Below are 72,089 nucleotides of genomic sequence, written 5' to 3' on the forward strand. Positions count from 1 at the left end.
TTTCTAATGAACTGTTCCCACATCTGATCTTCAGCCAATCAGGCACCTGCAATGTAATTCAAGCTTGTGTTGATGTGGTATGAGCTCATTTAACAAAATGCCATCTTTGCAGAAAAAAATCACTGTGAAACAAGTTTAGACACAAAACTAATGAACCGTTCATGTTTGCAGCGTCATGATCATTAGTTTTCACATGTCACATTACAGTTTGTCTGAGTAAGAAATTGGACATACGGAAACACAACTGTAGCTCCATATGGCTGATGTTTAGAGCTGTACCATGCACCATTAGCTTTTGGCTAATAGCTTTAACAGGTACTGTATATGTACAGCTGATGTTGTTGATTAGTGTGTCATAGTTTATTTGTCATGACACATTGATGTAAATATCACAATATCATCCCAGAAAGGAGAATGTATGCTTAGCTAAAAGGCTGAGTGCAAATGTCAGAATACCTGTTGTTATCTTTGATCGCTTTATGAGCAAAAGAACAAGCCCATACAAGTTTTTCTTTTTCTTTTTTTTTCTTTTTTTTTCTTGTTCTATAAAATATAGTCAAATAATTATGACAACATGTAAGCATACACACCGAAACTGTTGGATAATTACAAGAGGCACTGCCTTACACCAAAAATCAGAACTCTGACCTGCTTTTTGTATTATTTATATTAGAAACTGTTTCATTAGACTCAACATGTTATACTTTGACCTGTCAGATCACTTCCAGATCTTTGAAGACAGAACAATGCCTGAATTGCTTTTGGGGGAAAAAATGGGGTAAAAGAAACACTTGTGAAGTGTCTTGTATAATAGATAATAGATAATAGATAATAGATAATAGTCTTATTTCAAAACATTTTACATTTATTCTTCTTCCCCGATTGGAAGATTTTTATTTATTTATTATTGTTTTAATCTTGACTGGTAATTTTGTCATGAAAAAGACAAAAAAGACAAAAAAAAAAAAAAAAAAAAAAAACATCCATGGAAAATTCTTAGGATGCAACTTTTTTTAATAAACACAGAACTATGCATTATCTAAGGAGAACTGCCTCAGAAATAAATAAAAAAATGCCTAAATCTAAAACAGATAGATGAATAAATGCTACAACCCGGACAGTGATCTGCCTCCAAAAGCCGCTCTAACAGCAAGTGTTTAGAATTGGGTTTGGACCTTATGGGCGTGTCCACACCAGTCTTAATGATGGCTGAAATGTCCACCACCAATATTAAGATTGGAGGGGGAAAAGGGGGTTAAATCCTAAATCCTCCCAAGAAAAAAAGGTGGAAAGCTTATGAAACAATGTGTAAGGCACCTGAGGAAAACAGCCACCCCTCATAGGCAACCACTAATGAATGCAAAAAAAAAAAAAAAAAAAAAACATTCCCAAGCATATCCACACTCTTAAAAGCAATTGATTTGTTACTTTCACTTTCTCAGGTGACAAGAAAAAGCAACATAATTGTCCTGTTTATCAGACTGCAGTGGAGTGGCAGGGTTACAGTAACAGGTGATCTTGAATTAGGACATGGTGGTTAATTAAAAAATAGAAAAGTTAAAAAAATGAAATAAATAAAATAAAATAAGGCACTCAGTGTTAGAGCTGTGAATTAATAGGAGCAGGCAGACAAAGTGGGATTTCAGCAGCAGTTCTGATTTAGTAATCCTGAGCTGTAGGTTTTGTTTTGAGCAAATAATATAAGATTTTAAGAGACTTTTCATTTGAGCTGCCTTTTTTTTTTTTTTTTTTTTTTAAATTATTGCCTGGTGGATTAATTTCATTAACACCGAGTAATGCTCCTCAATGCTCCAAAGCCAGCATAGTGCTAATAAGTGAACAGTCAATATGCTTGTGTTTTGTTGTTAATCTATGAATAATGCAGCAATATCAATAGTAGTGCTGGTCCTCAGTAAGTCCCCACCAATGTCAAAATCAAACCTTCGCCACTGTCTACTGGTCTCCCATCAACAGTATCAGAGGCAAGGGGAAGCCCAGGTCAGATGAAAGCTGCCTCTTCTTCCTTTGTCTTGGAGGTATACACTCTGGGTACGTCTATAATCCATCTGGAATACCTGATGATTTTCATGATAACAAGGAGAATACGTTTAGTGTTAACACAGCTTGAGAGCAATTCAGAAAAATACAAAAAACAGGTTTTTTTTGATGAAACAGTTTATTGACTAGCTCAAAAGTGTGGTTATTGTTGTAAAAAAAATGCCCCCTTTCCATGCCCTTTTTAAAGTAACTACACTCATTTAGTAGTTATCTTTAAAACTTCAGACAGACTAAAAACAAGCCTGTGGGAGCCTTTGAATAAAAAGATCAATAAGACATAAGGAGAATTTTAAAAAGAGCAAGCAAGGCTCCTGTTTTCTCAAGGTAAAATCAAAAGTGGAAATAAAACCTAACTGCCTCAAACAATACAAGCAAAGAGCACATGTGACAGCATCTTCAGACCTAGTATGCAAAGCTTCCTCTAGCTCATAGACTGAAGACTCACAGTATGCAGGCTGTCATACAGACAAATCTTGTCTCAAGAAAGAAGTCCATGCTGTCAACTCCAGGCTGGACTTTTGCAACTCTCTTTGATCCGGCTGTCCTACTAAGTCTATAATGGCTCTGCAGCTAGTTCAGAACCCTGCAGCTCAGGCACTGACTGTCTCTACACTGGTTACCTATAAAATTTAGAAGAGAGTTCGAAATTCTTCTTCTGACTTACAAAGCTCTTAATGGCATCAGGCCATCCCATCTCAAAGACTTAATCACTCCGTATTTTCTATCTAGGCCCCTGCGTTCTCAACATGCAGGTCTGCTTGTTGTACCTAGGGTCTCCAAAAGTAGTATGGGAGGTTGAGCCTTTAGTTATCAGGGTCCTCTTCTTTGGAATGACTTACCGGTTGAGGTCCGGGGAGCAGACACAGTCTCAACCTTTAAGAGTTGACTTCAAACTTTCCTTTTTGATAAAGCTTGCTGTTAGAGCTGGATCAGGTCTGAACCAGTTTTTAATTCTGCTGCTATAGGTTTAGACTGCCGGAGAAAACTGACACACAGGGCTCCTGTTTCCCTCTCTCTCTGTCAGCCTAACTACTAGTCTCAATGTCCTGTCCTATTCTGAGAGGCTCTGAGTTTGTCTCAAAGGTTCCTCTGGACTGTTGCTGTCTATGGCTTGCTGCTGTGGACCCATATGTTTCACCTTAACCATCGCTGCAATACTTTTTGTCTAACATGAGTCTGGTTCTGTCTGAGGTTTCTGCCCAGTAAAAGGAAGTTGTTCCTCTCCATTGTAACTTGCTAAATGCTGCAGAACTCTGCACTCATGGTGGGTTAAGATGAGATCAGACTCATTGGGCTCTAATTTCGTAGACCAGGCGCAGGCGCACCTGCCCTGCGCCGGCCTTCGCCGTGCGCACAGGGCGTGACCGGCGCACTTTGCAAGTTTCCTTCAGTGCCAAGAGAGGCGCAGTACAGGCGCACATGAGCGCAGAGCTGCGCGTCCACGCCTCCCTCCGCGCAAATGGCAGAGAGGGAGGAGAAAAGCCGTGAGTGGGTTTAACGCAGCCGAGCGCTGTTTTCACCAATCAAATGAGCGCCTCTCCTCGCCTTTAAATGCCCTGCGGCCAAGGCGCAGCATCTGATTGGTCTGACTGATCTCCAGCACCACGGAGAGAGTGCTGGTAGCGGAGACGGTCAGAGCCGCTGTGCCTGCTGCACGAGAATGGACAGCGGGGCGCATCGGAGGACACGACACGCGTCACTTTGTGGGCCAGCTCCCGGGACAGATTTAATCTGTTCCTTTGTCATTAATAGGAGAACAAATGAAGAGACAGTTACACAGCTGGCTTATCCATTCAGAATACTTTTGATCCACCTGCACTCCTGGTTTGTCATCGCCAAGCAGAGCCTTTGGTGATATACTGTATACTCTCCCAGTGTCTCCACCTCATCCTACAATAATGTACTCCATCTTTTTAGATCATGTTAAAAATAAAGACTAAAACAGAGAAATATGGGAAATCACGGGTAAATCCTGAGTGACATACATTTATTTTGTCTGTTTTTTTCTTCGTCTTTTCTCTCCCTCTTTTCTTTGAATTAAATGAAATGAGAGAACCAGATATATACTCTGTATCAGATGTTAAGGCTGTTTATTGTTTAATCATAAGATGTGCATCAAACTTCCAGCTGCCGTCAGGTTAACTTTCCATTATGACAAACAGCTTTAATCTGACATCAGATGTGACGGGACAGTTAATATAGATATAAATGTATATGCTGGTTCAGACAGTTACATTAAATAGTGATTGCTGTGATTGTTTACTGCATTAAAATGTGCCTGACACTCTGGAAACCTGACTCTGAGGCTTTGTTGACATGTGTGCACATGTGCGCCTGTCACCAAATTACAGCTGCGTGGGGTGCGCTCCGCCTTGCGCCGAGGATAGACCAGGTTGGAGCTGGCGAGCTTTCAGCGCACTTTTTTGGCACGAAATTGTCACTGCGCCAACATGAATCTGCTGACACCTCCCCCTGGTGCGCCTTCAACTCCCCCTGGCGTGCAGTCACACCCACCTCTGCGCAGACGGTCTACCAAATTGTCAAATTGGCAGCGCACGGCGGTGTGCTACACAAAATTAGCACTGCGCAGGGTGCGCCAGGCTTGCGCCCCCTGCGCTGCGCCACGAAATTAGAGCCCCTTATCTTGCCTTGATGTTGGGTTTCTGCTAATAACATTTTATTAATGTTAACGGGTATAAAGCTGTTAATGGTTTTGAAAAGTGTCTTGGGATAACGATTGTCATGATTTGGTGCTGTATTAATAAAGATTGATTGATTGATTGATTGATTGATTGATTAATTGATTGACTGACTGATTGATTGATTGATTGATTGATTGATTGAAGCCTATAGACGATGGTCTCCATATGCTGACTTAACATGTTATCATAGTGATCTGGAAGTGGGTGAAGGAGAAGAGTTGAGGACCTGACTGCACCAAACAAACAGTTAAGACACACCTACCTGTGTCCGTACCTCAACCTGGTTGTCAAATGAGCCGTATCAGATGATGAGAAAAAATAATCAACCCCGGAATAATTTACCACAAAGAGTAGGTATAAGGTCCAAAAAATATTTTGGTTCAAAGCTGCAAAATTTGTATTTCTACCACAAAATGGGCTCTTGAGGCTTAGCCTCATGGGCACTCACAGAATGTCTGTTTTTTGACTTTATTCTTCACTTCTGAAGGTTTTCTCTCAAACATGCAACAAGCAGGAAACAGGAAACCACTTGGACTGGAGAGTTAAAAGGTTCCTGCAGAATGTGGATAGGAAACTGCACTTCACTTTGATTATAATTGATGTCACAGAGAACTGATTGCATCTTTCCTGGAAAAAAAAAGTCATCCTGTGCTTGTTTGTTCACGTTTAAAGCTGAAAAGTAAGAGGTCGAGGTCAGCACAGTTTCTTTTGTAACTGAACTGAAAAGAACAACAGGTCTTTCTTAGCATGTGTCTTTGAAGGGTCAAATCAATCAGGATCTGTGCTTTGTTGAGCACATGATTACTGTTATTCTTCATGGTTGGAGCTGATTAAGGTTGGAATCAGTGAGTCAAGGAATAAAAATAATTAAAAAGAAGAAGAGCAATTGGATTTTTGCAGAACTGAGATGTAAGGTGGCAGCGAAACTGACATGTTTTTTTCCAGCACATTCAGAATAAAGTAATGAAGCAAACAACCTCACTGAGAAACATGAATGGTGCTGTGTTTGTCCCCTACTTCCTTTTAGCTGCTGGTCAGAGATAAAGCATCAGTCCTCTCACAAACACTGCTGTGAGAAAGCAAGGGCAACAGTTCTGGACTGTGAACGTCAAAAAATGCAAGCAGAGTGAGAATACATGGGCATTTAATTCACTGAGACACAGCACTGTGGCCTCAAAGCACACTGAGTGCACACAGCTGAAGAGCTGATGCACAAAAAACACACAGAAGAGGACCACACCTTGATTTCTGGTTCAAAATTCACCATTTTTTCAGGAGTGATTTTTAACAATTTAAAATAAAAGTTATTATTAAAGCTGTCCTTTACATAAATTCATTCAAATTCATTTAAGTTTCACAGTTAGCGCCATTGCTTAGAGTTAAGTTTATGTGATTTTTTTTTTTTGCCCAAGTCCTTGTATGAAAAACCTAAACATGGGATTTATGGTGCATTGCATACATAGAGAAGACTATTCAAGTGTGGCTCTGCTGCTTACCATTGTATGGTTTTGAAGCCAAAATACCCCCCTCATAGGCGCAGCCATTGGTAGCTGTTGTGGAGCCAGAGTCTGTGGCAGTAAAGATTGTGAGGGATTCTGGGAGAATCTGAGTAGACTCGAGTGACAAAATTAATAATAATTATTTTTCTTTCAAAGTCTAATCTCTTCTTGGCTCTACCTCCAGACATATTTCACTATCCCTGAAAAAAATACACAATAACAGCAGCTGTCACTCATCATAAAACAAAATGTAAAACCTTGTTTTTAACCTCTTATAACTCCTCTTATAATGAAAATGAAACTTTTCAGAAAAAAAAGAGGACTTGAATACAAGGCAGCCAAATGATATCTTCAAATCACCACAAAAAAAAAAAAAAAGAAAAAAAAAAAAAAAAAAGCTTTGAGAAATATTTCTACGAGTTGTTTTCATGTTTTAATGTTTGACCACAGCCTATCTGGGATGACTGGGGTGACAGATTTTTGAACCTATACTGCAGCCAACCACCAGGGGGAGTAGTTTTTGTAGCAACCTCACTTTGAGCCAAGCAAGATGACAAGCATTGTTTTTACAGTCTATGGGTTCACCTTGCAAGTACTGGAATGGACCCAAGCTGCAACATCCAATCTAAAATGATTAGACAATACTGAAGTGTTAAAATCAGCTGTTTCTTGAGTGTCTGCTTGAGGCTGGCTCTGGAAGTACCTTAAGTCACACACACACCAAGCCTAAAAGAAAAAAAAAAGTTTCCACAGCAGAAATAACACATTTACTTGTCTCCCGTCTGAATCAATGATTTCTCTATCTGCACACATTGTGTAGAATCTGCAGGATTTTCCTGAAAAATTGAAAGTCAACTTTTACAGGAATAATCCTGCTCTGTCGTCTTCTATGGGCCTCTATACATGTGTCTCAGTGTGTGTGTCTGCCTCAACCCCCTCCTCAGCCTGTATGTTAATGTTTTGGTTGTATCAGGACATTTCTGGGTGGAGTAGATGTGGTTACATCAGCCAATCACAGCGTGCCCTGTGCGCAGGTGACTTTGAGTGTTGATGATAGCGAGTGGAAGAAGCCATCCTGAGCAGCTATAATAGTGTACATAGAAAGGGAAACACAACCAAAGTGAAACAACAATCCAAACCAAGCAGCAACCTCCGGTCTAAGAATATGGGACGATGCTGAAGTGCTAAAATCTGCTGTGTGGCCCCGGAAGTACCGGAAGTCACAAACACACCAAGCCAAAAAATCTGTTTTTAAATCAGAAATCAACCTATTAACAGTCTGGTTCAAAAAACATCTCCTGTCTGAATCGCTTATTTCATTATCAGCACACACTGTATGGGGGTGAATGTTTTTTTAAGCCCTTGCAACACTAATACGGTCAGGATAGTTGATGTGCTTCATTTTGTGTTCTAGAAACAGACGGGTGACGTTGGGGAGACTACATCCATGTTTTATGCACTCTATGCTCCAAACAGATAAAACTTTTTCCTAAACAAGGGTGAAGCTTGGCTCGACTTTCAGTCCCTTTCAGGGACTTGGAGAGCAGCACAGTATGAAGAGCAACATGATTTGGCTTCCTGCTAACCAGGTATGTGTCAAATACCTGTGATTAGCTTGTGCTAGCATGCCAAGTCAGTTGTATGGCTCACAAAGGCCCAATCCCAAACCACCCCCTACACTCTCCCTACACACTAACCCTCCGTTTGCGCATTCTCGGTGAGGATCCGCCACATTAAGGGCCGTCCCATACCACGTAGTGCAGAGGGGGAGTGGACTGTTCAGCCCTTAAACAGCGAGTCTGCATCGATGCACACTTTGACAGGAAGTGCAACAGCGAAATGGAGGAGGAAACAGCAAGTGCCACATGTGTAAAATATGTTCCCCACACCTCTATCACACTAACAGAAACTAACAAGACGCATGGTTTAGAAAGATTAAACCAAACAAGCAAGTCTTACTCTATGCTGATGTTTGATTTGATCATGAAGCCCTGGCACCTAAAATGTGAGTAGTTTGCAGTATTAATTCATTTGTTCAATTAGAAATGTCAGATGGTGATAGCATTGAAAGACATGTGGGATCACTTCAAATTATTTAAAGTATAATATAGCTCCTGTCATTGTTACGGCTTCTGATTTTATGGTTGTAAAGAGGAAGAAAAAACGAGACAGATGGTGCGGCTCCAAACAGGGAATGATTCTCATTTCACACACACAGTAGGCATGGGAGCAGGTATCTGCCCTATCCCAATGAAATCCACATGTTTCACTGTTATCCCTGTGTCAATCTAAGTGTATTTTGGAAACTTACAGCTCTTATCAACCCTGGACAGCGATATAGCGACTCGCAATCTGTGTCTCAGCGTAACATTCATACACGGGGAGTGTCTTTCCGTTTCCATGGCGACGAGGTTTTCCGTGTTCCGGTGAAGTGAAGAGGGCCTCCCATTCCTGCCGGTAATGTTTATACCCTCCCCCTTCAATTAAAGTGCCCTCCACAGCCAGGAGTGTGACTTGATTTGAAGTGACACTCGGTAGCGAAGGGGTAGTGTGTAGGGGGTGGTTTGGGATTGAGCCATAGAATGCAATGCTACAGGTGGTTGTTGGGATAGTGAGTGTGTTCACGTAGCTTTGGTCGGAGGCTGTGGGTGTGTGCTGCTGCTGGCACTGATCCAAGAAGGAGGAGCCCAGTTTGAATGTCGTGTTTACAAACAAGTAATGACGATTCCTGCAGACCCTACCCTAAACTTTCCATGACATAGATTCAACAAGGTGCTGGAAACCTGACTGTTTCTCCTTGATGTTTTCACTCTGAGATCTCAGTGTGGCAGCATAAATCCATACTCATCAGACCAGGCAGTGTTTTTTCATTATTTTACCGTCCAATTTATTTTGCCACTCATGGGAGATTTTCTTTTTGGGACCATTCTCTGTAAACCCTAGAGATGGTTGTGTGTGGAAATCTCAGTAGATCAGCAGTTTCTGAAATTCTCAGACTAACAACCATGCCATGTTCAAAGTCTCTTAAATCACCTTTCTGCCCTGCTCTGATGCTCAGTTCGGTTTTCAGCTAGTTATCGTCCCCATGTCTACATTCCCATGCACGTTGAGTTGCTGGCATGTGATTGGCTGATTAGATAAAAGCCTTAATAAGCAGTTGAACAGCTGTGCCTCATCAAGGGCCTGGTAAGTGTACGTACATTTGCTGTAAAATAGACTTTGCCATTCAAGTTAATCCATTGTACCTTCCATAGACCTTGGTGTCAAGGGATAAATGTGGGTTTGTGCATTTAATTATCACCATCTTTGCTCACATTTGGCCTCACTGAATAATAAATACGTAGAAATGTTCTCAGTATTCACACAAAACCCCTGTCAGATTTATGACACGTGCATACCAGCCATTTTTCTTCTTCACACCACCCTGAGATGGTGTTAGGGAATCAGAATCAGTCTAAACTGACAGGAACGTGCTCGCAACCTGCAATCAGCATACTGATTGCTGAATCAGCAGCCCATCTCATGTGTATAAGGACATCTGTTCAGAGCATCAGTAGAGAGGCTCCATTGACCTCGACCTTCCAGTTGCAGCCCACTCCACCATCCCCTAAGCAGGAGTCTTCATGAGGGGATCAATATCCAGCTGACTCTCCTGGGTGCTGTGAGAAAGGTTGCAACGGGTATCCAAAACATAAACTGCACATAACAAAACAAATCCTGGAAATTTTTGCGAAAAAATAAGTAAGAGGTATTGGTGAAGTTGTGTGTACTAAGTATTTAATTTACAACAATTGTTATACAGCACCAAATTATAACAAACATTATCTCAAGACGCTTTCCAAAAACATTAACAGGTTTAGGCCCGTCAAGAATAATGAAATGTTATTAACAGAAACCCAACATCAAGGTGTGTGTTGGCTGTTTGTTTGGTGCAGTTGTGTCCTCAACTCTGCTTCTTCATCTGTTTCTAGATTACTTACAATCTTTATCCCAAGACACTTTCCATAAACACTAACTAGTCTAGACCTGTTGATATTAATAAAATGTTATTAGCAGACACTCAACATCAAGGCAAGATAAGGAATCTGATCTCATCTTAACCCACCATGAGTACAGAGCTCTGCAGCATTTAGCAAGTTACAATGGAGAGGAACAACTTCCCTCTAACAGACAGAAACCTCAGACAGAACCACACTCATGTTAGACATGAGTGTTGTGGCAATGGTTAAGATGAAACTATGGGTCCACGGCAGCAGGCTGTCCACAGTAACAATCCAGAGGAACCTTTGAGACAAACTCAGAACCTCACAGAGAGGTGACTGTAACAGGACATTAAGATTAGAAGTTGGACTGATGGATAGAGAGATGGAAACAGGAGACCTGTGTGTCAGTTTTCTCCAGCAGCCTAAACCTATAGCAGCAGAACTAAAAACCGGTTCAGACCTGATCCAGCTCTAACTGTAAGCTTTATCAAAAAGGAAAGTTTTAAGTCTACTCTTAAAGGTTGAGACCGTGTCTGCTCCTTGTACCTCAACCAGTAAGTTATCCCAAAGAAGAGGAGCCTGATAACTAAAGGCTCCACCTCCCATACTACTTTTAGAGACCCTGGGTACAACGAGCAGACCTGCATGATGAGAACGCAGTGACCATACGGATTATATGGGACCTTGAGCTCTTTGTGATGGGATTGGCTGATGCCAATAAGAGCTATTCGACGTTGAAAGTTTTACAAATTCACTTTTCAGACGCTTTTGTCCAAAGCAACATACAACATTGAGCAGTTGGGGGGTATAGTACCTTGCTCAGGGGCACCTCAACAGTGCTCAGGAAATTATGATGACACCTCTACAGCTATCAGCCCAATTCACAATCTTGGACCATGATGGGACTGGAATGAACGATCCTCCAGTTGCAGACCCAAGTTCCTATGGCCTACTACCCCTGCCGTTATGTTTGATAAGGGTGGATATGCGCCTATTTCACGGTTATTTAATTATTTAAGTCAAGTCACAGTTTTTATTTTTGACTTCCATCAAAAGCTTTATTTTACTGCAAGTAGTTAAAATAAGTCATACATATAGTTGAAAGAGTATGTCTTTACATTTTTTGATAGCAATGGTCATCATCATTTGTGTGTATGCATGGTCTGGAGAGGTTGTAAATTTGTTTGCAGAGTAACAAACTCAAGTAAAAAAAAAAAAAAAAAAAATGGTTATACACTGTTGTGACTAAGGCCCAATGGGACCAGCCAGTATGAGAGGTCAATCCCAGTGCTCTTTTTTTTTTTTTTTTTTTTTTTTAATCTCTTCAATACCAATCATAGTCTAACATATTGAAATATTCAGAAATTACAGAAACTAACTTTTAAAATGTGTCACAAGTGGGAAAGTGTACTCCTCAGTCTTTTACATAAACTTCTCTTGAACTCTGGAGTCCAGCTGTTCATGAATTCTGCTTTTCTTTAAGTCTTATGTTCAATTATTGATTGACAGACCTAATGACTTGCATTAGACTGTGGGTTGTGATTCTGCCTTTATGCTTCTTTCAGTTGGAACCATCAGAAACAAGTCCCCAGCAACTGAGAATTAATGGTGCATGCTGGGAAAACTGTGCCGTGCTGAAACCACAGGGGACCGCAGGACATTGAGTTCTGATATTGTGAATGTTATTCCGCTGCAGTCTGCAGCATGTGGCGGCTCAGTGCTGTGGATGTACTTGTGGTGTATTTATGTTCTATATAAAAAACACAAAGCAAGTGTTCCTTCCACCCGCTTTCAATGATGCATGAAATAGTAACGTTTTTCAGAAAAATGTGTCAAGTTTCCTCCAAAGTAGTAGGAGCAGGTCACATTCTGGATTTTAAACTTGTAGCTACGGGCAATACGCTCTCAAGTGGAGGTTCAGTATTTCTTGACAGAACTGGGACAAATGTAGGAAAGTATAATTTTGGCTCACAGTGGGTAACCCAAGAAAGAAAATTATTGCTACAGCAAATGTGTGCTATTTACAGACACTCTGGAAGAAGGACACTTCTCCTGGAAGTATCAGTCAGTGTGTGTATCCGTAATGGTGCTCCTTAGCTGTGCTACGTAAGCCATTTGCCGAAAGGTCAACCCACGCATTCATCATAGGGCTGTTTAAGAAAAATCAATGACAAATTAGCATTTATTTAAGAGTTGTTGAAGAAAACAGTCGATTATTCAATAAAGCAGTTGGAGTGGTCTCAAAACGGCAAATAGGACGCTCTAATGAGCAGCATATTTAAAAGTCAATGAGCAATCACTGGCTTAGTGTGTCTCTGTGTGTTTACCAAGTTAATCTGTGTGTAAACACCGCTTTAGTGGTGAGAATGACAAAAAACACATCAGGGAAACCACTGAAATAAGCCAAAACTGGCACTTGATTCAACATATTACCGTGTAAGTCATTTCATCTTTTGGTTTTAAAACATCATGTATGAGCTTTTTCTGCACTCTCTTTGTATATGTGACATTATTTTTTTTTTTATTTTTATGCTATCAGATTTTTTTGTTTGTTTCAAACCATTTATTTTGTTCTACAGTAATAAACTCTGCAATGGCCTGACAAGGAATGTGGATTAAAATTAGCCTACAGGCTAACTCTGGCATATTTACATGAGTGGTCTGCTGAAATGGCGAAGAGGATTAGTGTTAGTCCTTTTTAAATGAATGAATGAATGAATGCGTAATTACAAACATTCATTTATTCATTCATTCATTCATTTTCCAAAACACTTATCCTCTTCAGGGTCATGGGTGGCTGGAGCCTATCCCAGCTGTCTTTGGGTGAGAGGCGGGGTACACCCTGGACTGGTCGCCAGCCAATCACAGAGACAGACAGAAAACCATTCACACACACACTCACTCCCATGGACAATTTAAAGTGACCAGTTAACCTGACGAGCATGTTTTTGGACTGTGGGAGGAAGACAGAGGACCCTGAGAGAACCCACGCATACACAGGGAGGACATGCTAACTCCACACAGAAAGGCCCACTGGCCAAGCAGGGAATCAAACCTGTGATCTTCTTGCTGTGAGGCTGCAGTACTAACCATTGCGCCACCGTGCAGCCTCTATTACAAACATGTTGGGGAAAAAAAATAAAAAACAACAACAGACGAAACAGTGAAAATAATCCAAACAACAATAACAGTATGCACCTTAAAGTGATACTAGGGCAGAAATTACCCCTACAGCAGTGATTTTGTGCAGCAGAAGCCCAGAGCGCTCACACCAAACACCCCCTCCCTGCTCCTCTGTCAGTTTCCTCTGTACTCAGACGGGGACATATTTTACTTGACCAAAAACACAAATAGACGGACCCCCCTGAAAAAAATCTGATATTGGTCTGCATTGACGCTTTATTTAGAGAATTTTCAGCGCGTTACTTTCACACAAAAACACTGCTAAATAAGGCTCTAGTTCTCATCGTGTCATAAAATGGTGCTACCTCCGCTGCAGAGCCACAGCTGGCTACGAGGAGCTCGCCACTTAGTGTATCAGTGGCATGCCAGATATGAACAAACACAGGTAGTCTGCCAGGACGAAGAGACACGATGAGAACTAGAGCCTTATTTAGCGGTGTTTTTGTGTGAAAGTAACGTGCTGAAAATTCTCTAAATAAAGCATGAATGCAGACCAATATCAGATTTTTTGGTGGGGATCCGTTTATTTGTGTTTTTGGTCAAGTAAAATATGGCCCCGTCTGAGTGCAGAGGAAACCGGCAGAGAAGCAGGGAGGGGGTGTTTGGTGTGTGCGCCCTGGACTTCTGCTGCACAAAAACACTGCTGTAGGGGTCATTTCTGCCCTAAACCTTGTGATAGGACCCAACTTGTTCCATCCCGGAGGATCACTTTAACATGTTTGAAAAGGAATAGGATGAAGCAAAAGCTTATTCTAAAACCCATCCCTTCGCTACATAAATCATTGATGGAAAAACAAATAGTATAACTCAGAGAACTGTCCAGACGGAAGACCTGAGCTACAAAGTGGGTTCATCAGACCTTAGTCAGCCTTGGGTTGTCTGGCCTCACTGAAGCTAACAAAGAAGCTAGCTCCAAGTGGTCTCATATGAGTTACCCTTCCACTTCTGTCGATCATGCCTCTGTTTCTTCCTCTGAGGACAAATCAGAGGTAGAAGGAACCCCTTTATTGTACCTCTGTGTATCAAAAATCCCTGTCAAAATCACACTGCCCTCACACTGTGGTATGTAAAGTAGATAGCAACAACAAAAGAAGTTAGTTACATGCTCTTGTATAAAATCAACACAAAGAAAGTTATTTCTGGTAGATCTGGTCGTAATTGTACCTTCATAATGAATGAATTTATTACTGCAGACTGTTATGCTCCAGCTGCAGAATGAACAGAATCAACCTGAGAGATGTTACAAAATTGTGTTTATTTTTATTTATGTATCTATTTCTTTTTAATTGTGTGAGAATGTGCTATAATTGTTTGTATTTGTTTATGCGATCAAGGTCGTCTATCAGCTAGGGGTGTTAATTAGCTTTTCAGCAGCACAAGGCTATTTTCATCATACCACTTAGAGTTTCTTTTAAAAGATCCGTTGAAAAGGTTATCAGTTTGCAAGCAGCATATGTTTTTTTTTTTTTTTTTTTTGTTTGTTTGTTTTTGCAATATCTTCTCTATTTTCCAGGTCTTTAAAGAGGGGGTATTTTGCTTTCAAATATTTCAAACATGGATATCAAGTAATATTGATAGTTCATACTAATCTGTGCATATTTTCAAACATATACACATTCTTGTGTTGTAGAAATACTTGAATCTTTCTGTAAACTGCTCAAAATGCTGAGTTCTTGTAGAGATTTTCACAAGACTTGCAGAAATGATGAGGTTATCATATAAAGATCTCCTCTTATGATATATTGGAGCCACAGGCTCAAACACCAAGGTCTGCACATTGCCCTGCCTCTGAAAGGCCTCCAGAGGGCTGGCCAATCAGAGGGAAGGGGTTTTGTGGGGTCAAGAGCCCTAAAGAGATGGCAGCTCAATGAAAGTCGGTGGTAATGAAACTTTTTTTTTTCTAAGTCTTAGGGAAAAGACTTGTACCATGACATGAATCAGACATCAACTCACAGAAACTCATCACTGTTCATGTTTTTGTATGACTCATGTTCCTGAGTAGAAGACGATGACGTAGAAAAACATAACCCCCTGCTCAGTTTGCAATTACACACTTTATTTAATGTTAATTGCCACCCTGGCCTTGTGTTGATGAGTCTAAAGAACATTTTTATTGCCCACACGCAGACTGAGATGCAGTCTCAAAAAGCTCAGACGGTACAGCTGGCTCTGAAAGGAAACATGACAAAGAAACCTGGATCAAAAGACCTTGATCTGCAGCAGGTCAAAGTCTCCTCTTAGAAAATAGTCGATTTTTTTTTTTTTTTTTTTTTTTTTTTATCAGTTGACCTCATTGTTTTTACTTGATTGTCCAGGACTTTGATGTAATTTGCAATTATTTTGATCCGCCCTCTTCGACGACACCTCTTTATTTCTTTGTTTATCTTATTCTATTCTGTTTTGTTTTATTTTATTTTTTTTGTTTTTCTATTTATTTTTTTTTGTTGTTTTTCTATTTATTTTGTTTTGTTTTGTTTTATTCCATTTCAATTAAATTAAATTTTATTTATTTATCCATTTATTTATTTATTTTATTTATTTATTTATTTATTCATTCATTCATTCATTCATTCATTTATTCATTCATTTATCTATCATTTTCAGCCGACACTGTTCTGTATTTTTTTCCCAATTTGTTGGAACAAAATTTTGTTGATTCTGATATTAATACCAGATGCTGAATAAATCCAATTCCTGTGTGTTTTCATACAGTTAGACCTGCAGAGACAGTCCTTACCCCAGACTTTGGGAATCAAGGGGCCCAGCAGTCCTGCATCATCACCTTGTTAATAAGGACTGGTGGAACACTGTATCTTTTTTTCCTCAGCAGTGAGTACTTTAATAGTTAACAGAGTAGCTGCAGGTTTCAGGAGTGAAAAATCAAGGAAATTAAAAAATAATAATAATAAAAATTCAAACTTTTGTATTATACCCTTAGATTTAGTCTATCAATGATGGTCTGAGTCCATCCCACAGAGACTGCTCTGTTTCTGCAGCAGCACAGAATCACCATCTGTGGCCATCTGTGTTCCTCATGAGATTGGCTGCTTGCTTACTGGGAACATGCAATCAACATCAAGCAGTCTGTTTGGTTAGGTTTGGACTGGAAATTACACAGTTAACATCACTGAATGAGTTAAAACACTCAGACACGTTGTGTCTTAATGTTGTGATGAGCAAATGGCAGCACCAGCAGAACGGTGTGTACGTTTGGCTCCAACCTCGTCACTTAATGAGAAGTGATGGGATGATATCTGAAACCCTCTTGTCACAGCCTGCTGAGGGAGTGGTTGGGTTTGGGACGTGGAAATGTCAGAGCAGAGGCAGAGAAGTTGAAACAGACTGCCAAACTGGGAGGATGTGAGTGTCATACGACTGTGAGAGTGACAGTTGTCAAGTTTGAAATAAGTGCAGCTGAAGCTGTCTGCCTTACCTAGCTGGCAGTCATCACTCAATTATGATAAAAAAAATTTACTCCACTGTTGAAGGGCTGTTGTTTGTCCCATCAGTAACCCCAACTTCTACAGCTAATATTGCCACTATAACAGTTTTGCATGTTTAATATGGTTCACGGTTAAAAGGTCAGTTATACAAAGTCTTTTATGTTTCATTTCATGCCTCAAACAACCCACAACTGCCTTCTCTCCAAGTATGGAGCCAAAGCTGAAGTCATTGAAAGAAGTGCAGAGCATCAAGTGTCCATTTGAGGCTGGATGCAGAAGCAGGACTACTATATACGTTTACAGCCTGGTCCTGAAAACAGTTTCTGTGTGAGAATGAAAGTAGTTGTGACCATATAAAGAGTCGGAGGAGGGGGTGAATCAAACCCACATGATGGGCATTTATTTACAGGGCACATCAATAAGACACACCATGTTCATAGCATCGTGCACATGATGGACTCCCAGCCCAGAGAAACACCTTCCTTTATACAGTATATCCCCCTCAGTTGGGTGCTACCACATGCAGGGGTGCTAGAAGCATGAATACTAATATTACCTAAAACCCCAAACCTTAAGACATGCACAGCAGTGGCTAAAGGTTACATTACCCTATGTCACCACAGGCCAATCCCAATTGTCATTCTTACCCCTTCCTCTTGCCCCTTTGTCTACCCTTTCCCTTGGCCGTCTTGTTTTGAGGGCCAAGAGGAAGGGGAAGAAAAACATTTCTTAGAAACAAGATGCCACTTGACCCCTGCCATGTCATCACCCCTCGAGGCTTGCTGGCTGTGACAGAGTGACTGTTGATTGACTTCAAATGTAGGGCTGAAAAAAAACGAATTGAAACTGACATCCCAATGTAATAGAATGCAATTTTCAAATCCCAAAGGCTGCAATTAAGATAAATAAATTGATTTTAAAAATTCAAAAAGAAAAACGTTTCATGTACACAGACCTGGAGAAAATATAGCAACTCGTACTCATTCTTTCTTGTTAAACCAGCAAAAGTCAACATGTAGGTATTTTCTGGCCAAAATATGACACGTCTACAAGGTTTGAAGTTAAATCAACCTGTCAATATTCTAATGTAATTGTAATAGTTAAATAAAGATATGTTATTCGTATCAATTCATGCATCAATTAATGTCATTTCATCTTAAAGGGCAACTCTGTTTTTTTGACACCTGGACCTTATTTATAGGTGTGTGCATGCTCATACACTCACTTAGACAAACATCATGCAGCTCGGAGTCCTTCAGGAGTTATTTAGATCCAGCTGATTTTAGCTGCACTTAGCGGGGGCCACGGCAAGGGAGCTTCAGCGCGGGACATAATCTCTGCAGAATCGCTCATTTCGGCGATATTATTTATCATCCATCGCCAGTGTTATCATAAAGTCAGCTCAACTGCCGTCTTCAGGTGGGTCAGCTGACCCAGAGCTGACCTGGTAAACAAACGTTTGAAGGTTGTCCTTACCGGTTTGAGCCTGAGTTCACGGACGAGGAGCTCCATGAAAGAAGGATGCAGAGGGAGAGAGACGAAGAGCTGGCTCCAGAACAACAAACAGGAGCACGTCCACGACTCAATGCGAACTGGTGGTGCGCTTGTGGACAGTATTCGCCTATGGCAACAGAGGAGGAGCTGACTTTATGATAACACTGGCGATGGATGAAAAAATATAGCCGAAATGAGCGATTTTGCAGAGATTATGTCCCGTGCTGAAGCTCCCTTGCCGTGGCCCCCGCTAAGTGCGGCTAAAAATCAGTTGGATCTAAATAACTTCTGAAGGACTCCGAGCTGCACGATGTTTGTCTGAGTGAGTATATGAGCATGCACACACCTATAAATAAGGTCCAGGTGTCAAAAATCCAGAGTTGCCCTTTAACATGTAGCTCCTGTACATCCTGGCCTACAGGAAATAATTTTTAATATGTTGACAGTATCCCTTGTCATGTTGGTCATACTATAGAACGATTTATTGCTTGTGTTTAGCGAATAATACAGAAGATATTGTCCCTCCCCAAAAACTCAAATGCTTAATTGCAATCCGTTGGTCCCAAAAAAATTGCGATAAAATTACTTTCCAATACCATTCAGCCCTATTCCAAAGCAAACACATTTTAACAAACTGCTGATAAACTGATGTCAGATTAGGGTGACACACTCACAGCAAACAGATACCATCAGGATGCACAGTATCACATCAATAACTAGACAGCTTAACCATGAAAAATATATCAATATCATGGGAAATTTTTCAAACCCCTTGGTATCAAGTGAGGTCTCCGTTTTATCTTCATTTCAAGGACTGCGTAGCCCTTCACCTTGATCTTACAGAGAACTGGAACACCCCTTCACTACACATGCACGTGCAAAACCAAGGGCTAAGGGGTAAAACTGGGATTGGCCGCTAAATGAATGTTAAATATTGCACCGATTGCCCTCCATACCCACTCGCTGACAGGTTTTAGTAGTGGCTGACTTGACTGACAGTCAGGCAAATTGCAGCTGTTAGCATTTAGGCTAAAAGCTTGCAATAATTCTGGGTCATGCCTGATACTAGGTTGGGTTAGCATTTCCAATATAGAATAAAACAGAGTAGAATATTATTTTATTGATCCCCATGCGGGAATTTTTTTTTTTTCAATATGGCAGCTACTGTCCATATATGCGGAAGACACACATGATGAAATGTTGCCATAGGCATGGGTGGATCTTAATCTGAGTGTTTCTTCAGTCATTTCTTTATATGAAACATCAAGCACAGAATTCAGCAACGCTCTGACTGAGGACCTTTTTTTCCCCCCAGCACATATGTTGACAGCTGCTGTAGTAATTAGTACAAAGGTATGTTTGCTCTGTTTGACACGTGGCGGATGAAAAGAACAGCTGAACCCAGTCACACTGAGAAAAGCACAAAACTCTCATTATTCAATATGTCTGAATTATAATCTTTAAGCACAAAAATAACACATTTTACTTGTTTATCAAGCAGAAAGGATTAAATAGAACAAGGCAAGTTGTATTTAATCTTCAATGTTGTTGTTATTTCATTGTTTGATTCAACTGATAGGGTTCACCGTTGGCATTTCAGTGCTCTTGACTCAAATGTAGGACAGTAAATATGATTGGCAGCCAAAAGAAGCAAAAGGCAATGGCCAGGAAGCAGACTTGGAAGCTTAAAGCCTCTGTATCTGTGGGCAAAGAATTAGCTGCCAGTGGGAAGCACAAGTCTCCCCATTGGTGAATGGATTCCGGGTCTTGCGTTTGACAGATGTAAGGTCCCGGGGCTAATCCTATGGCAGGTGAACAGGGGTGCCCTGACCCTGGCAATACCCCGGACTACCCAATGCTTAATTGATATTTTCTCCAGCAACTGGTATGTCGCAAGTTTGGTGGACAGGTCTACAGACGGTTCTGTCGACAGCTCCCCAAACGGTTCTGTAGACAGGTCTCTTAGGCGGTGCATGCCCGGCGTTGCCATCCTGGTCAGTTTCCGTACTGTAGTGGTTATCATGTTCGCTTCATGCGCGAAAGGTCCCCGGTTGGAAACCAGGCGGAGACACTAGCACTTACTTTGCCTCTCTGCAAAAGCTCAGTCATGGTGCTCATTGGGCTCCATGCAGAACCTTGTGCAAGCTTGTTTGTCTTTTTTTCATAGTGCAGAGCTTTTTCTATCCTCTGTTTTTTTGCAGCTGTTGCTTTTTTTTTTTTTTTTTTTTTTTTGCAAATTTACTTATATAATAATTACTGTTGTTGTTTATTTTGTTTGTTTGTTTGTTTTTTTTATGTACATACTATGTACACATACCACTATACTAACGAGGATGCTGCCTTTAGGGCACGCTGTACAGACATGGCCCGATGTTCTGGGGTTTACCAAGAATATGCAGAGTCACAGCCAATGCCTGGTGGTTCGAGTCTGTGACTGTCAGGTTGAAATCTTCCTCCTGCCCAGAGTCACCAGTGATGGAGTGCATGACACGACATGAATCACCAGAGCAGTGTGTGCCACTGTTTAGAGTGCCCCATGTTGGCCCCACATACAAAACCTCTGCATTTTGTTGGTGTGCAGAAACTCTGCGCCTGACTGTGTTGTGGCTTCTAGTGGAGAATGCAGTGCTCATTGGCCTGTGGTCAGTATTGAAAGGTAGCAGCCCTGGACCAGTGATCAAACTGCAACAATAGCATAATCCACTCTCAACCAAGTTTTAAGAAGTTCTCCACAGCAGTTTAGAAGTCTTTATTCAGAGTATGACAAAGAGGGGAAGAGATTGCCACTGTCACTCACTGTGGGGCTTTAGGTGGCTTTGACCCATGGTTAGCAAGACCCAACGTGGTCTCTTCTGCACAAGGTCCCACCAAGATTTGAACTCAGATCACTGGATTCAAAGTCCAGAGTGCTAACCATTACACCATGGGACCAGTCTGCTGCTCAGTAAGTCAGTTGTGAGTGTTTGACCTCACTTGAACTCACAGCCTTGCTAGATCCTCTTCCTTCACAGGATTGAGGTTCACTCTAAGAGCCAAGTCTCAGAACAGCAACGGACCGCTTCAATCAGCCCCCCATGTACTTTGGTGTGGGAGATGTTTGACACTTAGTTTCCTCAAAAGCTTGCTCATGACTGTTTTGCCGTGCCGAGGCAGGCCTGGTGGGCCTGGTGGGCCTGGCCACCAAGACCACTCATCTATTCAGGATGGCCGAGCGGTCCAAGGCACAGTGTTTGAGTCGCAGTCTCCCCTGGAGGCGTGGGTTCGAATCCCACTTCTGACAGTGTGTGCTTTTCCCTGGCCCTGTTGTCTGCTGCATGACATTAGCATCTGCCTTTTTCCACGACCATTTCAAGCCTCACAAAGACTAGTACAGCCAAAGTTGGAGACAGTCTAAATGCAGCCACAGTGACAGCACAACCGCGTCTCAGGCATCTGACTGCTGCTTCCTCAATATGCTGCTCGGAGCAAGCAGTTGACTGCCCAGCTACGTGTGCGGCCAGTGTGGGTTGCTTTCTATGCTGCTGTCTGTTTCACTGGTGTTTCTTAGTGTCCCCTGTGTCCCATTGTGCGCAAGAAGACAAAGGCACATAGCGTTGGCATGTACGTATACAGAGAGCGTTTGATGACTGTGTGTTGGCCTTCTGCCCTGGTTCCATGGTGTAATGGTCAGCACTCTGGACTCTGAATCCAGCGATCCGAGTTCAAATCTCGGTGGGACCTGCTTTTGAGGTGTACGGTCTTGGGGCTAATCCAAAGGCAGGTGAAGACATTCGCTCAGCAAGTCATGGGCTCTTCCTCAAGACATCCTGGATGCCACGATTGTAGCTACTAGCTAGTGTTGCCATTCTCTGCAGATAGTCATGGGCAACTAGAAAACCCACTGCTTTATTGGTATTTTTCCAGCAACTGGCATGTCAGAAGTTCAGGACAAGCATGGGACGTTGTCCATTTTCGTAGAGTAGTGGTTATCACTTTTGCCTCACGCGCAAAAGGTCCCCAGTTTGAGACTGGGCTGAATCACATTCTCTTCCTTTGCCACTCAGCAAAAGCTCAGTTAAGTCCTTGGACCCTTTAGGCTCCATCCTGGCCAAAATTGTTGTTGTTGTAATTGTTGTTTTCATTATTTGTATCACTTTAATCATCAATGTTGTTGGTATTTCTTTGTTTGATTCAACTGATAGTGTTCACCATTGGCATTTCAGTGCTCTTGACTCAAACGTAGGACAGTAAATATGATTGGCAGCCAAAAGAGGCAAAAGGCGCTAGCCAGGAAGCAGACTTGGAAGCTTAAAGCCTCTTTATCTGTGGGCAAAGAATTAGCTGCCAGTGGGAAGCACAAGTCTCCCCATTGTTGAATGGATCCCGGGTCTTGCGCTTGAAAGGTGTAAGGTCCCGGGGCTAATCCTAAGGCAGATGAACAGGGGTGCCCTGGCCCTCCATCCTGGCCAAAATTGTTTTGTTGTTGTTGTTGTTTTCATTATTTGTATCACTTAAATGAATTTCTTACCATACTCTTGTAATACACAGGCTAACTACCTTTGCAGCGTGTCTACAACATGTCTTTCTGTGGGTGGGGTTGCCGGCTCCTTTGCCTTGAAAATCTGTATCATAACCCAACATTATGCATGTTCAAAGACTCGTTTGCCGTTGAGTCCGTAGTCACAGAGTGCATCAAACAAAACCAGTAGAAAACCTTCTCTCCCTAGAGTTCTGGCTTCTCTGTTTATGATCCCCACTGTGCTGGAGCCCCAGATCAAGCTGTGTGAGTGTTTTTTTCATCCTGCACGGCTCTCCCCCACAGAAGCTCTTTATGAAATAAGAATAAATTGAACTGCATGCTAAAACCCTTCCTAAGCCTCGCCTTGTAATGGTGCAGTGGGGGAGCAATATTGCTTTTTCCATACACTGAAGCTCCCCGGTGTATTACTTAACTTGTTACTGAAAGGTCAGGTCTCAAAGGAGCACAGATGCAAGGACAGCAAAGAGTGAAGGTTTTCGATGAATGTCAACAAGAAAATGCTTACTAGTGCAAACAGAAATGATTCTGGGCTGGAAGATGAAACTGGTTCGACTGCATATTCCACATTGGCCTGACTGTAAGCTCCATGAATAAAAGGCTGAAAAGAAGATTTAGTTTTTCATTTTTCTATCCAGGATTTTTTTTTTCTTTTCAGCAGGAATACGCTGAAATGACCTGACCTGGGTTCTATGATCTTTAACAAATCAAATTAAAAAAACATTTAACATGAGCAATCACTGTCAACATATACTGTTAATACCCAATCATTGCCAAAGTGATCCCATGTGTCGAATCAAATAATCTGCGGAAAGCACTGCTCACACATTTGCCATTTTCCTGTTGACACTGTGGCAAAAAAGTTATTTTCCTTCAACATGTTTATTTATTTATTTAGAATTTGAAAGGCACTAAACGTTAGATCTTTGGTGAGCAGCTGCCCAGTTACCAGTAAAATAAAACAAAATAAATGAACAAATAAATAAATAAATAAACAATGGGTATAGTGAATTTTTTAGCAGACTGTGACATCCCTGCTTGTTTTATATTTGCTGGTGACTGTACAAATGTTTATGTTTCCTTGATGGACTTTTTTTTTTGATATACTGTATACACCATATATCCATGCTCCTCTTGTCTTTTGTAATGGCTCCCAAGCCTGGTTTTGATGAAAATGAACACAAAGCAGGTACCATCCAAAAATAGCACAAGTAACATCAGCCAGTCTGGATCTGTTTATGATTTTGAAAAGCTTCTCAAGATAAGGTTTGTTGTAATTAGGCAAAATATAAAATAAAAGATTGATAACAAAAACTAGAATAAGCTACATCAGAATCAGGGTTTTTATCAACGACAACAAAAAGTATGTCTCAACAGGCTTGAAAAGTTACAGTGTTGAAACCATTCATCAGGTGCTGCTGCCTTTAGATGCATCAGTACACAATGTCACTTTAAATTTCACAGTGAATAAATGAGATGTGAGTAAGCTTAGGAGTAGTGTGAGTTTTCTGTTCAAACAAGAAAAAAAAAGTGTTCTCCTTTTAAAACATATTATCTTTTTAATGTAACTTCCTGAACACAGATTAATCTGAATACGAAGGGGATGTGACTTCTTACTGGATTTCATGATTAATAGTCACAGAGGTCTGAACAAAGGTTAAATAACACTTTTTTTGGTATAAAACAATACTGTTTACTACTTTGTAAGATGTTGATGAATAAAAGAAAGTTTGAAAAAAATTGGCATTGAGAAGGATTGTATGGGGAAGTGAAGTGTTGAGGACCAGTCTTTGGATCAGTACTAGATGGGTAGATAGGGTGAGCAGTTATGTGGAATAGAAAACCTGTGAAGCACGACACCTGCACTTTTTGGGATTTCTTCACCTGCATTACAACCCACTTGCTGTACTCTATCCCTTTTTAAACAGTCACAATTTGTTGTTATGGGACACATTAAGGGTGTGGTTTGTCAAAAATGGAGAAAAAAAAAACACAAAAAAACAGCAACAATCAAAAACACTGCTAAATAAGGCTCTAGTTCTCATCGTGTCTCTTCGTCCTGGCAGACTACCTGCGTTTGTTTATATCTGGCACGTCGGGCGCGGACTGATACACTAAGCAGCGAGCGCCTCGTAGCCAGATGTGGCTCTGCAGCGGAGGTAGCGCCGTTTTACGACACGATGAGAAGAAGAGCCTTATTTAGCTGTGTTTTTGTGTGAAAGTAACGCACTGAAAATTCTCTAAACAAAGCGTGAATGCAGACCCATATCAGATTTTTTTCAGTGGGAGTCCGTTTATTTGTGTTTTTGGTCAAGTAAAATATGGCTGCATCTGAGTGCAGAGGAAACCAGAGGAGCAGGGAGGGGGTGTTTGGTGCGAGCGCTCTGGGCTTCTGCTGCACTAAAACACTGCTGTAGGGGTAATTTCTGCCCTAAACCTTGTGATAGAACCCAACTTGTTCCATCCCGGAGTATCACTTTAAGGTAAACATGCAACTCAATTAGACCGTAAAACCTAACATAAAACCTTTTTTTTAAGTAACTATCTGTTTTTTAAACGGTAAACTCAGCATCTGTAAAGACTTGATCACTTTATTTTTTTTTTTTACTTTGGTGATTGTACTTCAAGCATTTTATTTTTCTGTTTATTTCTAGGCTGCTTTTATTATTTTCTATTGCTGTATAATTTGCAGTGTCCAGGTCTGTAGTCTTTTTTTTTTTTTTTTCTTCTTATGTGATCTTGTTAGCTGCTGTAACATGTGTTTCTTTGTTGTCAGCACATAAATACTTGATCACACTGAACCTCTGACCTTCACTCTCTCCAAGCTCTTCATTACACAGGAAACAGTTTGGTCCTTGGAGGAACGGCGAACATCCGGTCATCTCCTATCTGACATGTTGGTTTGCTTTCAGTAGGAGACATCTCACTTATTAAGCCACACTGAGACTTGTGAACTAGCAGCTCAGGATTAATCATCGAGGGCATCGGTGGGGAAAAGGGCTTCATCTTGCACTTATACTGGCCCCTTCTCCTTTATATTGTCTCTTTTCACATCAGCTCACCTTTTTGATCTCACCTGTCTCTCATTTCACACATCTTGAGCAGTGGAAGCTTTTTTTTTTCCCTCCCCCTTTCGATCTTCAGGGATGAGAGGGAGTCAGCTTTTTAATCAGAGCCATGAAGACTCCCGCAGGATTGGAGCCACGTTGGGGCTTGCCCATCTCCACGTGAGTTATGAGTTATCAGAGCCTGGCCTGGAGCTTCCTCTCTGACTGTGAGATACAGTCACAGTGGAGGGACAAGAGGTTCAGCCGGTCATCTGGATTAAGATAAAACTCACCGTCAGGAGAGGCTGCATCAAACACTGACAGTGTGTCCAGAATTTAAAGTCGGGGTCTCATTTCTTATTCCTGTTTCCTGTTGGCAGCCTGCTCCCATCATTTTTCTGTGCATGTTATTTGTAATGTGCTACTTGACATTCACTCATTTCATCACCTCAGAGAATAACAATTTGACGGTGTCAGAGCTAAATTACCTGCTGCAGGGCTCACAGGGAGACACGCTGGGTAAGAAGTGAGGCATGTGACGCAGTCTGTAAGGTGACATGTTGGGCTGGATTATTTGCTCACTGACACTTTCATTTCTCCCTGTCTTTGTCAGCTGATGGACATCACAAGAGCAACACAGTGCAGTGCTGACGGTGGTAAATATATATTCAAAGGAGGAGTCTCAGAGAATTAAAGGGAAGATGGGAAAATGAATGGATTGCCAGTAACATTTTAATATACTGTATGTCTTTCTTGATGTTTCTTATCTCTGAACAGAGAAAATGTGTGATTTTTTCCCCCATGTCAGTCTTTTAAATTAAACACTCCTGACCCGTTTTCTACTTAATCCACTGGCATATCCTTTTTCATTAAAGGCATAAAAGTAAAAAAAAAAAAAAAAAAAAAAAAATATATATATATATATATATATATATATATATATATATATATATATATATATATATATATATATATATATATATATATATATAAAGTAAATAAAATAAAAACAAAATAAAAATCAAAGATCCTGTGGATCATGAAAATAAAAGAGTCGAGTGGTAGACCCTGAAAAATTCACCTGCACTGGGCCAGAGGACCTGATTGGCTGTCCATCAAGACATCAACGATCCTCGACCCAAATTAAAGCCATTACTGGAGCTGACTGCAGCCCAATAACCATTAGACGCCACATGAGAGAGAAGAGCTTTAAGAACAAAACATGTCTTCAAAGACCTCGTCTCCTTCAACGCCACAAACTCGCCGTTTGGACTTTTTCAGAGAGCAGCAAACAAGGGACACTGAAAGGTGAAGAAAGTTTGATTCTCTGAGGAGAAAAAACTGAACCTTGACGTCCTGATGGCTTCAACGTTACTGACATGACCAGGAGATCCCACTGGAGATGTTTTCACGGCGGCACAGTGGAGGGGGCACCATCATGATCTGGGGCTTTTTCCTTCAATGGACCAATGGAGCTTCAGGTTGGTCAGGGGCGTCAAACGGCGGCTGGCTCTGTGGAGATGTTGCAGGGGGCCTCCTTCATGACTGAGGGCCCTGGTCTGTGTGGGAATGACTGGGTTTCTGGACTTCTTCCAGAGGAATCAGCTCTCTCTTTGGTTCATCCTGATGTTCCCCTGATCTAAATCACTCTGACAACATTTGGGGATGGATGGAGAGGGACGGTTACAGAAATGGACATCAGGTCCAGACAGTGGATGATCCTTCATGAAGACATCTTTACCACTTGGAGAAACGTTCCCACAGCCTCCTGGAAACACTCACGTCAAGCATGAAGGGATCAATAAGAACAGCTCCTTGTTACTAAATACTTTTTTTTTTTTTTTTTGTTTTTGAGCTGTGGTCTTAAACTTTGGATCAGCTGATGAACAGCCCGTTTCAGTTGTATTGTTGTTTGCAATAAATATCTTAGTTTTTTTTTTTTTTTTTTGGTCTCACTCCCATTTCTTCTATTTGCATTTTGAAATGCTACTTAAGACATTTTTAAAGTCCAACAGTGCAAACAGAAGCCAGATATATACTCAGTATCAGATGTTAAGGCTGTTTATTGTTTAATTGTAAGATGTGCATCAAACTTCCAGCTGCCGTCAGGTTAACTTTCCATTATGACAAACGGCTTTAATCTGACATCAGATGTGACGGGACAGTTAATATAGATACAAATGTATATGCTGGTTCAGACGGTTACATTAAATAGTGATTGCTGTGATTGTTTATTACATTAAAATGTGCCTGACACTCTGGAAACCTGCCACTGAAGCTTTGTTGACATGTGCCCACATGAGCGCCTGTCACCAAATTACAGCTGCGGAGGGTGCACTCCACTTTGCGCTGAGAACAGACCAGCGCACTTTCTGCACTGTTTTTGGCACAAAATTGTCACTGCGCCAACATGAATCTGCCGACACCTCCCCCTGGTGCACCATCAACTCCCCCTGGCGCGCCGTCACACCCATCTCTACGCAGACTACCAAATTGTCAAATTGGCAGTGCACGGCGGTGTGCTGCATGAAATTAACACTGCACAGGGTGCGCCAGGCTTGCGTCCCCTGCGCTGCGCCACAAAATTTGAACCCATAGTGTTCAAAAAGTTTTAGCAGGATGCCTGAAATGTAGTTAGTTCTATACTGGGTGGTAAAAGAAGGCTTTTTTCCTGTTTTTAATTTGTTCCTTGTTGACGGAAAGAAAAATATGAAGATAATTTTCAGCTCAATTTTCTGTCATTTTATTCTCAATAAGAGGTGTTGTTTCCTTCAGCAAAAGTTGCTGATGACTAACATTCACATTAAAAAGGTTTCTTGTGTAGTGAGCTCAGCTCAGAAAATGCTTCCAGTAATAGGAAACAAAGAGGACAAATGGTGGACAACTCTGGTAAGCTGCTGACTATGCTCCAAAGCTCCTGCCAGTAATCAAACACGGAAAGCATTAAAAGGCCAAACCACAAAGGGCTGTATTGGTTTTTAAATTAGATTTTACCAAACTTTACAATAATAGATTTTTTCTTTCTTTTGCACAAATAGCTTTTTTTAAGGAGTGAGAAAAATAAGCCTGTCTTTTTTTTTTTCATCTGAACTGTGTGCAAACATCAGCAAGAGGAAATTACAGAACTACAATGAAGAACGCCTCTGTCCTCTTTTTTTTTTTTTTTCTTTATCCAAAATATGGGACATGTTGAATAAAACGCTGAAAAGTTTCATTCTGCTCATAAGATCTGGAGACATTTGTGTCTCCGGATCTTATGTTAAAGTGGTAGTTTATTTACATTTTGAATATCTTTTCCTATGAGCAGTCACAGAAAGCAGACAACTAATCTTGTCTCTAAGGTTTAAAGACCAATAAAGGAAATCATTGTTAAAAAGCAGAAGGTTAGTAGTAGAAGCTGCAGGCCAGGAGAATCTGGGCACAACGTCTTGTTCCAGCCCTGAAAAAGTACTTTATGCTGCCTTTGACTTCAACATTTACCACATAGATTATAAATGACGTAAATTCTTCTCTGAGTTGTTTTGTTCTGTGGGATAAAGAATGGACGGATATAAAAAGAAACATGTCTTTGGTTGGAATGGGTTTCTTCTCTGTAATCAGCCAAAGTAACCAGCAAACGCCTCCTGTTAATGTCAAGTGGAGCTGTCATATACGGTAAATGGACGTGCACTTATGGTGCCTTTGTAGTCTTCCTGACCACTTAAAGTGTTTCACACTGCTGGTCACATTCACCCATTCACACGCTGATGGCACACAGAAGCTGCTGTATTAAGGGACTCATTTTATACTTTCGCACACAGCAGTACGACAGCAGGAGTGACTTAGGGTTCAGTGTCTTGCTCAGTGATACATCGGCATGTGACTGCAGGAGCTGGGGATCTATAAGGAAAGCAAAGCAGAAGAACAGGCTGTATCCACTAATGACTCTAAAACAGAGCATCACTGCCTTCACTATCTGCTTTAGGTCTCACAGATTCAGTTCTCTGCAGTTTAGCTGCAGCTGAATGAGGAGCAAACATTTCTTATGTCACAGTTTTGAACTAAGATTTGTTGCAGTTTAAAAAGCTCTTTCAACATCTCCATTCAAAAAAAAAAAGCGTATAGTCTGAGGAATTTCAAAGTTATGTGAGCAGACTTTATCATTTTCTGGTGTTTTTTTAAGGGTGAAGTCCTAAAGACAAATGCGTAATAATTAGTGCTGTCAGGCGATTAAAAAAATTAATCTAATTAATTACAGGATTTGTAATTAATTAATCTTATTAATCGCATTTTAATCTCATATCTGCTTAAGGTCCCAAAATAAAGAATTTGAATTCCAGGACATTAAAATTACATTAAAAGACATAAAAAACATTTAAAAATAAGGTGGGAATATATACAACACATTTTAGGTACCCTGAGGCATAATGAACACATGAAAAAAAGTTTTATGGTTCTATCTTTACAAAATCTACACATTCCTGCACCTAAGATAAGCTGATTTGATTTTTAGGACGGTTTTTACTTTTGTCACATTTTTACTCAATGTTGACTCAATTTTCTCTGCAATATGAACTTCTATACTTCTATGAGGTCAGGAGAACCAGGGCTAAAGGCTAAAAACTGTGAGGAACTATGTACAAAACACTTAATTCAAGTGTTGGATCAAAGAAAAGTGAAGTATTCTCAGTTTTACATGCTCTGAACACACAAACTGTTGCTCATTGTGCAGAGCAGCCCCAAGCTGAAACATGACACCAGGAAGATGGAAGGAATTTTTCAAAGAATTCTTAAGCTTTAAATACAGAACATATATCGATCATCCAGGGCTTGTTTAATGCAGTAAAGAGTGTAAAATTATCTGTTTTTTACAGAATTGCGCTAGAGCAAACGGTTGATTTTCTGCAGAATTTCCAAGAGGACATGTGAATAAACGAGATATGGACCTACTCTCGCTTCCCCTGGTCTAAAGCATGTTGCTGACGTCAGGTGTGATACATTCAGGGACCGTCGGAAATGTGAAAATCTGACGAGAACACCACTTTTCCAAGAAGGACAAACGGTTTGTAAATGCCAGGCATTTGAAAATAAGTGTGTCTTTGAACGCCCCGCAGGTTTTGGATCCAGATTAATCTGCGTTATTTTTTATTACGCGTTCATTTGCGGTGTAATTAATTAATCCAATGAATGCGTTAAAATGACAGCCCTAGTAATAATAATTTAAAAAAAGTGTACAAACAGCACCAGAGACACTGTTTGTTCTTCAGCTGAGGTTGTGCATTCAGGCCTTTGGATGTGCTATGCAACTTAGAAAGTATCTTTTTATCTCATCTGCACAGGGGTTAGTGTGCAGAGGAAGCTTCACAAACTCATGTGATTCAAAACCCAAGTAGGATTAACAGATTCAGTATCTCTCAATATATTTACAATTCCGATTAGCAGAGCTATGGAGCTGGATATCAACTCGGTAAGTGAACCCAGGGTTTTCCACTCTTGGTCAGTCGCAGTCACATAAAGGGGATGGAGTTTGCAGATCAATCACAAACATGAGAATGGGAGAAACCCTGCAGAGAAGCAGACACTTATTCTTCAAAGAATTTAAACACATCATCCAGGACAAATCCAACACTGCTGCTGCAATCCCAGGAAGGAATGCTTGGAGACAATTACTGACTTTGTTTATACGCAAATTCAGTCGATTTTAGTAATTTTGTTGTGGGTTCCATAAATTGAATAAATTCATGTTTCTGCAGTACTGCCATATGTGACCATTATTATTAAACTCATTATTTCAGATGACCCCATGTCATCAGGGACATTCAAATGATTATTTTTGTCACAAAAAACTCTTTCTCTCCTCAGTGCTCCTCTCATGATCCACGCACCAACCTTGTCAGAATCTTCTAAGATGGGCAGGTCATTTCCCTAGAGAGCTGATTGGTCAGGAGGTGGTGCTTTGAACCTTGATGATCTCTGATCAAAGCAGGTTTACTGTTCAGCATAAGTTACCATGGTGATTTATCACAGTGAGAAGTGAACCAGGGTCATAGGACAGAAAATCCAGGGTTAACCCTGAAGTTACCTCGCTAAAAGACAATCCAGCTTCATAGTACAGGCCTCTGGATGATGGGGGAATGACAAACAGAGGGGGAGAAATTTGCAGCAGGATAAAAAACCAAAGCTTCAAAACTATGACAGGTCAGCAAAAAAATAAGAAAGAAATCAACAATGACTCAAACAATGGAGCACTGGGAGATGATATGATGACAGGCTTACACTTCTGTCATGTGGAGAGCAAAAAGGACAAGAATACCTCTCTCCTGCCTCCCCTCCTACTCCTCATTTTCAAAAATGCAAGATGACACACAGGTCAAATTTATTTACAAGGGAGAATTAAAGAAAGCTATCACATAGTTTGATTCAGATTTCTCAAAGCAGAAACCCCAAGACAGAGTTGATCTTAAATACATGCAAACAAAAAAATCTGCGCTCCAGCTGACACACAAAGGGACAACTTAACTAAACCTTTGTATCAGAAAAATTCAGAAAAATGTAACAGAAGTCTTGTGTTCAGTTCCTTTTGGACTCATTAGTGCAGGCTAATGCAGAGAAGACTGAAACCATTAGTATTTTTAAATAGAGGAGGAAACTGTCTCTGCTTTCACAGTCTTCCACCCTCCTTGTGAGTTGTGGTGTAAAACTAGCACCTCTGGCCTGTATCACCTTCAGTGTAATCATCACTAAGCTGCTAGAGCAGGAAGGGCTTTGTGTTTGAGCGTGCACATCTATATGTGTGTGTGCAAAGCTCCTGATGTGTGTTTACATCTTGCACTTTAGCAGCACTGTGACACAATGAAATCACTGCTTAACACCATTTACAGATATGAAACCTGACAGTGTGAAACTACAAAGGTGTGATGACTGGAACTGACTCATTTTTCACATAAATTAAAGTCAGGATCTTGAAGAGTTGGAAACACCTGCTCTGAATGCTGTGCCCGGGTTGCAGGACATGATGCTGTTCCACTTTTCCTATCAGAGGTGGTCGTGGCTCAGTTTCTCCTCTGGCTGCTCTCATAACAGCTCCATAAACTGCTCTGCTGGGGAATTAGTATCACTGAGCCACAGTGTTGTTTGCATACATTTGAATGAGGCATTATGCAGCTGAGCTCATCTCAGTCACAATCAGGTGAAAGTCAGACAGTGCACAGAGCTGCAGAACTTTGTGGACATCTTTGTTTGTGTTTTTGGATATTATTTGATTAAAATTCTAAACCCTGAGTGGGAGCACACAGTGGGGCAATCTGTGGCAGGCTCCTCCTTTACTCTTTGAACAGTTCTTTTAGTTAGTGTAGTTTAGTTTGTCTTTTATCATTTATCGTTAATGAAAACATAAGGAAATATTAGTACAATACAAAAAAAAAACAAAATAAGTCTCAAAATGAATGAAAAGGAGAGGAAGGAAACAAAAGTCTTATGGTATCTGCCTCTTCACTCACACAATGATTAAATAAACACCAGGTCAGACAACCACAGAAAATAAAGCCAGTATGCCTTTAGCTTTGCATTTTTTAAATTATTATTATCATTATTTTTTATTTTTTTATTTCATTTTATTTTATTTTTTACAGAGTGACGATAAGCATAGCAACCCTTAAAGTGCAAAATTACAAGTGCAAACTTAAAGCTATGGTCTACATTTTGGAAGCTTGGCAATTATTAATAACACCGTTTATGAGGCTGTTATGGTCCATTGGTTCAATCTATGCAATATAAAAAGAAAAAATAAATAAATTTAGTACATCAGCTGCAAACGGCATAATCCAAACCGCCATTCCCCTCATTTCAGGTTTGTGCGTGAGTCCATTCAATCCCCCATCTCCCCTGCTCCACACCGTCATGCCCATGGTCCCACCTCGTCCTTCCCCACTACCCCTCTCACGTCAGCTAGCTGCACAGCTACTGAAGCGTCATGGAGCCAGAGAAGACCGAAACCAGGAAGCTGTTACTGTTACCCTCCACAGGGAAGGGAAGTAAAGCCTCGCCCACAGTCGACTCTGCCCTGATCAGCTGGCAGTGGCAACACCAGACCTGCTTCGCCGGCTAATTCATGGTTTTGATCACGCCGGTCCAATTGAAAAAACTACCACTGTGTGTTACAAGGAGGATGGCTGTCTTGTTTGTTACATTTTCTGCAGGCTGGCTTCTTGCACTGTCGGAAGGGGCATAGGGCGATACCAGTTGGGGGAGGGCGAGATCTTTCTATGATCTCAAATCGTAGACCAAAGCTAAAGGTGTTTTTTTGTTGTTGTTTTTTTTTTATTTATTTTATTTTATTTTTGTTTACATTTGTTATTTTTATTTGTTATTTTTCCATTACAGGTGCAAGGTTAAGATTATACTGCATGCCTGTATTTGTAAAGTATGTTGTTTTTGATATGTTTCTTGAAGTTACTGAATGATTTGATTTCTTTAGAGTCTTTGTCCAGGTTGTTCCATGAAGAGACACCTTTGACTGTTGTACTGCGTTCCTTGAGTGTGGTTCTGAATTGAGGTTTTTCAAATATTGTGAATCCTTTTAAATTGTTATCACTTCTCCATTTAACAATTTTACACTGAACGTTGGATGGAAATAATTATTGTTGGGCTTTGTACAAAACTTGCAGCATTTTGAACTCTGTTATATCATTGAGATCTACTAACTGTTACTCCATGAATAATCACTGTGTGTGAACTCTTTGGTTCATGACTCTTGTTGCTCTTTTTTCTAAAATGCCTATTGGCTGGGTGGAAGTTTAACACTTCCCTACCCTTCAACACAGTATGTCAAGTAAGGCATGACCAAAGAGTTATACAGATGATGCAAGGCTAAATTGTATTTGCTATGTTTGTTTTTATTCCATTTATATATAAGACCAGCACCACAAAGCTGATCTGTGTTGACTCCTACTGCTCCAATCACTGCTCCTTCTTAATGCCTCCTTATTAGTTCTGTTTATTAACAGGTTCTGTTTGATTTTGAGTCATCTAAAAATGCAGCAGCTTGTTATAAACATCTAATTACTCCAACCTGACGTCTGTGATTTCATCACACAGAGATGGGAGGGTGCAGTGCATCGCTGCCATATTATTTTTAGACTGCAGTCCTTTGCACTGTCTGAACGTTGCTCTGGTTCGTAACAGCCTGCCTCCTCCATGATTCTCCCACGATCATCACTGAAAAGAGCAGCCGGCTTCCCCTCGAGCACCTGCGTCAAACCGATGTCTGTGAATTCCACCAGCATCAAAAACATCCTCCCTCCTCCTCCTCCTCCTCTGTTTTTTTCCTCTCACTCTCTCCTCAAATCCTCACTGTGTCTCCCTCTCACTCCCCTTTGCTACATCACCCCCCTGCCTCATAGTCAGAGACAGATAATCAATAACCATGGCTTGGCGTCCAAAGTCTTATTGACTTTGTTTTTCAGGAAGACTCCATAAAGAGTCATTGGGGAGATTCTGTCACCGCCTGTTCCATCCCCTGGCATTAAAACCTCCTCTGCTGCTGCTGTAGACAACAACTTTTAGACGAGCTCCTGCTACCTTGCATGACCACTTGAATACAAACGAATAGGGAATGGAGACAGCCGAGTTGCTTTCCACCTGCAAGTAAGACAAGGCTCACTACTGTGGGAATGAGAATGAGAAACAAGCAACGCTCTGGGGGATTCAGAGATTGAGGAAACACTCCTGTGGTTTCCAGACACGACACTGTGGGATGAGGAGGTGATTTCATGTGATGTACTGATGGGTGAATCGTGTGCCATGAGGGCAATGAGTGCAACTTTTTGAGCCTCATTACAGAAAATAACTCTGGAATGTCTGCAGGTGCTAATATGGCTGTTGATCAATACCAATGACACAGCAAATTACTTTCTGTCTCTCACTTGGAGGGGGAAGTTTGTCCGATTTGTGGGGCAGAAGTTTTACAGGGTTACCCAAGTTCTTACTGAGAGGAGAAAGAGTTGGCAAAGAATCAAAGGGAGGGTCTTTCTTTATGCTAAATAGAAGCTTTGGAGCAATACCACCGATGGACAGACGAGCAAGATGTATATCTGGTTAAAGGGGCTGTGAGGAGTTTCTCAGTGATCTTGATAAAGTGTCCCTTCTAGACATATGCCTGATCGGAATCCACACTTTAAAACAAGATTATATGCACCAATATTGCTGGTTACAGGTGTCTGTGTTCCGTGCTTCTGAGCTGTCTTGTGAGTTCTCAAGTGTTTTCGGTTTTGTTTCTTTTGTCAAAGTTTTTGGTTTCAAGTTTTGGGATGTTTGCGTTTAATTGAAATCCTTTTTTGTTAATCTGCAATTAGGTCTTCCTCTTGTTTCCTTTTCCTCTGGATTCCTGACAACATCTGGATGTATGACATGTTGAATGTATGGAACAGAAACAAGGTTATAATAGTTAACTAAAACGAAACTAAAAAGGAAAACTATAACTTAAAATACATTGCAGTTAACTCAAACTAATAAAAACTAGAGAAGAAAACAAAAACGATAAGTAAAGTAAAACTGTATCTTGTGTTCACAAAACTAACTGAAACTAACCAAAATGATAGACAAAATTCCCTTAGTTGTAGTTTTTGAAAATATTAAAAGCCTTTAGGATTTAAATTAATCCAACACATTTTCCCAACCAATTTTACAACAGTTTTTGGCAGTTAACAGTGCCATACAGCACCATCACAGCGCGAACTGGGACGAGCTTGTTTACTGCACTGACTGGCTGTGCGCTGTGCTGCGACAAAACGTAGAGGAGCAACGAATCAGAGCATCTGTAATAGTTTAATTTCATGTGAGTCTGACTTTATTGTTAGAGAGTCCAAGTTTCTAATTTTTAAAGCTCATATTATATTGTTTTATATAATTTATGTTTATATTTTTATATTAAGTTTATATTTTTTTCATGTGTTTAAGGCAGCAGCCAACAGTTCAGTATCAGCATTGACTGAGCAGTGAGCTCTATGTTGAACTGGAAAATAAACGGTATTACAAAACATTTACTCTGACCTTTTTGAATCCTGCACCTGGTTAATAAGGTATGAAAAACTAAAACTAAACTAAAACTAAACTATAACTAAACTAAAACTAAGCCTTGTTGCAAAAATTAAAACTAAATAAAAACTAGGATGCCCGCTCTAAAACTAATTAAAACTAAACTATAATGGGAAAAAAATGTCAAAACTAACTAAAACTAAACTTAAATGACAAATCCAAAACTATTTTAACCTTGAACAGGAATCTCTTGTAAGACAGTGATGTATTAGTGGGATCTCACAGAGGTCTCAATAAATAAATAAGTTTCAATAAAAGTGAAGTGAGAGGTGTCAATATGTAATGAAATTTATCTTAAATATGATTGATCTGAAGCTCTACAGGCTAGCTAGTGTTAGCAAATTACCTTCAAAGACGCATATATTTTAAAGCCTTTATACATGTTGCTACATGATGTACTGAATACCTGAACAATTCTCTGTATATCATTAACAGACACTTTAAGCTACTCCAGCAAATACCGTATTTATTTACTCTCTGCTGTCATAACACCGTCTGCTGTCACTTTCTCATGTTTCTTTCAGTAATCAGAAACAACTAAGTAACTTCAAATCAATATGGTAAAGATCTGTGCATAAAGCTTCTTAAAATACAAAAATAAGTATTTTCCTATGACTGGAACATCTATTTAATGCAAAAACAACTCACTGAACTTTTAACCAAAACAGCTGTGCAGCTTTCATGAAGTTTTGACTTTCACTCATGATCCTTTAAAACAGAATTTTAATCAAACTCAAACGGGGACCAATAGATGACTTTGTTAGAACAGTTTCTCTGTGAAATAAATAAATACCACCAGCAGATTCAAGCGCCAGGCTCTGGATTACAACCCTGGCAAAATGAACAACTGCCCCAGGGCCCCTGAAAGCCATGTGCTAATGGACCTCCCGAAAAGAACACATAAAACTTTGAGTGACTGCTGATTTGTCTGGGAGTTTTCCACCGTTAATAAACCACACTGGTTTCTGCATCATTGCTTGAAACTCTGATTGAGTATTGCAAAAATCTATGGGGTAACAAGAGGTACAAAAAGGCCAACATATAAAATGGTTTATCATTTTGAAATACAATGGCAGAAATGCAGAGAAGGCAGCAACAGGCTGATGTGCAGTCTTTTAAAACCCAAATAACCCAGTTTGTAATGCAGGCTGTTTTTCCAAAGACTGTTATCAATATTCAGGCTGCCTCAGTCCACCAAATTGATGATAATCGTCTTCAAAAACATTGATAATGATCTAAAAATACCCCTCAGAAATATCCTGTAGCCTAGTGGTTCAAAGCAGAAGGTTATTGTGTTTCTTTGCCCTGGTTACCATTGGAGGAAGGAGCAGAAGATGGAAGAAAAAGGATGATTACACATCAGTGTGGGGCTTCTGCAACATAAATCATGTTGAAGGTAGAAACAGAAGAAGCAGAGTACATTATCCACACCCCCCAAAAAAGTGACAAGGGTTGACAAGAAAGACCCAAACACACAGCTTTTAGGATGTAAAACAAAAATATGTATTTTTATTTTTTTACATAAGCTGTTTTTAAGAGAATTTAACATGAAATCACTGACTAAATATTCCCAAAGAGCAAAGTAACAAATTAGAACCATAGCATTGAACTGGAATACCAAAACAAAATGGCAAACACAAACTTGGCCAAAAAGCATCGAGGGTTGACAAGACAGCCCACTATCGCCCTGTTTCCACCAAGCAGTCAAGTTTGGATCAATACAATTTGGTATGGGTCAGATCGGTAAGGCTTGGTCCTGTTTGCGTTTCCGCTGCCAACCAAGCCCTTTTGGTAAGTGGCGTGTAAGCCACATGCCAATAGCTGTGTCAGTTACTTTACAGTTACATGATGCCACTTATAAATACAACAAAGAAGACAGTAAACAAAGAGCAACAATGGAAGACATTCAGTAATTTGTCTATGTGATTGACATGTGGCTCTTTGTTACAAAGTGCTACAGTTACAGCAGTCTGGCACAGGACAAAGGAGCTGCTGACATTTATACACAAGGTAATGGGACACAGGAGGAACCAATGAGGCTTGGGGATCAGGATCATGAGGGCAGGAAAACACTGAGCCGGGAAAAGAAGAGAAATGAAAACAACAGTGGATATTAATGAACATGAAACACAAGATTGCAGTAAAAAGTGTAAACTTCACATATCTGCGGTGATATTTTCACATTGCTTTATGCCTTTCCTTAGTTAATTCTCTAAATTGCCTCAATATGTGTCACATTAATACCCGTAATTGCCTTAAAGTTATCTGCACACAGAGACAGTGTTTTTCCTAGTCTGGGTTGGATCAGATTCACACGTTCCTATCTCCTTGAAAATTGTTTCTCACATTGAGTTCCCAAGCTAAGCTCAACCCATTGGCTCACAGAAAGACACAGCAATCCCAACCTCAAGAATGATAAATACTGAGTACATGGACTGGTCTGTTTGAACTGACTCTGCATTACACTGGGCATCCATATGTACTGTTCGTCATTTTGTCCTCAATTGAGCTATATAAACTATTTCAACTTATGCCATCTGAGCCTCCTGAGTCTTCTTCATCAAGCGTCAAGATTCCTGAAATTTCCTCAACAATTTGGCGTCACGAACAGGATCTCAACATAACAACGACTGGTAAGTGCAAATTATGTGGGTTTTTTTTTTTTTTTTTTGTGGTAGTTGTTTAGAGTTTTTTTTTTTTTTGCAATTGCCATGTCTGAGTTTGATGGGACCAGAAAGAAACTGAAAATGTTTGATTGGTTGTAGAATCTCTCAGCTAGAATTTTTGATTTTAATTCAAAATTTTGAAATTTGAAACTCAGATTCAAAACTGATAATGATGAAGTGTGAGTTTCATTGAAGCTGGTGGAGTGTTGTGGGTACAGAAGACTGTGTGTGGATCTTGCCACAGCACCCCTGATTATATTAGAGCAAGAGTGAGATTTTTTTTTCCTTGGGAAGACTTTCTGGGACGGATTATTGTATAGAATCCATTTCGTTTAAAGCAAAACCAGTTTGTGAATCTGTGTTCGTCCGGAAAGTAAGACTCTTTAGTGGGTGATTTTAGAGCAGTGTTATATTGGTAGGCTGAGCAATTCACTTGTAGGTGATTGCTGAATCTTTTCCAAAATACCCCAACACCAGATCAGACGAAGCTGTTGTTGCAAAAAGACTCGAGATGCTGTTGAAATGGCTGCGCATGTTTGCTAAGTGCATGTTTGTGTTCTGTGTGAATTAATCTGAGTCACCTGTGTTTTCTTCATCAAGTGTCAAGATTCCTGACATTTTCTCAACAATATCCAAGGGTTGCTGGTGTAAAGTAAAATCACATGTTGGTGGCAAACTCATGGATTGCTTTAAACCAGATGTTTCCATCATACGATTTAAGATGTGATGCAAAATGTAATAACATTAGATACACTTTCTTTTTCAGTTAAGCTCTTTGGGTGTTGTGACTCCTTGTTTTGTATGTCAATATTAATGCAATATTGATGATGAAAACTATAGACCAAAAAGCACTGAGAGAGCTGTTTCATCAGGTCAGGAGGCAGCACACTGGATTATTCACAATCATTGATCAACATAAACCACAGCGAGCACGTACAGTCAGCTATTCACAGTCTGCATCTCTCCTCCTGGCTCCTTCTCTCTGAGTGACATGCTGTCAATCTGCTCTGTTTCAGCACCATGGACAGCACCACATTTGCTCATTTTGACATTTTCAGCACAAACAACAACAGATTACCTTTCACAGCACGGAGGCCCATGTGCACAGGGTACTTGACAACAGTTATACACCACAGTATTCAGACCATAAGTGTGTTTAACCAACTGGATATGAAGCCTCTTCTTATATGCATAAGGTGTGGACTCCTCCATTCATTGGCCTAATATATTAATCAACATCAGCACACTCCTCAGTTTTCTATAGAAGTATCAACACAGCAGCACTGTAGTGAACAGTAGTCACGACTGCAGGTTGCCACTTAGACAACGCGGCAGAGTAGAGGCCATGTCCAATTCTGTTTACACATCCCTGAGAGGAAGCTGAAGGCCATACAATACAAGAACTGCTGCCAAAACATGTTGAATAGAGGAGAGGGGTCAAGAACTACGCTTTATCACTGTAACCGGTTTGTAAAATTATAGTATTTTCATTTTCTCCTTTTTCTCCTGAGCTGACGATGCGTGACATGACTGTTGTTGTTCTACTGAAGGACACTTTGTCAAGTCAATGGGAAGACATAAAATGCAACACATTCCAGACAAAAGCCTGTGTTTTACTGCCCAAGGTCCAGCTCTCTCTGCTGTGAGGTAAATAACAGAGAGAACTGTGAGATGTATGGCATCATGGAAAGCTGATTTTATTTCTATGTCAATGTATCAACAGAGCAAAACGTATGGAGCAGCGGACTTGGCCATAGAATATACTGACAAGATAATTCCCTGCAGCCCTTATGTTCCCTATAGTGAACATGTAGGATAATCCCATTAAGAGGAGGCTGTGCCTCATGTTGTCATTATGATGGGAATACAGCAGGTGACAAAGCTTTGAGGATAAAAGGGGATTATCTTAATTTGCTTTCTAACAAGCCTGTGAAGGATGCTAACCTAAATAACACACATTGTTAGCAGAGAGGGCAGGTATGTGCTTAAAGGAGTGCTGCATGTGTGGTGTGTATGATGTGTTTATCCCGTGTGCTTAATGAAGGCTCATGCTGTCAGTCAAACAGCTGGGGGAGCCCCTTCCTGGTGATGTTCACCACGGGAGATCAGACCAGACGGCATCCATTAATCATCAATCAGATGTTATTTTTATGGCACTGCCTTCTTTTAATATAACACCAAAGGATCACGGATTGTGTGCACACAGACAGAACGGATGCTCCTGTGGGGATTAGAGCCACAGTATGGATGCACATGGATGTAGTCTATGTGAAGCATGAAGTTTGAAAGCCTGTCTCAGGCCCTGCCCTGGGAAATAAAGTCTAAAAAAAAAGAGTGGATATAGTTTTGTGCACTTTTATGTTCTGCTAAGTCGTGCTGTTTTTGGCTTATATGCCCCTATGCCATCCATAATCCTCTTCTATATCATGATTCATGAGAGCTGGTGAGAATTTGCTTATTGGAAAAAAAAAAGATTGCTGTATATTGCATGAAACCTATGAGGCTACCCGGTCCAGATATGAGCCTCTAAGCCCTGATGGCATTAGTTCTTACCCTTGTAGGAAACTGGGAACACAATATGACTCCTGTGTATGTCTGGCAATACATGGATCCCAAAATATACAGCACACTGTAATATCTCATACCTACTGCACAAAGCAGTGGTGGTCTGCTGCTCTATTGTTGAATATATGAGGAAAATCATTTCTTATTTAGGCTCACAGGTCCCACAGATGCACGGCGGGACAGTATAATCCATACAGTAATATATTTTATATTAAAGCCTCTAACAAAAACCTATTAATGTGAAAACTTGTCTAGCCGTATGGAAAATAAGTTCTGCCTGATGCAAACTGTTGAGATGAAGTGCAGCATGTTTGTCCCTCTGTTTGCAGTCCTGAGGCTGCTGTTGGCCTAAAATGGATCTGCTCCCATCAATAACTTACTCTTGCAGGTGTAAAGTCATTTAACCATCAGTCTCCAGAGAGGACGTTCTAAGTGGGCCAAAACACAATCCCAATTTATCACAATCTAAAGTTTTGGATCAATTCTTGTTGGTGATATTGTGAAGAAAAAAATAGTTTTGTCTTAAAAAATGATTCAATAGTAGACAGTAAAGAAAGCATGACACATGAGCAGGGGTGGGGTTAAGGTAGGCTACTTGAGCTCAAGTCGAGGATGTCTTCTGAAAAGCCCCTCATCTGAATTTTGCCTTTGAGAGGAATTAAAAAAACCTCTTAGGTGTAATGGAACAGGTGATGGATCAGGTTTATGAATCTTATTTGAAAAGTGTTTGCCATTAATCTGATGGTTTGCTGTTAACTATTAGTGAAGTTAGGGCACAGAGAAAGTGAAAAAGAGTAAGATACTGTTGCATACTTATGGAGAGAATTTTGTGTCATTATTATGCAAACAAACTGTGGTTGGTGAGATAAAATGTTTGATTTGTAAAAGTAAATTGTGGATTTATCAAGAAATAAAAAAATATTTTATCAATTCATTGGTATTATTATTTGATATTTGTGAAACCAAAGATTTTTTGTATTATAACTTTTTGTTCTTAACCCATTAGTTTGGATTGCATAATAATGACACAAAATTGTGTCCATATATATTCGTGGTTGAATGGGAAGAACCCTAAGAACCTTGAATACATATATATATATATATATATATATATATATATATATATATATATATATATATATATATATATATATTAATGGGGCTGTAAAATATGTTGGGAGGGAGAATCAAGAAGAGATTGGAAATAAATATTATTTTTGTCACCTGGCTACACTCAGATTCTCCTAGAATCCCTTACAGTCTCTACTGCGCAGATTCAGGCTGCACAACTCCTGCCAGTGGCAGCACCTCTGATGGAGGTATTTTGGCTTCAAAACTGTACAATGGTAAAAAAAAACAACACCACGTTGTCCGCTCTATATACAGTCTATGGTCTATTCTTTTTATGCTTACCCCTATTTTTACACTTTTTTATTATTACTCTACTTTATACTATTATTATTAATTCTGTTTTGTTTATTTATTTATTTATTTATTTATTTATTTATTTATTTATTTATTAGATTTGTTTATCCTGTTCTATTATGTTGTTTCATTTCAATGTTGTTTGATGTTTATGTTAGGATAAAGATTTATTTAATCTCTACTGTTTTATTCCTTCAGTTTTAGCTTCTAGACCTTTTATCTCATTCTACTATTTTAGTCCCTCGGTTTTCCAGTGTTTCCTCCTGGGGGCCTGCCACACCGGGAGCTGTTTTTGGCCCACTGATTGGGGCGCTGTCCCATGGATGGCTCCGGCCCTGGTGGCTAGAGAGCTCTACACCTTGGTGTGGAGCCTCCTGTCTGCCTGGGCTGGGGTGGTCCCTGTGGTGGCGCCCCTTTCAGCCATGGGCCATGGCTCCTCCCGGTCTGCGCAGCCCCCAAAGGTAGCTTTTTCCTCACCTCAGATCTTGGTGCCCAGCCATGTCTCCTCATCAAAGGCCTGTCTATGTGCGTGTGTGTGTGTGTGTGTGCGTGCGTGTATGTTTGTGTGTGCCGGTATGTATGTCTATGTATGTGCGTGGGTGTTACCGTGTTGCAATGGGTATATTTGTGTGGGTGGGAGGTTTGGGGTTTTAATGGTATTCCTTTGTCTTTGTTTTTTTTTTTTTTTGTTTGTTTGGTCTTCCCTTTTGTTTTTATCCTCTGTGAGGCACTTTGTGTTGCACAAGCATGAAAAGTGCCATACAAATAAAATAAAGTTGAAGTTGGGACACCATACTTTGTTTGATTATATTCAAAAAATGTTTTGCATTTCTTCTTCTTAGAATTTTTTTCTTTATGTGTGTGTGTGTGTGTGTTTTAAAGAGCCATAACTGATTCTACACAGAAAGATAGTGCTGGTCCCGTTTAAGTGATACTCCGGGATAGAACAAGTTGTGTCCTATCACAATGTTTAGGGCAGAAATTATCCCTACAGCAGTGCGTTACTTTCACACAAAAACACCGCTAAATAAGGCTCTAGGTATCATCGTGTCTCTTTGTCCTGGTAGACTACCTGCATTTGTTTATATCTGGCACGCCGCGCGGACTGATACACTAAGCGGCAAGCGCCTCGTAGCCAGCTGTGGCTCTGCAGCGGAGGTAGCACCGTTCTACACCACGATGAGAACTAGAGCCTTATTTAGCTGTGTTTTTTTAGCGGGTAATTTCTGCCCCAAACCTTGTGATAGGACCCAACTTGTTCCATCCCAGGATCACTTTAATGTGATTGTTACAGACTTTTTCATCAGCGAAGTTAGAATAGAGTTGAATACAATGGAACTTTTTTTGTCATTGTAACAAGTACAACAGAATTGCAAACAAGTACAACAAAATTGCAGTACCTCTGCAAATATCCAGAGTCTGGCAGCCATTGTAACCAAGATCATTTTATTCACAAACCAAGACACTGAAACACTGAAAGGAATTTCTTACTGTTTCAAAAAGACAAAATAACCAGAAATAGTTGAACTGAGAATATGTGACTGAAATGTGAATAACCATGTTTTTTTCTTGTTTGTTTTTTTATTTTTTTATTTTCTATTAATTAATTTATTTATTTTTTCAGATGTTTTAAATCTAGTGGGTGTCAGAGCTTTTTATGCCACAAACACTGGTCCAAAGCCGGAGGACAACAATAAACCTACTCTTTTTCACCATTTATATGATTTTTACAAAATTATTGGCAAAAACTTGGCTTTCCTTGAGAAGCAGAGTAATCTGGAATCAACATAAACACAAACAGTTTAGTCCCAGTGTTAATAGCTCATGTGTTAGCCTTTAGCTCGTGCTCTATTACTCTCCTGTTTAGTTTTCTTCTGCTCCTTTTCTTTTTTCTGTCTGACAGTTAGGCTCCAGATCAGAAAGCTAAAAAGTAGCATTAGGAATAACCTGTACTGGCACTGATAATCTCATTTTAAAGTCTGGATTATCAGGCATAAATCTAGAAGGAAGACTTTTCAAGATCACTTAGAAACTCCTCACAATCCCTTTAAATGAGCTTTACTCATTTATCTCCTCTTTAAAGAACTAAATTTTTCTTCAAATGCTTTTGAAAGAATGTCTGTGTCACATTTACTGATCCATGAGGACCAGGCAGTACCACATGTTACCTTGCCCTGTGCATGTGTGTGTTAAGTTTTCTCAACAGAAAAGGAAAAAAAAAAAAAAACTTTTTTTTTAACAGGCACACGCATTAAAGAATATAAACCATTAGTGTGAACATTAGGAAAAAAAAAAAAAAAAAAAAAAAAAAATCTAGTCAGATATTGAAGTGTTGATAACTTTGACATCTACCCTCTTTACTCTGGTGCTTAAACAGCAGAGAAACACCAGCATTGGTTTTTAATTTGGGTCTTTTTTATAACCAGCTGAAAACTCTTCATAGGGCTTTAAAGCTTAATTAATGATTTGTCTCACTTGGGGGGGCAGTGCAACAGAGGCACCAAATTAATATTACATCACCGAGAAAGCTTTTTTCTGGGACTGAGCACCTGCTTCATTTATTTTATGAAAAAATAATGACCTTTGATTAATTACAATCATTGCTGTTAAAATGTTCAGAACAGAGCAACAACACTCAGTCATTGAGGTAAAAAGTGTGTTTAATATCCATACAGCAGCAGCAGCAGTATCCAACGTGGGAACTTAATGAGAACATTTTAATCTGAGCTGTGAAGAGCTGTAAAAAAGAGAGTTGTGGGTAGGTTTAGGCGCCAAAATACTCGTTTGGTTGACAAATAGCAAACGGCTGACTTAAAAGTGTATGTCTTAACATTTCAAACTAAGAGGTACTTAGAAACTTGGAGGTAGAGCTACAGAAGCGTGGTGATCTTCCCCTTACTTTGGGTAAGCACTGGAATTACGTTAGCTTGAAAAGGTTCATATTGTCTTCTTGGTTTTATACTATTTCAAAGGGGGTTTTTTTGAAAGACAGAGAGGTTTGTTTACCTGCTTGACTAGTTTCAACCCTTTTCCGGGGTCTTCGTCAGAAGCGTCACGTGATGGTGCGGTGACGTGTCATAGGCTGCTTTTGTGGATTTGCCAGTCAGCAGGGAAGCTTATCCCACACCTGGGACGCGGTCCTGAAGAAGATGCAGTCAGTAGGGGGCGCAAGCTTCCCTGCTGACTGGCAAATCCACTAAAGCAGCCTATGACACGTCACCGCACCATCACGTGACGCTTCTGACGAAGACCCCAGACGAGGGTTAAAACTAGTCAGGTAGGTAAACAAACCTCTGTCTTTCACAAAGAACCCTTTGAAATAGTACTGGAATTACAGCTGAAATGCACCAGATGCATATGCAGTCTGGCTCTGCTTTTTCGCTTGTTGACTGCATTCTTCAACTCACAACAGCAGCGTGTTTAGTTCGGCAAGCTGCATGACTGACAGACAGCTGGAGTTTCCACACTTCCCACCCCATTGATAAGCCCCTCTTTATTCATGTTGGGCTGTAAAAACCTCAAAATTGTCGACCACAGGCCTGGCTTTACTCATTACATTGGTTTGTTGTCGAAGTTGAGAAAATTATGATCTGGTCTTTCCATGCTTTGCTTTATTTTGAGAGTCTCTGGGTGTTTTTAGGTAGTTTCTGTGCACTACTTCCTGTTGTGCTCAGTCTTCCATAGGTTAAATTGATGCATCACAGCCAAGGGGTAACATCTGTGCAAGTAATAATAGCAAAATGAAAATGAGAATTGGACATAATAACTTAAATAGCACTTTGCACATCAGAGAAAAGCATCCAACAGAATTGTGTGAGCAATGCCAAGAGCAGGAGGCAATAGAGCATGTACTTCTGACTTGTGTAAAATACAGACAAGAAAGAAAAATAAGGATGGAAAAGTTGAAGAGAATAGAAAGAGGAGGAAAAGGTGTTAAAGGTATTATTGAGTGTGCATAAGGTGCGCAGGCTAGGGAGAAGGTGATGACCTTTTTGACTGTAACTGGACTTTTTAATAAAATTTAAATAAACAGAAATAGTGGATGAGTAACTGAAGATGGCAGAAATGCAATGTCATGGATGCCCACTGCTATAAAACACCAAAGAAGAAGAAGAAGAAGAAGAAGAGGAAACATCACGTTTAGAAAAACTAAATTCTATGGGGTAGTGCTAAAAGTTGCTGTTCATCAAGAAGCCGCATTAAGCTGGAAGTGTCATGGTTTGGGTTTTCTATTGTGTTTTTCTGGATTTTGGCTTTTCTTTCCTGCCTTGAGTTTCTTGGTTCTTTGTCATTCTTGTGTTAATCGTGTTAATTGTTGTGTGTTCAGTGTTTCCTGTTTTTGACCTTAGTTTGTATTCCTTGTGGTTTTGATTTGGTTCTTGTCATTTGTATGTTCTTTTGTGGTAATTTTTAGTGTTTCTCTTTTTTAGATGTATTTACAAACATGAAAGTATAAAAAGTGTCACATGCAAATCACAACAAATCATAACAAGAAACATAGTGCGTGTTGAAATAATTCTCAAGTTTCTGAAGTCCCCTTCATTTGCTGTATCATCCTGAAACAGCGCATGTCTTTTAGAGGGTGCTGGAAATGTGTTTAAATTGGGTGAAGGTCCAAAATGCCCCCAGTGAACCGTAAAAATGTTCTTGTTGTTCTCAGAATCGAGGGCCTCACTACAGGTGGACAAAGGAATGGAACACCAAGGACTAGAGGACGCTGACCCTCCGCAGGTGCCCAGGATTTCAGCTGTCTCTATTCCAGCTTCGATTGTGTTGGTGGCTGGCGATCCACCCCAGATGTGTTCGCACAATTTGAAGTATATTAGAACGACACTGCCATGCCCGCTCTGCTGTCCAGAGTCCACCGCCTGCCTGTATCTCCCCCCCACTGCCTTTAGCTTGGAGCCCACCTGAGCTTTGGAAATAAGGTCTTTGTCATTGGGAACTCCTTCTTTCTTCCCGCTTCAGTGGGATACAGCTTCTGAAAGCACTGGCAAATGTCCTGGTACTTGGAGTGCACAGACTCCCAGTCAACATTCTCCAAACACTTTGCTGTTTTGTAGTCCGGTGTGGCCAGAAGAAGCAACTCACCTTCGTCGTCTGTCCACACGAAACTCTCAACTCTTGCACTTTTTGCATACATTGTTTAAAGTTCTTCTCTTTCCTTCTCTGTCTGTATTAATTAGCAGCTGGATAGACTTTTTCTGGTCTGTTGAGAGCGGGTAGTGCTCCTGCAGGGGTGTGTCTCTACTGTTACAGCGCCAACCACGGGCCTGGCATGCTTACTACAGCATTTTCAGTCCCCAAGTGTTTCGGTGGTAATCGGTAATCGCAGATATTTTTTCACTGCGTTTTCACAGCGTTTTAGCGTGTGATTGCCCCTCATGTGTTTCACTTGTGTCTTGTTTCACACCTGAGTTGATTACTCCCATGTATATATAGGCCATGTCCACACGTAGCCAGGTATTTGGGGAGCTGCAGATATTTTTATACGTTTGCGCCTATCATCCACAAGAAAGCACAGCTTTACGTCACTAAAACAATGTTTTCTAAAAACCCCAGCCAAGGTGAAGATTTTGAAAAACTCTGGTTTCGTGGTTTCTTGTACACGCCGGTAAACAGAGTTTTTGGTTCTTAAACGTCACAGCTGAATGACAGGGGCTCATTCTGATTGGCTGGCATGGGTTTTACGTCAGGAAAACACTGCCCATTATGGATTTGGACGCTTGGAGCCGCACTCACCGGCGGATTTACCCGCTGTGTGGGGGGGGACTCGCTGTTTGAAAATACCCGGCTACGTGTGGACATGGCCATAGTCTCTGTGTTTCTTCTCTTCTTTGTCAGTTCATTGCTGCTGTCTGTGGTGGATTGTATGCTGTTGTTGTCTCCTGTGCTTCCTGTGCTTCTTGGTTTCTCAGTTTTTCTTGTGAGTTTTCTAGTAGTTTTTGGTTTTGTTTCCTGTGTTAGAATTTTTGATTTGAACTTTAGTTTTGAGTTGAATTTAATAAAACATCTTAAATTACATCTGCATTTGGGTCCTCTTCCTTGTGTTTTCGCAGAACCCCCCCCCCAAAAAAAAAAAAAAAAAAAAAAAAAAAAAGAAAAAAACTCCTCATTATAAAACATATTTACAGCCTGGTTAAAAGAATGGATTGGGTCTAAAATGCTAATTTTCCTATCTCAAGCTCTGTACAGGAGAGAATCTTTTTCTAACTCTGTGTATTAGAAGTGATTAGAATGGTCTGATTGTCCAATCAAAAACACAGCTTAGCTCACATGGCTGACGGGTGCCCTTAGTGGTAAAAAAAAAAGAGAGCTCAAAGTTTGTGTCATAGACAGTATGGCTATGTCCAACAATTGGCTTCATTTCAATGCATCAGGAACAGTCAGATGTAGATGCAGAGACGACAGCCATATATAACGCAGTCTATTGTCACAGCTCCATAGAAAATAGGGTGGTTGTGTATTAGCTGCTACCTGTCGGACCAGGCCACAGCAAAACCATAATGGATCCACTGTAAGCTGACACATTGACTTGAATGGAAACCCACCTGATCCAGTGTGGAGCTTGACCACAGACTAGTGTGTTTCAGCCATTAGAATCTTTATATATGGGGTCTGGTAAATTCCTCAGACTGGATGTAGATAGGCTAGTAAACAGGTGTTTATGTGAAATAGGGATCAGAATTCACTGCTTGTCCCTACAAGGAGAAGATGTCTTGACCTCCAATTGTCCATGTTGCTCGTTTCACCCACAACACTCAAGGCTCTCCAGGAAAACCTTTTGAGAAGTTGTTTAAGATTGCATTCCCACACTGTGAAAAGCAGAGGTCAAATGAATCCTGCCGAGTCAGGAGTCGGCGGTGTAGCACAAACAACCTTCTCAATGTCTCAGACCTGCCCCGTGTGAGGGCCAGCGACCCTCCCTCAGGCTCCATTATTTCCCCACTCTGATATAATGGATCAAGAAACTCCTGTAGAGGGAGCAGATGGTCAAAGCTGAGCGTAACCCAGGGCCCTTCTACCCACGGCTACTTCTCTCTTCCTCTTTGTAATTATGCCTTCAGGGGAACAACCCAAAGTGGCTCTCTGGCTTTAGCTTTAGCTCCTGACTCTGTCTGAAGGAGAAGAATGGCACGGCGCAGATTGTGGGGTCAGCATGACACAAGAAAGGAACTTTAGCTGAGCTGTGTGGATTAAATCCCTGAGATGGAGCATGGGCAGAAAAATAGACTGTATCTGAAGTAAAACTGTGAAAAATAGTCTCATAAATCCACAGACACACACTGTAATTATGTAATAGAAGCCTAGAAAGCACAGAGCAAAGCAGAGACGATGTTTCTTTCAAGTAATCCCGCTGAAAAATGATAAATGGGTGAAACTTTTCTTTATTTCAGAAATGCCACAAAAGCAATAAAGGGCCACCAGGGTTGAAATGATTAACAAGAGAATAAGGTTGGGGGCTGAAAAACTTTCTGGTCTATTTGTTTTTGATGCTGACAGCTTAGTATGTGACCTTTATTTGGGTTATGAGAAATTAGAGCAGTTATTAACAACCTCCTCAGCACAGCAAGCGACCACACGCACAGGAATAAAATCTCCCAGATTGTGTGTCTGGATAAATTATGAGCACCCAAACAAAGAGAGCACGCTCATTGAGATTTTCCTGCAAGAGAGCAAAGAGATGCACTAAGCGACCTCGAGCGCATGGGGACGAGCTGAATTGGAAAAAATGCAATTTGTTTGGGGTAAAACCTTGGTGCTGTGTGACACTCTGCACAATGCAACGGTGGCAGGTATGTGAGGAACAAGCCGAGCAGCTTCAGACCTCCTCATAGACTCTGATAATTAGTTTGCTGGAGTCTTGCAGTGTAATAAGGTGTCATTACTTAATTTTCCAATCTTCTCCTTTTCCATCAAAATGCACCTGTATGTTGTTGCCAGGGGAAATGTAATTAGCTCTTTCTCATCTGCGAGCTTCACTCACTATCAGCAGGTCATTAAAAGTCCAATCTCATTCTTGGCTGCTGTGCCACTTATTCTGAGTTGTTTACCTGATCTCTCCACGGACCAGCACCGGAGAATAGAAGGAGCTTTACATTTACAATTACATCCAGCTTCTCCCAATTGTGCTGAATAAGCACTACAAATGAGGGGGGTGGGTAGTGCCTGGTCTTCACAGGTCGCCAAATGTGACACAAACAGAGATTCTTTCAAAAGGATTTGAGGAAAAATTGGGTTCTTATGATTCATGGAGGAATGGGACACACACACAAAACAAAGGAAATTTCTAACCAGCCAATCACATGGCAGCAACCCAATAGATTTAGGCATATAGACATGGTCAAGACGATCTGCTGCAGTTCAAACCGAGCATCAGAATGGGGAAGAAAGGTGATTTAAGGGAGTTTGAATGTAGCATGGTTGTTGGTGCCAGACGAGCTGGTCTGAGTATTTCAGAAACTTCTGATCTACTGGGATTTTAACCCACAACCATCTCTAGGGTTTACACAGAATGGTCCCAAAAAGAGAAAAGACCCAGTGAGCAGCAGTTCTGTGGACCAAAATGCCTTGTTGATGCCAGAGGTCAGAGGAGAATGGACAGACTGGTTGGATTTCTGCTCCACATTCAGATGGTAGGGTCAGAATTTGGCATCAACAACAGGAAAGCATGGATCCATCCTGCCTTGTATCAACAGTTCAGGCTGCTGCTGGTGTAATGGTGTGGGAGATATTTTCTTGGCTCATTTTGGGCCCTTAGTACTAACTGATCATAGTTTAAAGTCCACAGCCTACCTGAGTATTGTTGCTGACCATGTCCATCCCTTTATGAGCACAGTGTACCCATCTTCTGATGGCTACTTCCAGCAGGATAACGCTCCATGTCATAAAGCTGGAATCATCTCAGACTGCTTTCTTCAACATGACAATGAGTTCCCTGTACTCAAATGTCCTCCACAGTCCCCAGATCTCAATCCAATAGAGCACCTTTGGGATGTGGTGGAACGGGAGATTCTCATCATGGATGTTCAGTCGACAAATCTGCAGCAACTGTGTGATGCTATCATGTCAATATGGACCAAACTCTCTGAGGAATGTTTCCTTGTTGAATCTATGCCACCAAGGATTAAGGCAGTTCTGAAGGCAAAAGCGGGTCCAACTTGGTACTAGCAAGGTGGACCTAATACAGTGGCCAGTGAGTGTATGTAGCCATAACCGACCACAATTACTCTCTGCAACAATATAGTTCAACCTTAAACAACATTCACTTATAATTGCTAATAAAACTGAACTGATCAATTTTTGCCCAAGTGAGATCCAGGAGGCACCTCTCAGGGACCTGGATCTTCTTTCACATTATTTCAAACCCACAGTTTTAAATATTGGTCTAAAGGTTGACAGTGATTTTAAATTCGATCAACAAATAAATGCAGTTGTGAAATCCAGTTTTTATCACCTCAGGCTTTTTTCCAAGATTAAATAGGTTTTATTTTTAATGATTTTAAGCAAATGATTCATGCTCTTATTTCTATACAGTTGGGCGACTTTAACGCTCTGGTGTTAACCAGGCTGCTTGTCTTTTAACAGATACACAAAAACATGACTACATCACCCTGATCCTGGCGTCCCTCCATTGGCTTCCTGTTCATTTTAGAATTCATTTTAAAATCGTATTTCTTTTTACATTTTTAAACGGATCAGCACCTCAGTGTTTATCCAACCTTTTGAATGTCTACACTCCCTCGCGGACCTTGAGGTCTGTTGATCACCTTCACCTTGTCGTTAAGCCTTCTGTGTGGTGGCTCAAATGTTATGGAACAGTCTGCAACTAAAAATAAAAACATCCCCTACCCTACTGACTTTTAAATCATGTATGAAAACTTGTTTTTATCTTTTGGCTTTTAATTCAGCATGACAGCTGTGTGAGCTCTGTCCTTTTATGTCTTTTAAGGTCCTAACCTCTTTTTTATGGCTCTTATTGATATCTACGTTATATGCATTTATTGTTTTGATGTTCTTACTTGATTTGCGTTGTGCAGCACTTTGAGAAACTTGATCCTTTTTAAAATGTGCTATTTAAATAAAGGAGATTGGATTGGATATTGACCAAGAGCTGGGTCTGAGAACTTTTGACTCATTCTACCCCTGTGGACAAAGAGGAGAAGGCTCAGATTAAGGGCCTAAATGTTCCCTGAACAGATGAGTCTTCAGACATCTCTCAAAGTAGAAAGGGACTCCGTGGATCGTAGAGAGTTAGGTAATTCATGCCACCAGTTGGGAACAACAGAGGAGAAGAGTCTGGCTAGAGATTTGGAGCCGTGCTAGGCTGGGAGCACCAGGCGTCTTTCACAAGCAGAGCGTAGTGGGCGAGAAGGAAGGTAGACCTGGATGGGGGACCCCAGGTAGACAGGAGCCGTTCTTGACAATGTTTTGTAAGCCAGAAGAAGAGCTTTGAGCTGGTTAAAGACAAGACATGCTGCTGCATTCAGGGTAATCTGCAGAGGTTTAAATGTACACACAGGGAGGCCTTCTACAAGAGAGCTGCAAGAGTCGTTACATGATATTACGGCCTGCACCGGAAGCTGTGTGGCCTGTTGTGTCAGGTAGGGTCTGGTCCTCCTGATGTTATAGAGGGTATATCCACAAGACTAGCATTGACAGGCAGAGGGAGAGATGGGAGATTCCCAGTTTAAATAGACTGCCACATTGAAAGGCAGAGGATGTGGTTGAAACAAGGGCTTAGTGCACTCATCTTTGCCTTAAAGTGGAAAAAAATGGTGAAGCAGGTTTTTCAAACTTATTGTCGACTGAAAAAATAAAAATAAAAAAGTTTCAAGAAGGTATGCAAGGCTTTCCTTTCCCTGGAGTCAGTTACCAGGCAACTTGCAAAACTTCTAGGAATGTACTTGACAAGGTGTGATGCTTCACCTTCAGTAAAAGCAGTAGCTATACCAGAGCACTGTGGTCCATTCATATTAAAGAGTACTTGAGCTGTTAAAGAGCTTCTTTTGTATGGGAATGAATCCCATCAGAGAAACTTTTCCTGCTTCTTTTATGAGACAAGTTTTGGTGTCAAAACTTTATAAGTACAGGTTCTACTTCATTTTTGGCTAAAAAAAAATCTTGTTTAACAAGATGCTTAAGTAGAAACAGAGCTCTGGAGGACTTGGACCAATCAAGGTGAATCCAACACTGGTTTCTCATTTCAGAGAAAAAATTAAAATTGAGTGAGAAGCAAAGCCACAGTAAAAAGAAAAGTAATTACATTCAGACAATTATCATGTCTAAGTTCATGTGAGGTTTAGCAAATGTAAAACAGTTTCACGCCAAAACTGCAGCAACTGTACCTGAAGAAAATGAAGCTTAATTGAAACGAAGAGCTGATTGACAGAATTGGATTTGGAGGTAATCACGTTGTGTTGTGAAGGAGAGCAGGCTCTGTACCTGAAGGTTAGGAAACTGATAACAGTGTGAGTGATTGTGATGGAGTGATAAGTTGTAAGAAAGTATTCCTCAGCTCTTGGAGAGCAAAAACACTCCTGTCACACGTTCTCTAACACCGTGAACCTATTTTCACTTCCTGCCTGTCAAAATGAGTCGATTCACATTAAAGACTAACACTCGTACGCTGTCAAAGCGAAATGCAATTTTCATTAAGAGCAACAGCAAAAGTCTGTTTGAATTCAGACAAATGCTTTAATATTGTAAGTGGCAGGAAAGAACATTTCATCTACTTTTTGAGTGAAGCCTAAACTACAAATCCTGATTCCAGGAAGTGTGTGTTTGTGTATGTGTGTGTAGGATGTGTGCATGAATGTGTGTGAATTTCACCAGGAGCTTTCATGCCTCAGGATGTCAGTGAACCAATTAATTCAGCCCATAATAGACTGTATGCTGGTGGATTATTTTACTGATTGGAAGGTTGAGACGCCAGCAGTTAATTAGCTTTAAGGAGTTCAACTGACATCCACGTCTCTCTTTTAACTCCCTAATTTAATTTTCTGTGCTAATATAATTATCATACAGACCCAATTATTGATCAACTGCAGGTATGCTGACATTCAAGAGGAGGACAGCTCTGCACATCCTGTCAGCCGCTTCAGACTCATTTTTCTGCAGGAGACAGGCAGACACAGCAGCTGCCGCCACTGCTGCCACTGCTGCTGCTGTCTCACTCTGTTCACACTTTAATAAAGAAGTAAGATGATGATGGGATCCATATTGTGTGAGCTGAAGAGCAGACAGGGTGTCCAGTACAGTGATGGGGACTAATTGGAGGCGACAGTGAGCTGAAAGGCTGACATGATCGGGGTCATGGTGTCACTGGAGTTATCCATCATTTATCAGCGTCCAGTGCTGTGTGTAAGCATAAGAGCGGAGGGCGAGTTTATTATTCAGTTTGTGCTGGACACCCTGTAACACCACATTATATAATAACACCCCAATGTGTAATGATGCCCCAATATGTAATAATGTAATAAATTGTCACTTCACTATGTAACAACACTGCATTTTGTAATAACACTGCCATATTTTGTAATAAAATTCTTGATGAATTCTTGTGATAAATTTTGCCACATTATGTAATATGTTCTGACATATTGCATCACTTATCAAAAAATGTGGGTTCCAGTATGTAATAAGTAAGAACTTATTACATAATGCGGCAAAGTATATTATTGCATTCAAGAATTTTATTACAAAATGCAGCAGATTATTACGAAATGTGGCGTTATTACATAATGAAGTGAAAATGTTTTACATTGGTACTAATTTGGGCACTATTACATTATTTGGCGTTACAGACCCATTGTGATTAACATTTATACACATCTTATAGTATGTGATATAATTATATTGTGGAATATAAGAAACCCATTTATACTTGTATCCATGTATTTTTAGTTTTTTCAATCGGTGTCTTCCCCAGTAATTAACCCGGCCAAGGAGATTATGTTTTTGGGAGACCTTGTCTGTATGTTTGTGAACAACATAATTTAAAAGTACCAAATGGATGTTGATGACATTTTCAGAAAATGTTTAAAATGGGATAAGGAAGAAGTGATTACATTTTGGAGGTGATCCGGATCACCATCTGGGTCCAGGACTTTTTCAAGTGATTCTCCATCATTGTGAGATAGGGCTGTTTTCACCATATGTGTATATAACTCCACCATAAATGGTCAGATTGTTTTACAAAACAATACAAGACAAGGTCACTATAATTTCTGACAGATGTAAAAGTATGATCCAGATCCTGGCAATATTCTGGATACTAAGCTCAGGAATATGAAATATGTACTGGGTCATCATCATTTTCAACACTGTCAGGAGACAAATTATCCTACAAACCTGCAACTAACACCAAATTGTAACAGACAGTCTGCTGAAAGGAAGTATAACATTAAAGTTGGACTAAAGTGTTGGTGACAATCACAATATGCTTGGTGGAGGTCGGCACTCTGAGTGCTTTTCCAGTTCAACGTGTTTTGTATGGTTAGTGAAATATCTGCAAACTTCATCATGTGGTATAGAGTGCTCATTGCATCACACATTCTTAGCAAACATATCCAAACTGAACAAGCTATTCACACAAATTTGCGACATATTAAACAGACTGCTCAGTTTTTAATTTCAGAGAGTTAAAAAACCAGGGCCTGTTTGCATGTTCAGTCATCAAACAAATGGGACCATTAGTTGTAATGTACCATAATAGAACAGCCTGTTTGATTGCAGTGTTAGTCACATGCATGACTGAAAATAATTGGTCAGTTAACTAATTGGACTATGAAAGCGAAACAGGTGCAGAACGTCATATGTCAAAGGAACCTTCTGGAAAACCCCTTCAAACAAATTTGAAATAAAAGAAAAAAAAAGAAATGGAGATTTTGTTTCAAGAATCTAGAATGAAAAACACATGTTATCAGCCAGTCAATAAGATTAACAAAGACAATGGTAATGTTTGGATAAAGATCTTGAACAGAGTAAATGTGTGTGGTGTTTCTAAGCGCACAGTAGAAGACCTCAAAAATAAAATAAGTCATATGAAAACTGCTTCCAGGAACAAGCTCTGCAGTAATGCTCCAGTAACTCCACGAATAACTCTATAAGCAGCTGTTTGATGAACTCCAACATTTCACCACACACATTTTGGATGGACCCAGACACATAAAAGCAAAGAGCAAAGCAAACTTGCAAAACTGATGTCAGTGAGCCTTGTCGGTTTGAGACTTTGATTGCCTCCCTTATCTCATCTGTCAACTGAAAACTGTTGTGTCTCCTAAATCTAAATTTGCTGTTTAGCTCCACATCATCATACTTTGTTCGATCTCTAAATATCTACTGTCTTAGCATATGCCGTCCTAAATGGTATCCTAGAATAATGTCCACCTTAAACACCACATCAGGTGTGGTAATCCTGCCGTTAGTGCCTGTAATGGTGGGTCTACCTCCATTAAATGAAATGCTCTCTTGGGGCGTTAACCTGGCTCATGCATTCTGCTTACCCATTTATTTTTCACCATTAGTAAAAACTGCCAATTTTCCTCGCTAATGGCTGGACATGCATATGAGCCCAGATCTGCAGCGGATCATTCTAACAGCAACCACCAATTAGTGTTGATATCCTCAGCTGATGTATGATGTAAAGAACTGAATGGCAAGTGTTAATTCTTCTTAGAAATGGTGCAACTTTGAGCAGCTTTACAGCGCCACCTACTGTTTAGTTTTATTCAAATTTGAACAAATTAAAAAGGAGCAACCAGAGCAGACAGCTAAGTAAGGAGGTTTGATTATGTAGATTCTATCAACTTTAGTCTATCACCTGATACCAGCAAGCAGGTTAACACTGCTCTGATAAGCATAACCACCCTTGATCTTTGGGTACTTGGGTAAACATCTGACATAAATACAGAATACATGACATTCTTTTGAAATATACACAAACAAATAATTTCTTTAACTTTTGGGTTGACATCATTACACCTCCCCTTATTGGTGTGCCAAGTTGTTCTTTTCTTTTCTTTTCTTTTCTTTTCTTTTCTTTTCTTTTCTTTTCTTTTCTTTTCTTTTCTTGATGATTATCTACCGCCGGAGAATAAAAGATTCTTCCAGATCTGCCTTGGTATCCCAGCATGCAGTACAAAGTGAATGGGGCAAATGTTCAACCATGATAGTTGACTTCATACGAGCACTCACCCTTTGAGCTGTGTCTCACAGTGAACTAGTAACTGTTGTATCATTTCTTAAGGGAAAAAGAAGTATCTAGGCAAGAATTAGGGGCCCATCCCGACGAGGCCTGCAGAAGGCCCAAAGCACCATAAAAAGTTACTACATAGCTCGGCATTATAATGTGTAACCAAGACATACCTGTTGTATAAGGCACTAACATTGCCTGCAAACATTTTAGTTTGGGTATTTTAGTGATAAATTGACTCAATCCAAAAAGGAAGAATTCATGTTGTGTTGCCTCTGTGAAGCTTTTTATTTAAAATTGGTGGAATTATTTTCTGGGTGAAGATGGCATTTCCATCAGCCTCATCACTTTCTGTTGTGAAGATGTTGGGTGTACTGCTGTGCATTAGTTGATTGGTATATTTGCCTTGATGTCACGACATCCGCTCTGGTGTCTCAATAAAAATTAATATCAACTTCTCTGCTCTCAGAGAAAAATAAAGCTTTCTCATGTTTGGTCAATCCAATATGTCAACAAGAAACCTGGGTGGCTCTGTCCCTTTTCTTGTGTTTTGTTATTCTTGGTTAAGATCATTAGCTTTAAGTCACCTTGGTCAGGCTTACGTTCACTGTGGGTTTAGTAGAGTTCTGCTTTGTCTAAGTTACATTAATTTTTCCTTTTTGGCTTTTTGTTTTGGGTTAAGTTTCTTTCTTTTCTTTTCCCTCAGTTTGCAGAAAGACGCCGCTCGGTAACAGAGTGTAGAAAGACGCCGCTTAGTAACAGTTTGAAGCCAGACACAGTTCATAAGCGCTTCTCAGTAATACTTGGGGTTCATTACGGGTTGGGGGGACCGTGGGAGTCTGGCACTTCATATAGTCAGGCATTTTGTTTTGTTTTGTTTTTGTTTTGTTTGATTTAAGGCACATTTCTATTTGCCATTAGAGGTGTTGGTTTTTTTGTTTTTTTTTTAGCTTGACTTGACAAGTCCGTCGGGCACTGTTCGGTGTCTCTTGTCCTGGGTGTACCCTGAGTGTTGTTGTAGTTACCCATTTATTATTGTGTAATTTATTATATACATATTTTTAAAAGAACTATTTTTCTATTGTGAAATAAAAATAAAGTCTGTATTTATATTTTCTAACAATCTACTCGCCTTTGTATTTATTTGTGGAACTTACCTGTGTCCTAAAGGGGAAACCCTCTGTTGGTGGGTCAGTAGAAAGAAAGGATATCTGTTGTTACTCTTTGGGTGAGAGTCCCAAGGTGGCGTTGTTGGGCAAAAACCCCCTTAGCACTAGAATTCCCTCACAGTTCTTACTCGGTTACAATTGGAATGAAAATCTGTCATTATTACTTTACATCAATGTTCTACAACACAGAAAGGTATTTGAACCCCTTTTTACTCAACCTAAATGCTGATAAGTTCCCAACAGTAACCATATGATTGTGAATGAACCACATACTTTGTTGTGTTTACCTCCGTATCCCTGCAAAAATAAAACTGATGCAAGACTGTCACAATCTGGAACCTAAAACCAAGCTGCTGTTATTTCAGAATAACATTAAGAGATTTAATATATTTATAACAGTGACATTAAATATTTCTGAGTATTGGTGTTGTGTTTTGCAGCCAAAATGAAGAGGATAGCTTCAGCGACTGTACTGTATGTGTGAGGAGGAAATTTAGCTTGGCATGCCTGGCTGGAGGCAAAAATAAAAAAAAGCTGGTTCACTCATCCAAGTGTGCTATATTTGCATGATATAATAGTCCTGTTGGGATTTATTAAGTTGAAAAAAATATTTGATGAATGAAGGCCCAGCCTCACTGTCACATGCAGTGTGTGTCTGATTTTTGGTGTTGGAAGGCAAAGAAAGTAAACTATTCAACTCAGTGTTTCCCTGCTGACGAGGTTATTAGTTTTCCCTCTCATCTTTCAAAGCATCTATCTCAATCAGCCGACACAATATGCTCTATTGAATTGTGTGGTAAAAAATAGATTTTGCGAACTTTCCTGCTGCAGTGATGAGAGCAGTGCAAGAGGAAGACATCACGGTGAGTGCCGTGATTAACATGACAGGGGTGGAGGTAGAAGCAGATTGATGCAGCACGCGCTGTCTCCTGCTGTTCATTAGCAATTTCTGAACCGTAGGCTCTAAGTACCATTTGGAAAAGGAGAGAAACACCATCCATCATTTTCACACTGTTGGCTTTAACCTGCATTGTGTAATTATTCTTTCCACCACTTGACACAGTCGTCTTGCTTGCTCGATCAGTTAGAAAGCTTTTAAGCTCAGACACTACAGGATTTATGAAGAGGATTTACATTTTTCTATGTGAAAGAGATCTTAAAAAAGAGTGCTCCATGATTGCACTGAATAGTCTCTTCCTGCTCGATGCTTATTCTCTCTAGACCCTGTGGACAAAGCAAAAGGTCAATCCCACCACTTAACCCCTTGTGAAATGAATGAGACGTCCCAAACAAACGCCGCCAACCTGTGAGACGGGCATCCTTCGTCCTGAATGACCACTCAGAGCTGCCACAGAGGGCTCAAGTGGTGACTGTACCAGCTATCGGCTCATTGAACAAGGAGCAGGCCCAGGGGAGCTAATTAAAGAGCAATCAGGTGAAGTCTTACTATTTCTAATTGCCTCCCAGGGGTCTTAGAGGCTGTGAACTGAGCGCGGGGAGCTGGAAATTAGAGGGGGTTATATACTGTATATGAAAGAGAGACAGAACTAAAAGAACTTTGAGGAACATTTGCAGTTTGAGTGTGACAAAAACACTCTTAATGTGAGGGTAAGGAGCCAGGAAAGGAAATGACTTTATAATTGCTCTACCTGAGGCGATGACATAGAATATGAACTGCATACATTGTTGTAACAAGCAGAGTGAAACAATCCTCAGCTATTAAAGCCTCATAACAGCAGATACGCTGACCATGACACTAGTTTTAACTATCTGCAGCTTGTTGGAGAGAAAATCTAAACTTCAATCAAACTGTGAATATACCAAACAAGGGCACAAGGGGAAACATGAAGAACCAACATGTCTATGCTATTTGTTGAGCAACATGCCCCTAAAACTCGTTTATTTCATCTTAGGTTTGTATCTGTTCAAAACAAAGATCCTTTTATTATCTTTACACACAGTATGAATCTCTTTGTGACATCCATCTCATCTCTTTTCTTTCTTTTTTTTTCATAGACAAAGATTTCATGCTCAGGACTGCTGCTCCTGCTGACAGTTTTTCCTCCGACACTGAGACCTGATTTCTATTTCTTTGTTGACATTACCTTGCAGTCATGTGTCCGCATCGCTCGGTTATACCTTTATCTGTTTCTGGTCCAAACACATTTTCTGCTTGCTTTTTCACAATAATTTCAAGCATATTATGTTGATGGATCTAAAGCTGGACTGTACAGGAATTATTACAAGAAAGTATGGACAGGAAAAGTCATCTGAAGCTGTATGAAACAGCAAACGTTTGGCTGAATTTCCACTAAAACGAGGCTGGTGTTCCACTGACAGGAGGCTAATATTTGGCTGATGTTTGGCTAATATAAGTCTGACAGTAGGCTGATGTTTAGCTGGTGGTAGTCTAATGTTTGGCTGATATTCGGCTGATGTTGGCTGACAGTAGGCTGTTGTTTGACCACTGGTAAAGCGAAAAAGGCTGATGTTTGGCTATTATAAGGCTTATAGTAGGCTGATGTTTTGCTGGTGGTAAGCTGATGTTTGGCTGGTGGTTGGCTTAAAGTAATTGCAAGAAGGCCAACATTTGGCTGATGTTTGCCTGACATTATAGGCTGGTGTTTGGCTGTCTGTAAGTTGATGTTGGGCTCAAGTTTAACTGACAGTATGTTGATGTTTGGTGGACGCCAGTAGACTGATGGTAGGCCAATATTTGGCTGATGTTTGGCTGGTGGTAGTCTGATGTTTGGCTGACAGGAGGCTGATGTTTGACCAGTGGTAAAGTGATAGAAGGCTAATATTTGGCTGATATTTGGCTAATATAAGGCTAATAGTTGGCTGATGTTTGGCTGGGGGTAGGCTTGTAGTAGGCTACAATTTGGCTAATGCTTGGCTGGTGGTGAGCTAATTTTTGGCTGACAGGAGGCTGATGTTTGGCCAGCGGTAGGCTTATTGTAGGCTGATATTTGGCTGACATTTGGTTGATGTTTGCCTTACAGCAGTTTGATGTTTGACTGTCTGTAAATTGATGTTGGGCTGACCGTAGGTTGATGTTTGGTTGATGGTTGACTGATGTGTGGTTGAAGGTAAGCTGACATCGGGCCCTTCTCTTAGTGGCTTCTAGGTGTGTTTTAAAAAGGGTCTGTTGGCTCCACACTTCCTTTATTGAATTACAAATTCAAAAGAAACCATACTTTTCTTATCTCAGCATAAGTAGCAGCTCTAGACTCTTAAACCTCTGGTCCAAATCCAATTATGTGTAGGTACCTTATACAACATTGTAAGCAGAACCATCCTCACCATCCTTTAGTCAAACGGTTACATTGACATTTAAGTTTAAACAGATCTGAACTAGTTTGCATTTGAGTAGGACAGTGCCATACCTACATGAAAGTGGTCAGTAACAGGAACTAAAACCAAGCTACGTGTAGTGTGAGTACAAGTTTAACCAACTGAACAAGTGGAAGTGTTTGATTGTTTGGTCAACTGCACATCCCTGCTGCAGATTCTCATGGACTTAAAACAGTGATCCTGTGAGAGGCTTAGAGATCATATTTTAGCTCATGCTGGAGCAGAATGTAAGTGAGTAGACAGAGCTCAAGTGATCTGTGTGAAAGCAGACCAACAAAAAAAGAAAGTGTAAATTTAAGAGCAAGAAACCTAATATCATTTTTTGTCAGACCAAAATGTGTTTTGTTTTTTTTTTGTTCTGATATAACTTTGTCTTCATGTCTTGTCTTAATGCTGAACAGAAAGGTGAGTGACAGTTCTGAAGAAGGTATTTTAATTGGCTAACAACAAAATCCATCCATCCATCTTTACAGTTTATCCTGTCCAAGGATAAGATATTTCAGCTGTTACTGACAAGAGGCAGAATACGACCAGAGCAGGCCAATCACCGGCCAATCACAGGGCTAAGATGAAGAGACTAACAGTCATTCATGCACACACTCACTTATCTATTTATTTATTTATTTTTATTGGGGAGGAAGCCAGAGTACTTACCACCCAGGGGTTCAAATCAGGAACTTTCCACTGCAAGAAACTAATAGACCAAATTGAATATCAAACTTGTTTAAAGGGAAGACTTTTGTTCATATAACTCAGAAAGAAATAACTTGGAGCCTTGACATTGAGGTCAAATGCCTGCTCTTATTGATGCACAGGCATGTCTGCTAAAAACAACATTATGCCATCAGCAATCGATGGTTCAAAATAAAAAGTCCATTAAAATTCCCACTTTTATTCTGGTCTTGCTGTAAATAATTTTGCCAAGAAGCTTACAATCGTAAGTCCTTGGATTTAATGCTCAGAACATGCTTTGGGTGTTTAAAATCTTTATAGCTCTACTTTAAACTGGCCTCTTGCCCGTCTCTCAGCGTGAAATAAATACTCTGAGCAGAGAAAAATGTTTTTTGCAGGATGTTGAGAGAAGTACAAGTTGTTTTCAATCAGTGCATGGGATTCCTGTGGATGGAGTGATTCTAAGCAAATGCACGCAGAGGGCTTCCTGGGGAGTAAAGTGCTTTGACTCACTTGTTGTGAAGAGACTCTGACTCATTCGCCATTTGTATTTAGCCATGAACTGGATTTAGTCTGGAGTGTAAATACAGGCTGCTGTAGATAAGTGCGTCCATGTGTTTCTGAAAGCTGAGTGCAGGAATGGACGTGACATTTATAAAACTCAGGGTATGATTTTAACTTTCTGTTTGCTTACTTTAGCCTGCAGATTGAGCTTTCTCACCGATGTACACAGGAGTTCCCACACCACGAACACTTTTTCAAGAGCTGCTGGAAGTGGCTATTCAAGCATTTTCATCAGATGTCACATGATGTTTTTGTGAGGTAGAGAAAAGGTGAGATGGCTTTGCTTTGAAAGGTTGGGTCAGATCCACTAGTCTTTAAACCATAACCATAATTTGTCTCTGCGGCGGTGGCTTGTACTCTGGCTTGACAAACGCCATCAGCTCTCTGAAGCCTTCATCTTCCACAAAACTTAATGGGAGCATATCTCCATTTATCATTTTGGTTGTTAGCAGGCTAATCTTTGCCACTCCGGTTTTGTCACAACATGTGCTAACAGGGCTAGCTAATGACGTGACGTGGGACTGCCTGTTCTCTGCATCAGCTGTTTTCTCTTGTGCTTTGAGCTCATGTGGTTAAACATCAAACTAGTTATTCTGACAAGTTTAAAAATAGAATAGAATAGAATAGAATAGAATAGAATAGAAAATACTTTATTTATCCCGTAGGGGAAATTCAGGAGTCACCGCAGCATTTAAGAAAACAAAAGTAAGAAAGAGTGTAGAAAGTGCAAAAAGGTCAATAAGAAATTAGATGACGACATCCCGTCCACCACTCGTCCACCACTCTCCAGTCCAGCCAGTCTCCACCTCCACAGGGTCCAGGACTGAGCCTCCCCTCAGCAGTCTGTTCAGTCTCTGTCTCCTGGATCCTGTCTGCTCACAGCAGGTGAAGCTCCTCCAATGTCGGGCCAGCGTCTGATGTCAGCTCCGTCAGCCACGTCTGTGAGCAGCACGATGCGGCTGGGTTAGCACAGCTAGCTCGTCCATCCCCCGGGGCTAGGTCCCACGTTCCCAACAACGATGGATGGAAGGACAGGTCCACGTCGTCACCTCCCAGCTCACATCCGAGAACCAGCACGTCTTCCTCACCTCCTCCTCCTTAGCTCGAGGGAAATCATCAAGCCCTACACTAGTTAGCATTGACATGCTACAGGCTGCTAACAGCTAATTTCGCATGTGAACAATGCAGCCATGGTTACATGTAGGATCTCCAGACAAACACAGGAGAAAAGTAGTAAAAAATATCGCTGAAGCTACAAAAAGTTTGGTGTCTGTGACCAACAATGAACCATACGAAGTAATGATCCACTCCAAATACAGAGATGATGAAAAAGAGACGAAAAAAATTACAAGAAACGGACAAAGACGAGAGAGCTGCTGCAACAGGCAGCTACTTGGGCAGCGCCTAGCAACGGAAAGGACATATCTGTCACTGCACATTAACTTCATGGTTTTTGTCTGAGTGCTTCCCATGATCACTTTTCTTGACTAACATTTCCCAGGTGCAGGGAGTTGACGTAGCTGCTGTAAAACAGTTGTTTTTGCTGAAATCTGGCTTAAGTTGTGGCCAGAGAAGTCATGAGTTTGTATCCGTTAATTATTTTCCTACTAAGTAAATTCACTTGGGTCACACATGTTAGTCGGTCATCAAAAGCAGCGCTTGTATAGGTGTATGAATAACAAAATGGTACTCAAATAATGGGGTCAACAGCATCGTACCTAGCTCTAACCCAAATCGACCCAAGAGGTGTAAATATTAAGCTTAGTTTACATTTTTTTTCTTACCTGACAGGAAGGTGAACGTGAATAGCAACAGCAACTCAAGATTGTTCCCTTTGGGAATCTGGCCAAAGACTTCACTCTGGAGAGTCTGAGACAAGGCTTTCTCCACTTCTGTGCCCCATTGTACATTAGTGAGAAAGACATGTGGTGTATCAATCTCTGAGCCACTCACTTTGACTTTCATAGGGACTTAATATGTAACATATATTCATCATCAGGGTTACTGTGTCCGTAGTGCCCTGTGTGATGAAGACTTCCAGGATTGAGATGGTTTGATTGGAGCATCCAGTGATCACCCTGTAAGAGCCTGAAATGTAATAATGACCCATAATGTAACAACAGGCCAAATGTAACGATACAAATCACGTAATAAGCTCAAAATGTAACAAGAGTGCCAAGCCTGAAATGTAATAATAATAAAAAATGTTATAAAATCCAAATGTCATAACTTTTTGCTCAAACTGCTACAAATCGTTTCATTTTGGGTCAGTTATTAAGTTTTGGGTTGTATTTATCTTTCTTTTTTAAATTACATTTTGGGCTCTAACATGCCCATGCTCAAAAGTGCCAGTCAGAGGAGCCCTCTTTTAAAGGCTGATGTGATTGGGTGCAAATGAGATTTAATGTGAACCATTGTATGCAAAAAAAAAAAAAAAAAACACCACTAATTGTCCCTGTCTTTTTGACAATTATCTGTCTTTCTGTTATGTTATTTACCAAGTTGCAACACAGGTATCTTGTGCAAGTTATAAAAAAATTTAATACGTTCTCTTAGTTGTTTTCTTGTAAAACCTTCCCTGTTACAATTCACAACTTTTGGGGAAAAAATAAAAAAAAAATAGAAGAATTAGTTTGAATTGCTAATCATTTTCAAATTTCTTATTCTAGGCAAGCCCTCAAGGGAGGATTTGTTAGTTAATTGGTCAGAGCGAGGGGGCGGACATAAAGGTGGACAGTAAATCTCACCGAGCCGAGCCTACTTTACCAACGACTAATGCTCATGTTATCATAAATATTTTTATAGTATTATGAATGTTTTTGATTTTTATTTTTCAATCTTAAATGTCAATAAATAAACAACTTCCAGATGCCACACAGCCTTGATGGTGTTCATTTCTTTGATTTTGACAGACTAAGCAAGGCAAGGCAAATTTGTTTATATAGCACATTTCAGCAAGGCAACTCAAAGTGCTTTCCAGAGAAAACACATTAAGAGGAAAAAAAAATTGAAAAGCAGATTAAAAATGATAGTTACAAAAAATCAAAGTAAAATTACAAAAAAAAAAAAAGAGAGAGATTTTTAAACAGATTTTAAGATTAAAGTTACAGTGTATGGTTGCAAAATTGTGTGATTAAGACAAAAAAAAAGTTGTTAAAATGCTCTAATTAAAAGCAGCTGTGTAAAGGTGAGTCTTCAACCTGGATTTAAAGAAGCAGAGTGTTTCAGCAGACCTGATAATTTCTGGCAGTTTTTTCCAGATATTTGGAGCATAGAAGCTGAATACTGCTTCTCCATGTTTGGTTCTGACTCTGGGGACTGAAAGCAGACCTGATCCAGATGGCCTAAGTGGTGTTTATGGTTCATATGGGATCAAAAGATTGTTGATTTATTTCAGCCCTAATCCATTCAGAGCTTTGTAAACCAACAGGAGTGTTTTAAAATCTAACCTATGACAAACAGGAAGCCAGTGTAAAGACCTCAGAACTGGACTGATGTGATCCACTTTCTTGGTCTTCTTCTCTGAACCAGCTGCGGCTGTCTCACTGATTTTTTTTTAGGGAGACCTGTAAAGAGGCTTTTATAGTAAGCAGGATGTCTTATCTTTAACATTGTCCTTTTTATTTGTATTTTGTTTTCTGACACATGCAGCGTCCTCCATTCTCCAACAGAAAATGTGTATTCACTTAATGTGAATATTTGCTGTGCAAAGAGCTGTGTCTGCAGTGGGCTGTATCTCTCTTTGTGTTACGCCTACACCACTGCATTAGTTACGGGCGCCAAATAATACAATATAGAATTAATCAGACTTGTTGCTAATGGTCTTGTTAGAGGCATACCTCTATTTTGAGACAAGCAAACTTTTTATAGGAAGTTTTAACTGAAAGGAGCTGCATGTTTTTCCTTTCTCTCATTAGTCAAACCACAACTCCATTCAGTTTCTCAGAAAGCTACAGTAAGGTTGAAAAACTGTAGTAAAAAAAAACACAGCAGAGGAAAAAAAAAAGCTTTGAAAAAACATATTTTCTTTAAACCCAACATGCTCGCTCTGAGCAGCTACAGCCTCGCTCTAACTCTGCCAAATGCCTTGGCCATCATTTAAATGAAGCATAATGATCCAGTCTGCCAAAACGCTGTAAATGCATCCCTGTCTATAGTCTCCCCCTGTTTGTTTTTGGTTCAATTGCAAGTGTACAACAGAGTGTACGTCACAGATTAGAAGTCCAACTGAAAAGAGCTGTTGTGCTCTTTCAGCAAAGTGCTGACTGAAGTGAAGTCATCCCACCTTGTTTCTCTTTCTAAATATTCTGCCCCTATTTGTTCCTCTGATGGGTTAAAGTCAACTGAGACAGAATGAAGTTTATTGATCAATAGTTCAGTTTTGAAGTGAGCTGGGATGGCTTGAATAATGCAGTCTGCTAGCAAGGCTAAATTTTCTTTCCTGATTCAATAAAAATGATAAAAATGTATTCTTAAAGTAATTTAAAACCTTAATTTTGGGGAGGCCAAACACAGATTGGCAACTTTTATGACTGTCACAGGGAACAAAATGCAACATGGGAATTAAATAGAATGCTAAAGAATTATTTATAGTGTGAAAACGAGTGGGAGGAGCTAAACCCTGGCTTTTGTAACTAGTCCACAGGTGTCAGGGAACAGGGGCTGGGTAGGTATGGAGGTCAAATGTGGCCTCAAAATGAAAAAAAAACAAACAAACAAACAAGAAATTAAGGTGGCACATAGCACCTCCTCCAATAATTGGGTTGCCCTAAGGAAACCCATTAAAGCTCGACAAATTATTTATATGAAATAACAAAACTAACAATGACCTTTCTTTCTTTCTGAGTGTTTCATTCTGCTGAGGAAAACTATTGGGTTATGTTCCATGTAGACCACTAGAGACTGGCTGGAGGACACATACACATCAAAGTGATAAAAATCTGGAGCAGCAAGAATTTGAGCACTCACTTGTTGAGCTTTTGCGTTCTCAAATGTGAGTTGGCAGACACCTGACCTAACAAGCAGTACTTTTGGGCTAAGCAGGTTTGTTAAGGAAGCAAGAGATGCAAAGTTCCTGCAACAACAGTAACCAGTCATACCAATAGACAGTAAAAAAATCAAAATGGATGTCACCTTTCTCACTTAAAGTAAGATTGTGACAAAAACTGCTTCCCCTGGTGGCTGGCTACAGTATAGATAAAAAAATTGGTCTCCCCAGTCATTCCAGATGGGCTTTGGCTGCCTTGTATTCAGGTATCTTTTTTCTAAAAAGCTTCATTCTTTTTTTTTTTTTTTTAAGGTTAAAAACGAGGCTTTACGTCATGTTTAACAATGATTGACAGCTGAAGTTTTGGTGTTTTTGTTTTTATTTTTTTCCAGGTATTGAAAAATATTGCGAGTGAGAGCTAAGAAGAGATTAAACTATTTGGTCTTCAAAACCATACAGTTGTAAAAGGTGGTGTCTATATAGTTTTTGGTCATACCAAGGAAATGCTTAAACTCAGAACAAGAACTTGGGACACCAAAATTTCAAATGGCATCCACTTTGGTACTTATTGTAAAGACCTTTCCACATCCAGCAACTGAATTCTTACCCTAAGTAGGTTACAGTGACCTGTCAAAAATTCACATTTGGCCAGATTTAAGTCAACAGGGGTTGCCTTTTTTTTTTTGTTGTTGTTGTTTCGTTTTGTTTTTTCACCACCCAAGCAATGCAGCATCACCTTCTGAATATATGTGCAGTAACCTTTGGTGCAATGAGAGATATACAAAGATTGAGGGACAATGACACATTTTTGTTTTCTACTTCTTGCACAGTGTATCTCACTGTATTTTTATTTTTGTTTTTATGTCTTTCCTTGCGTATTGTATAGCCTCTGCACATCTTTTTTTTTTTTTGCTTAGTTGTAAGTGCAACTTGTTTTTTTTATCTCTTTAAATTGTCCTTTACTGTTTTTTTTTTTTGTTTGTTTGTTTTTTTTTTTTTTAAAGCTTTGTATTGCTATCAGATTTAAATATCTATTTATACTTTTAACTGTTTTTGTAGAGCTGACTCAGGAAGGAGTGCACAAAAATCCCAATGTACCTACACTGCCCTGTACCTGTCCAAATAATGGCAAGCCTACTTGTTTCAGTGGAAGGAGTTACTAACAGTAAGTGGAGAGAGGACTTCACTTTTTATTTTTGCAAGTTTTTTTTATTTTATTATTTTTTTTTTTTCAAGCAATTGGTGCAATGTGGACTCAAAAATGTATCATATCAATAAAAAAAAAGGAATAAATAATAATAATAAAAAAAACATGGAGGCAGCACAGGAAAAAGTATAGGGCTATTGGTGTATGCTGGGCAAAGTTAACATCATCTGCCAACCTGATGTGAGACACCTCATTTCTTTACAGAAGACACAACAACATCACATTATTGTGCTTTAACTTGCTGTTTCATGTAATAAAGCTTTTGGGTAGCTTTGCTTAATAAATACAGGTTTGATGTCTTTGTTAGCCCATCTAAATCATCTGGCATTCTGTTTCCACTAGCACACAGGCTAAAGGTAAAACTATGCTGATATCTAAATGCTAACCATGGTGGCTAGAAAAAGGCTGAAGAATGAATGTATTTGTACCTGTGTGTTTTCACAATATGAAGAGATTACCCTCTGTTCATTTTTCAAATCACAAGTACTCTAAAAGTCTCTGACTTTGATGAAGTCAGTGACCCACTTTAAAACACCCCTGGTGCACCGGCCTTCACTGAAGCACTACAATATGTCCCCGAACTGTGCTGAACCTTGGACAAATAACAATAAAAGCAGCTAAAGTGACAGAGGACACAGGTGTATCTGAGAGAACAGATGCTGTGAGTGTCAGGGAATGAAGGGAAGACAGACAGAAAGCCTATTTCTGTGTATTTCTGTGGGGAAACGTGCAGGTCAGGGAGGCAGACAGAAAGCAGACTCCACAGCAGCACTCGTTTGTTTAGTCATCAGACCTTTGTTGCTTTGCATGCATAATACGGGCCAGTGTAATTTGTTGAAGCGTCGTCGCTCTCATAAAATAATTGTAAGCACTGCAGAATATTATCAGGAGAACATTTATTATCAGGCACTCTCTGGGCCTCTTCTGTGCTTTGGGTATTGAGCAGTCACTCACTTGTTTTCTGAGCCATCCTGCCTCAACATCTGCCTTATCTGCTCCAGCTCCCAGGAGTCTGCTGCCATTGTCAGTGATGGGGACTCATTTGTTTTTCCTTTACCAAACGCCTATTGTTGAGTGAGGAGCCAGCGACGATGATCATAGACTGATTTATCTTAAGTGCTTGAGTTTCTCATCACCTTTGAGCAAGGGAAATGGTAACATTTGCATAATGTGCTTGCAATGTGCAGCAGTGATGGTTTCTCCAGGTGCAGCCATCACCAGCTTGGGTAGAAGCACAACCTGATCCGTTCTGTCTAAATGTCTGACAACCAGCTCTACTTGACCCA

At 40.2% G+C, this 72,089-nt stretch overlaps 3 non-coding genes across 3 annotated transcripts; 2 read left to right on the forward strand and 1 right to left on the reverse strand.

Moving 5' to 3' along the window:
• Window positions 1-21,221: 21,221 nt before the first annotated feature.
• On the reverse strand, window positions 21,222-21,293 carry trnaq-uug (transfer RNA glutamine (anticodon UUG)). Its single transcript has one exon. It is a non-coding gene; the product is annotated as a tRNA-Gln (tRNA).
• Window positions 21,294-21,559: 266 nt separating this feature from the next.
• trnas-uga (transfer RNA serine (anticodon UGA)) lies at window positions 21,560-21,642 on the forward strand. The gene has a single exon. It is a non-coding gene; the product is annotated as a tRNA-Ser (tRNA).
• A 368-nt stretch (window positions 21,643-22,010) lies between these two features.
• trnaq-cug (transfer RNA glutamine (anticodon CUG)) lies at window positions 22,011-22,082 on the forward strand. Its single transcript has one exon. It is a non-coding gene; the product is annotated as a tRNA-Gln (tRNA).
• Window positions 22,083-72,089: the final 50,007 nt, after the last annotated feature.

The sequence above is a fragment of the Halichoeres trimaculatus genome, unplaced genomic scaffold (assembly GCF_033239565.1).
Source record: "Halichoeres trimaculatus isolate MK-OKI-2021-1 unplaced genomic scaffold, fHalTri1.1 fHalTri1_scaffold_17, whole genome shotgun sequence".
Taxonomy (NCBI): Eukaryota; Metazoa; Chordata; class Actinopteri; order Labriformes; family Labridae; genus Halichoeres; species Halichoeres trimaculatus.